Source organism: Pristiophorus japonicus, chromosome 11, assembly GCF_044704955.1.
Source record: "Pristiophorus japonicus isolate sPriJap1 chromosome 11, sPriJap1.hap1, whole genome shotgun sequence".
NCBI classification, from domain to species: domain Eukaryota; kingdom Metazoa; phylum Chordata; class Chondrichthyes; family Pristiophoridae; genus Pristiophorus; species Pristiophorus japonicus.
The window spans coordinates 191,187,165-191,259,253 of record NC_091987.1 but is presented as its reverse complement, the minus strand read 5'-3'; the positions used below and the strand labels follow the sequence as shown (position 1 = coordinate 191,259,253).

Here is a 72,089-nt window from a genome sequence, read left to right as displayed (position 1 = left end):
CAGAATTCCACCATATTATGGTCACTCTTCCCCAAGGGGCCTCGCACAATGAGATTGCTAATTAATCCTCTCTCATTACACAACACCCAGTCTAAGATGGCCTCCCCCCTAGTTGGTTCCTCAACATATTGGTCTAGAAAACCATCCCTTATGCACTCCAGGAAATCCTCCTCCACCGTATTGCTTCCAGTTTGGCTAGCCCAATCTATGTGCATATTAAAGTCACCCATTATAACTGCTACACCTTTATTGCATGCACCCCTAATTTCCTGTTTGATGCCCTCCCCAACATCCCTATTACTGTTTGGAGGTCTGTACACAACTCCTACTAACGTTTTTTGCCCTTTGGTGTTCTGCAGCTCTACCCATATAGATTCCACATCATCCAAGCTAATGTCTTTCCTAACTATTGCATTAATCTCCTCTTTAACCAGCAATGCTACCCCACCTCCTTTTCCTTTTATTCTATCCTTCCTGAATGTTGAATACCCCTGAATGTTGAGTTCCCAGCCCTGATCATCCTGGAGCCACGTCTCCGTAATCCCAATCACATCATATTTGTTAACATCTATTTGCACAATTAATTCATCCACTTTATTGCGGATACTCCTTGCATTAAGACACAAAGCCTTCAGGCTTGTTTTTTTTAACACCCTTTGCCCGCGAATTCCTGGTTTCAGCGTGCAGCAAATAATTTCTGGCCATGAGCAAGACAGTTTGCATGGTCATTGTTTCAGGGATTTGTCAGTGGGGTTCTTGATCACATGTACATAATGGCAAGCTTGGCACTACCTTGGGCAGGTCATATTGTGCCTCCTATGCAAGCAACACCAAACATGAAAGCACGTTCGATCGCAACAGGAAATGCCTGTCGAATTATGCTAAATGTGATTGAATCAAAAAATCAACCCATCGGATCACTAGTTATTCAGAGCGATGTACATCCTTTTACAAATAACACAGTTTACGGGCTTGACCTGATCATTTACACAGAGAATCATAATGGAACTTTTTTTAGCATAGTTTTGTAACCTTTTTGTTTCAAATCAATTAAAAAAATATATTAACACATTTTATATTTATCTATGCCACTGATGATTGCTCCTCGCATCACCCCATACTTCATGGCTTCTAGTCAAATAAATAAATACAATAAACAAATATATAATGCTCCACTCCTCCTAACCTTTAAAGGTGAATGACTTGATCAACATTTGTGGCTAACATTATAATGCAAATAAAAGCTTATTATAGTTGCAAGTGAACCTTTAATTTTCTGTTATGTATTCAGAATAAGATTCTACATGAAGTTCAAGGTTGATAGATGTTTTATACTGTTTATAAAATCATTCATTAATTTCTAGCATTTATGGACTGAAGATTTGACTTACTTGTCAGAGTATGTACCCATTGGGCAGGGCAGGGGAGTACTTGTAGTAGCTGGGCAATAGTGTCCCATTGGACAGGGCCCTCCGACTCCTGTACTCACATTACCATTTGGGTTTCCAACATCCACACCTAATTACAGTGACATTAAAAGGCATCATTACTGTCTGAACACTAACCCTATTAATAGGAATAGGTAGCTACTTGAAACCAACATTAGTCAATCTAGGATTGCTTTGTAAATACTTTGCATATCTTGCCCTCTTTAAGTATATCAAATACATGTTTTTGCAATTTTACGCAAGTCATGGGGAAGGTATACATGAATGACCCAAGTTATATGTATTCACCTTGCACAAGTAGTGTGCTCTGCCTGAACTTAAACTTGGGCAACTAATTTTGCTTCCTATAATAAGAAGCAAAAATAATTCATTCACTGGCTACTTTGAGTATAGAGAAGTAAATGTTCCCCCGAACTGGATTCAGGTCACTAAGAACCAGGCAGTTACATTTGCCTCAGATTAATCTGGCAAAATATCTATTTTGCTCATAAATAGAATATAAAAGCAAAGAGATCATGCTAAAACTTTATCAAATCACTGGTTAAGCCTCAGCTGGAGTATTGTGAATAATTCTGGGCACCATACTCCAGGAAAGATGTAAAGGCCTTAGAAAGGGTACAGAGGAGGTTTACTGGGACGTTACCAGGGATGAGGGAGTTCAGTTATGAGGAGAGGTTGGAAAAGTTAGGATTATTCTCCTTGGAACAGAGGAGGTTATGAGGTGACCTAATAAAGGTTTTCAAGCTGATGAGAGGTTTTGATAGAGTAGATAGAGAAAAATTATTCCCTTTGAATAGAACCAAAGGCAACATGAGGAAAAAACATTTTATGCAGCGAGTGGTTAGGATTTGGAATGCACTGCCTGAAAGGGTGGTGTAGGCAGACTCAAATATGACTTTCCAAAAGGAATTGGATAAGTATCCAAAGGAAAAAAAATTGCAGGGCTACGGGGAAAGGGTGGGGGGAGTGGGACTAGCTGAAGGGCTCTTGCAGAGAGTCGGCACGGGTTCGATGGGCCGAATGGCCTCCTCTGTGCTGTAACCATTCTATGATTCGATGATTCTTTGGTGACTGGGTCAATCACTAGATTCAAAATAATTAGCAAAAGATCTATAGGAGAGATGAGGAGAAATGTTTTCGATCAGAGTTGTCGGGATCTGGGACGCTCTATCTGTATAGGTGGTAGAAGCTAATTCCATAAATAATGTTAAAAGGAAGTTGGACAGGTACTTGAGGATGAGGAACTTCAAGGGTTACGGACAAAAAGCGAGATGTGGAACTAAGCACGACTGCTCCCTTAAAGAGTCCGCACAGGCATGGTGGGCTGAATGGCTTCTTTCTGCGCTATAAGTTTCTATGATTTCTATGATTTGCATGCAGTCCTTCATTTTCCCTCGACTGTAACTGGACAGACTCAATCATCAGATGAAATTCTCTTCAGATTTGCTATCAGCATAACCTGTTACTGGTTAGGTACTCTTTTCCCCAATTTAACTCAAAGCTGCCTGACTTTATAGAATTGTCTCCACTCTGGTTTGTGTTAGTCCATGGACTTCGTTACTGTATGGGTTAGTAACTATGTGCTAACTACCTGCAGATCTGGCTAATGAGACATTATTATTAATATAAAATGTGTACCAATACTCAACCTGTTAAACAGAAGTATCCCTGCTGACAGGATCCAGACGGAGTTGTTAAGCCCCACGTGCCACAAAAAGTGCCTTTAAATTAAAAGACAACAGTTGCGGAACTAATATCATAAATCATGAAATGTTAATATTGAATATTATCCCTCTAGTCAGTTAACTGGAGCAACTACAGAGGAACAATTAGGCTAACTGCTCTGCTTAGCAAAAGTTCTACATTCATGGATCAAGCAACAAGCCACCAGTTCATTGGCCTAACAGGAATTTTATTGTAAGCATGCTTTAAATATAGGGCTTATAATGTGCTTAATTTACTCGAGGAATATGCATATTTCAAATTCTGTCCAATGTGAGATGAATGTGTGGAGCTTCAAACTATATCCATCTGAGGTTTGGCCAACACCACAAAACTGAGCCTTGTTTTGCACAAATTGGAAAGATCATGGAGGTTGGCCATTTAGGACTGAGATGAGGAGAAATTTCCTCACTCAGAGGGTGGCGAACATTTGGAATTCTCAACCCAGAGGGCTGTGAAGGCTCAGTCTTTGAGTATATTCAAGTCAGAGATCGATAGATTTTTGGATATTAAGAGAATCAAGGGATATGGGGATAGTGCTGGAAAATGGAGTTGAGGTAGAAGATCAGCCATGATCTCATTGAATGGAGGAGCAGGCTCGAGGGACCAAATGGCCTACTCCTGCTCCTAATTCTTATGTTCTTATCATTCAGGGATTTCTGGAATTCACAAGATTTCTGGAATAGAAGATGTCACATTGGTATGGACCGCTCTTCAAGGGTTGGCAAATAGCACACTGTTGGGACAACGTGGAAAAAGCTTTACTCTGCACCGAACTATACAAGATTACTAGATGCTGACATGGATTGCAGAATTGGAAAAATGTCCCATTTCCGAACAAGAACATTCCTCATTCCATTCCTTACCCACCAACACCCACCAGGCATTAGATGGTCATTAACTCCCATTGGTTTGACTGACCCGCAGGGCATTGCAGACACTGCTCCTCTCGGCTCAATCCCATAGCTGGATTGTAGGTTCCAGGTGGGCAAGGTAGAAGGCTCCTTCCTGTGCGCTTTATGCAGTAATGGCCTTCTGGGCAGGGTCTTATTGCATGCCCTTCAACACAGTAAAATCCAGCAGAGCAATCAAAGCATTTCCCTTGACCTGCAATCAGAAACAAAAGGAAACCAAATTCTGTTTTTGGATACTTGACAGTGCGAACTGATTACAACATAACATGAAGGATTCGTTGTCAGTCAGGCAACTTAATCATCAGATTGGTCACTCACTCAACATTTTGGTTTTCTAAATCAAACCCAATCTCTTTGATCCTACTCTTTTGTAAAATCCCATTTGGTTATAAACCGGGCAAATTCCATTCAGTTATCTGCTCACCTGTGACATTGTTATAAGATCCATCTCCACATTGTAAGGGCATTGCTGTCCCCTCTGGGCAGTAGTGACCCTCGGGGCACAAATCACCTGTTTCACCATCTAGAGGCCTCGTGGTTTTAGCCCCCTCTTTGCAATAAAAACCTAAGTATAACAGTGAATAATTAACATGAAATCCGTGCAGCTGTAAAGTGCAAGCTGAGGGTTTTGGTAAGGATGGTGGTGGCCTTGATGAGCGGTAATGAGAAGTTCCTACCTGGAGCACACAATCCACTGGGTTGAGTCAGTGCTGTACCATTGCAGGCAAATCCAGGGCTGCATGGAAGACACAATGCTGCATTGTGGGCACCTGTGAAGTTATTCCATGTCCCTGCTGGACATGGCTTTTCAAAAGCATGTTTGGTTCCAACAGGACAATAATAACCAGCTGGGCAAACATTACCAAAGGACATTGCCACCTAGAATAATAAGCATAAATATCTTCAGGTGTTATCTTCAGTTCAGAACATTTTAAACAAAACTGATAACTGGAACCCATCCACTTTTAGATTCCAGTTGTATATATTTGAATACAATGAGGAAGAAGGTGGCAATGCATTGGAAAGAATTTATACAGCATCTTTCATATCCTCAGCTTATCGCAAAGCGCCTCACAGCCAATGAAGTACTTTCGAAATGTAATCACTGGTGTAATGTAGGCAAATGCGGAAGCCAATACGCACACAGCAAGGTCCCACCAAGCAGCAATGAGATAAATAACCAGGTAATCTGTTTTAATGATGCTGGTAGAGGGATAAATATTTACCAGGACACCAGAACAACTCGCCCTGCTTTTCTTTGAATAATGCCACCTGACACAGCAGATGGGGCCTTGGTTTAATGTCTCAATCAGAAGAGAGTACTGTCAACAGTGCAGCACTCCCTCGGTACTGAACTCAAATGTCAATCTAGATTATGCACTCAAGTCTCTAGATTGGGGCTTGAACCCACAACCTTCTGACTCAGAGGTGGGAGTGCAAACAGTTGAGCTGATGTTGGCACCATTAATTATAAATCATGTAATGGTAAAAAAAAATGCAAAAGGAAACACAAGGGAAGTTGTAGCATTTCTCAAGCCATGTCTTAGTGTGGGACTCACTGTGTTACTGTCTCTCTTCTACTAACTTCCCTTCTCTGCTTTACATTCTCACCTTTCTCCCTTGACCCTGAATGTTGATGCTTCTGTTTCTTTCTGCCTCTGTTGCTCGTCCTTCTGAGATGCGTGTACCTGCACACATTTACTGGTCTGAGGTGGAGCCACTAACCAGGAAGTGGCATTTTCACTGCCTCCAAGAAATGTAATCAAAATCTCAATACACTTACAGCAATTCATGCGAATCACGCTCACAGTATGACATGTTGCAACAAATCAACTATACCCTACTCATTGTCCACCATGGCACGTGTTTATACGGACCATATCATTTCCTATTAATCAGTTGCAAATTATTTCTCAAACTTCCAGTGATTATCTCCTAATCATCGGTCCTTCAGTCGGGATGTCATCACTTTTTGACTGTGCTGAATGTCACATGAAACTCTCAATAAGATTAGCCTATGAAACATATAGATGTCATTGAATCATGTCAAGGTTGAAAACACATTTGTGGCTTAAGACGTCCTTTGAGTCCCTTGAACAGATTGACACTCTCAACAATTCATTGTTCCCATTTAATTTACGGTAGCATAGTGGTTATCTTACTGGACCAGTAATCCAGAGGCTTGGACTAATGACCTGGAGTCATAAGTTCAAATCCCACCACAGCAGCTGGGGAATTTAACTTCCATTAATTAAATAATTCTAGTTACCAAAAAAAAGCTCGTATCAGTAATGGTGACCATTAAACTACTGGATTGTCATAAAAACCCATCTGGTTCACTAATGTCGTTTAGGAAAAGAAATCTCTGTCCTTACCCGGTTGGCTCCAGACCCACTGCAATGTGGTTGACTCTTAACTGCCCTCTGAAATGGCCTAGCAAGCCACTCAGTTGTATAAGGCGGCTCACCACCACTTTCTCAAGGGAAATTAGGGATGGGCAATGTCATGTATCTCACATAACTGTATCTTACCATGCTAAACATGACTGTAACTAATTATGACCTGTAACCACTAGCATATCGTACCACCAGGGGTGCACTTGCAGGAGACACTGCATACCTGTTCCACACAGGTATATAAAGATAGGTCTCAGGAAAGTGTGGCATTCGAGAGTTGTGAAATATAGGTGCAGGTCCAGAGTGACCTTGACTTCAGCATGTGCCTCGTGTGAGTCTGCACTGCAGGGACAGGACTTTACAGAGACAATTGGGAGGACTTTATAGAAAGGCTCCAGCAAAGCTTTGTAACCAAAGACTGGTTGGGCGACGATAAGGCAGACAAGAGAAGAGCCCATCTCTTGACCAGCTGTGGCTTGAAAACATACGCCTTAATGAAGGACCTGCTGGCACCCGAGAAACCAGCAAGCAAGTCGTTTGAGGAGTTGAGCACACTGGTGAGAGACCACCTGAAGCCAACGAGCAGCCTACACATGGCCAGACACAGGTTCTACAACTACAGACGTTGTGTGGGCCAGAGCATACCCGACTTTGTGTCGGAACTTCGGAGGCTGGCTAGTTTATGTGAGTTCTCCGATGAACTAAGGAGAGAAGTACTGAGAGACTTTTTTATTGAAGGAATAGGCCACGCAGGCATATTCCGAAAGCTTATAGAGACCAAGAACTTGAACCTAGAGGCAGCAGCACTGGTCGCACAGACATTCTTGGCAGGAGAAGAAGAAACAAGGTTGATCTATACTGCGGGTACGACAACTAATGAAACATCTGAACAAGGGGTTCACAGCGTGAAACAAGCCGCTACTCCCACACACAGACAAAGGCAGGAGAGCAGGCCTTCAACAGCAGGCAGTGATGCCAGAAGTCATCAAGGGCCACATGAACGGCTGTTCACACCTCATCAACCCACAATGCGAGCAATCAACTACAGAATGAGAGAAGCTCAAGAGAGATCAGCCAGACGCAGCTCATCCTTCGGAAACAATAGAAGCGGTCTGTGCTGGAGATGTGAGGGAAGGCACTCAACAAGGGGGTGTCGATTTCAGCATGCTGTTTGCAGAAACTGAAACTATACAGGGCATCTGGCTCGCATATGCAGAAAAACAGCAGCTCGGCTGGTATACGAATCGGAAGGGTCGGAAAGCAGACCAGAAGACGGTGGGGACAGTGCCCGGGACACCGAGGTACAGTGGGTCAACACGATCAATGGACACTGTTCTTGCAACAAGACGCCTCCAATAATGATGAGTGTCCTACTCAACGGGACACCCGTCAACATGGATGATAGAGAATTCAAACAGGCTGCATTCAGGCAGGCTGTGAAAATTCACAGACCCCAAATCATAGCTGCTACATGCAACTCAGCATGTTGCATTAAGTCATCAATCAACTTGACATTTTAGGGCCTTAGGTAGCGAGCCAATTAAAGGTTAGCAGACTATCAATTGAGCCAATAAGGTCAAAGAAGGCGAGTTCTTTTCTGTAAACTGATCAGGTATATGAACAGCCATTTTGGCCATGTGGTCTCAGAAGAACAAAGGCCTGGCTTAAAGCCAAGAGCTTGTTGCTGCTGCCAGAATAAAGTTATGTTAAAACTACAACCGAAGTTCGCATTTCAATGAAAATTAAGAGATCTAACAATTTTGGCATCACGAACACGATCGCTGAGGGAAGAAACTGAATTTTGGACATCGGACCTACATAATAAGGTAAGGACTCCTCTTTATAAAAGTCCTCGGTCAAAAGTCGAAATTCGCCTCTCCTTCTACGCGATTCCGAAAGCCTACGGTTTGCGAACCCTCCGGTTGGTAGTCGGCTCGAGGTCCCATAGACGTCTAAACGTCGGCAGTGTGTTAGTTAATTAATCACCGACCCACTGATCGGCTGGAAAGCCTACGACTCGAGACCCCAGTAAAGAAATCAGTATTATGGCAGCAGGAGAAAAGAGCAAAAAATTGCATGCAACTGTTAAAGGTGGGCGGGCCCCACCTGAGGTTTCGATCGATGAAATCCTTGAACAGTTGAAAGAATACAAAGAGCAACAATTCAACATATCTAAAACCTGTATTAAGATCGAACAAAAATACGGTACCTCCAAAGGACAATGGTCCTGGGGAAAAACGACCCGTATGAAAAATAAAGAGCGAACGAGATGGTCCCTAGCCGTTATGGGACAGACCTGAAAGCGGAATGAAATTATAATGCGTTCCCAACATGATCGAGAACTGACCAGTACAAAGGACCAATTGCAAGCTGTTTGTGCACAGCTGCGATGGAATAGATACGAATTCTGAATCCTCTGACGATACAGTGTCGGAGGATGTAGAATTAGGGGTGCGCTTTGCCCCGTTTAAAAAAAGCCGAGTTGTAGTCAAATCAGAAGAGACTGCAGATGAGGGCGGAACCAAAAAATGAGGAAAAGGGTGTATGCAGAATACTTATTTCATGATCTGGCAGACCCAGAGAAAATTGATAAATGGTCCAAGGAATTGTCCAATCCAAAGAAAGGGGGAGTGAAAACGTGGGACCAATTGGACCGCTTAAGATATATATCAACTTCACCCCTGGGACGGAGTGCAAATTTTGACCATAATGGTACCAAAAACACAGGGAAGAAAATTGCATGATAAGGTAGAAGAAGCTTTGGGGCAGGATGAGCAGGAATTAAACGCAGGATGGGAGGCGATTAAACACTGGCTGCAAGCCTTCAGTCCAGCTAAGACAGACTGGGGAAAAATTGCAGCCTGCCAACAGAAAGGAACAGAGGAGGTCCTGGAGTATGACGAGCGGTTTAGATGCACATGGCTAGAACATTCGGGTATGAATAATACGGATGAGGAAATGGATGAACAAGTGTTTGGACCCCTGAAAGCAGCTTTCGTGTCAGGTCTAAAGCCAGAACTGTCCAAAATGCTTAAGGTAGTGTTACCGGACTGGGAAGGCAGAGGAACTACCTTTGCAGCATTGGTGGATCGATGTAACCAATTAGATCGGGATATGGGAGCTAAAGTCCGAGCTGTACAGGCTATGGGATGGAAATCCCAGGATTCCGATAAACAGTCATTAGGAAAATTACCCGGAAAATGTCATTATTGTGGGAAAGAAGGTCACTGGGCCAAGGTGTGCAGGGCAAAACAGAAAGGTCGACGCAGCCAGGGATACAATTCAGCCAACAAACCAGGCTTGTCACAAGATAACAACCTCATAGAAGCATTTAAGCGACTGACAATACAACAACAGAAGGAGTTACTTGGGATAGCAAAAAATGATTAGAGCCCACCCTGGCCCCCCTCCTCGCACTAATACAACAAAGGGAAGATGGGCTATATATAACTGTGAGGGTGGGCGATAAGGATGTGGACTGTCTTTTAGACACAGGGGCGGAATTAACATGCTTACCCCTACAATATGGAGACTTTTTGCTGTTGGATGGTAGGGCACGTATAGCCTATGGAGTTGGGGGCCATAAAATGGAAATTAAAAGGACAACACCGGTACTTATAGGGCTGGGTCCACATGAACTAACCACGCTGGTCTGGATAGGCCCAGTAGATCAACCCCTTTTGGGAATGAATGTTCTAATTCAAGTAGATTCATCGTTGCATTTTGAGGATGGTCAGGTGACATGGTCAATTAGAACTTTGAAGAAAGAAGAATTGAAGGAACACCCAATATGGGCTAAAGATAAGAATGATTGTGGCCAACTCCAGATGGAGCCTGCATCATTTACCGGGACCAAGCCTCTATGCACGAAACAGTATCCCATCAGTCCAACTGCCATCGCGGGAACTTACCGGTTATTCAGCAATTGGAGAAACAAGGGGTGCTTATTAAAACGCATAGCTCTTCTAATAGCCCCGTGTGGCTGGTACAGTCTAATGAGACTTGGCGTTTGACTGTCGATTATAGGAAAGCTAACCTTTGATCAAAAAGCTCCTTTGGTCGCAGATCCCTCCACCATTTTTAATGCCCTCAAACCGGAACATAAATATTTCTCAGTTATAGATATGGCCAACGGATTTTGGTCAGTGCCTCTGGCACCGGAGGTTCAACAGTGGTTTGCTTTCACGGTCCAAGGACAACAGTATATTTGGACCCGGTTACCGCAGGGTTTCTACAACAGCCCTACGGTATTCCACATGGCTTTACAAAGCCATTTGCAAGAAGTACCTCCCCTGAATTCCACAGTCATCCAATATGTAGACGATATCCTGCTAGCTTCAAACACGGAAGAACAGCATGAACAAGATTTAAGAGCTTTGTTGAACCACCTTTGGCTGAAAGGACATAAAGCCAGCATCGACAAAGCACAAATATCCCAAGAAGAGGTTGTATACCTGGGACAAACGATTTCACAAGGAAAGAGAGAACTTACCCAGGATAGAACTACAGCCATTCGGGCTGCTAAAAAACCCACCATTATTCAGGAACTAAGGTCTTTTTTGGGATTGTGTAACTTTAACAGAAATTGGATTGACTCCTTCACACAGCTTGCTCAACCATTGAATGATATCTTAAAGGGGAAACGTGCCTCTCAAGAAGCCATTACCCTCACTAAGGAACAGCAAGAGGCCTTCCTGAGTTTGAAAAAGGCTTTGTGTTCGGCACCGGCTCTGGGAATCCCCGATAGTGGTAAGCCATTTACCCTGTTTGTCCATGAGCAAGAAGGATATATGACAGCTATACTGACACAAGAACATGGGGATCGGCAAAGACCTATTGGCTATTATTCGGCAAAACTGGATGCGGTAGCCCTCAGATGGGGAAGTTGCCTAAGGGCCATGGAAGCTCCATGTCGAGCGCTAATGACCACTGCGGGTCTAGTCCTCGACCAAAAGCTGATTGTCAAGTGTCCCCACACCGTACACGCTTTGCTGTCTATGAATAGAATGTCTCAGGTGACGGCAGCTAGATGGACCCGCTGGACAGCAGTTTTGAAAGCTCCTAATCTCCATATCGTCCGGGCCAGCCCGGTTAATCCCGCAACTATGCTCCCGATGTCAGAATCGAGGAAGCAAGAGGGGGGAGAATGTGAAGAGCATGACTGCATGGAGATTTTAAAAGAAACAAAAGAAGCAGCCCTTAGCAGCAGAGGAGCCTCTACACAACCCAGACCTCATCCTGTTTACAGATGGTTCCTCCTTTGTTGACAATGGTACCAGAACAGCATGATGGGCAGTTACAACCTTATATTTGGTAGTGGCAAAAGGATGTTTACCCTCATGAACGTCAGCACAATAGGCCGAGTTACGGGTCCTGTCAGAAGCATGTCGAATAGCAGAAGGACAGACAGCTAATGTCTACACAGATTCACGTTATGCTTTTGGAGTCGCTCACGACTTTGGTCTGTTATGGCGGAAAAGGGGATTTCTCACTGCTCCTGGTACACCTATCCGAAATGGAAAAGAAGTCTGAGACTTACTAGAGGCCATACAATTACCTCAGGAAGTGTCCATCCTGAAGTGTAAGGCCCATACCAAGGAAAATACCACGGAAGCACAGGGAAATGCCCTTGCCCACCAGGCAGTTAAAGATGTCACCTCACAGGGCAATTCCCCAGAAGAACCAACACAGATGTGCAGATTGAAAGCACTCAGGACTCTGACACAAGACCTTCAAACAATGCAAGGTAAGTGCTCCCGAGAGGAAAAATGGACATGGATTGAGGCAGGAATTAAGCTATGTGAAGATGGTGTCTGGAGACAAAGAGTTACCGACAAGCCAGTCACGCCACAAGCACTTATGCCTTTTTTAGCCCAACAGATCCACTCGTGGGGACACTTGGCCTCACAACAGATGACGACACGGTTCCAGAAAAGCTGGTGGGGTCGGGGATTTAAAAAACACACCCAGCTGGTAGCAGACCGCTATGTGGTCTGCCAGAAAAATAATTCTGGACCCATCACGGTAATGTCCCAACTGAGGCCCCCTGCCCCTGTCGGACCATTCCAGTATCTGCAGGATGATTATATATCTCTTCCTTCATGCCAAGGATACACTAACATTCTTGTCATGGTCGACAGATTCTCTAGATGGGTAGAAGCTGTCCCAACTAAAACAGCCACAGCCAAACACACTGCAAAGGTCTTGTGTAAGGATTACATTCCTTGATGGGGAGTCCTGAGTAGCATTGACTCAGATCAGGGAACACACTTCACAGGTGCTGTCTGCCAAGAAGTCTGTAGGTTACTGAACATTACGTGGGATTTACACTGTCCTTATCATCCACAATCATCAGGACAAGTAGAGCGAATGAATCGAACTCTGAAACAACAGCTTGCCAAATATCACCAAGAAGGAACACCATGGCCCCAGGCACTACCAATAGTGCTATGTAGCATTACGGCAACCCCAAACAGAACTACAGGTCTAAGCCCATTTGAAATTATAACAGGACGACCCATGTCGCTGCCAGGAACTATTGATTTACGGAAAGCTGATGTTCACTTAATGAGTCTCACTTTGTTATCATACTGTCAGAACTGAACCAATGCTATTAGTTCTGTTTCCCGACAGGAATCGGCAGCTTGGGGTAATCTACCCGAAGGAGGACACAACATCATCCCGGGAGTCTGGATGTATGTGAAAAAGTTGCATAAAGAACCTTTGGGTGCCAAGTGGGAGGGACCTTATCAAGTGTTATTGACCACCCAGGCAGCTGTTAAAGTCCAAGGAAAGAAAGCCTGGATCCACACTTCACACATTAAACGAGTACCCATAACTGAAGCTGAAATCTAATAAGGACAATTACTTTTTGCCAAAATGTATAAATTTACTGTATTACTAATTGTAGGTATTCTAGGCATAGGCCTACTTCTTACAAGCTGACCCTCTGCACCAAAGGGAAATAGTAGTATAGCAAGGGAATTACATGTAAATATCTTTTTATATATGTCATACATTTATGCCAAACAAGGTAACATTTCTAGTTGATGGGTATGTGCGCATATTCCTATTCACTCAAAGGGAGGGATTCCATGAGGCCATTTCCCTTGAATATCTCGGAAATGGCTGAGTGGATAATTAATCAAAACAAAGCAGGCAATGCGTTTCAGGATACGGAAAACTGGGCATGTAAATGGAAGTCAGCAGGTTACAATCTGACTACCTTTGAAGGGGGATACCAACCGTGGTACAATAATTCTAAACGGCCCCCATTTTTTGTTATCATTAATACAACGGGAATAGGAAGACCGGGGGAATTGGTCTGTCTGATTAGAAACATCAAAGGAGGCCAAAATATGGGGTATAGTAACTGCTCCCAGAATTATAATGTAATCAGGCCACGGAACCATCCAAACTGGGCCGATGTGGGAATTCTTAACGTAACAGGGATTCTGAATAAAACAGATGTAAAAGCCTGGACAGGCCCCGGAGTGTTGCTGACAAAGAAACAGCTAACATTCATTGCCTATAATGGCACCTATTGGGTGTGTGGCCACAAGGCCTACCCTTGGCTGCCCCAGAATTGGACGGGATCCTGCTATTTAGCCTACATTGTGCCATATATGTATCATATAGAGTCACTGTCAGAACATTTACACCGGCCTAAAAGAGCTATCACAGAAACAGAGAGATTCTTTGCCATTCTGATCCCCAGGTATGGGACCGCCAGACTGGCAAGGGAATCCATTAACATGGCATCCATTGTGGAACGGGTAGCCAATGATACCTCAGAGGCCCTAGTTAAAATCAATGCAGAAATGGTAGCAATCCGCACAGTAGCCCTACAGAATAGACTGGCCCTTGATTACATCCTGGCTGAAAAGGGAGGTACTTGCGCCCTAGTCGGAACTGAGTGTTGCACAAAAATCCCAGATAGCTCCGAAGAAATTACCCACTTAGCGGAGCATATCCAAAAGGAGGTAGAAAAACTTAAGCAACCCCCATCATTCACTTTGTGGAGTGGAGCCACTGAATGGCTAGGTTCAACAGGAACTTCATTGGTGGAAGGTTTAATTCTATTTGTTGTAATTGTTTTACTTTTATATTGTTTGTTTATGTTGATTAAATGTTGTTGCGACCAGGCGGCTGTAGCTGCTGTCCCGCATGTGAGACACTTTGCAGATCCCAGCAGACCATCTGTATGTGGCACAGGGATATGTAATGCTTAAGGGAAGGTTGTTTACTGGTTGAATTAAGATATTGATTTGGATTAAATTGGAATAAGGTGAATTAACCTACTAAAACCAGACTTCCATTGTGGCCACGATGGAACTCGGGTTGGTGTAAATTTGTGTGGAAGTTACTAGTCCGGACATGTGGCGAAACACATCAACAAATTTTTAGAAGGAAACTCTATTAACATGTATGAAATTATTTTGTAGAATGTTTAACCAGTGATAGCTGATGTTTTATGATTCAGTTTGTGAAAGAATCAAAGGGGGGATTGATTGAAAATTCAAACAGGCTGCATTCAGACAGGCTGTGAAAATTCACAGACCCCAAGTCATAGCTGTTACGTGCAACTCAGCATGTTGCATTAAGTCATCAATTAACTTGACATTTTAGGATCTTGGGAAGTGAGCCAATTAAAGGTTAACAGACTATCAATTGAGCCAATAAGGTCAAAGAAGGCGAGTTCTTTTCTGTAAACTGATCAGGTGTATGAACAGCCATTTTCCAAGAGCTTGTTGCTGTTGCCAGAATAAAGTTATGTTAAAACTACAACCGGAGTTCACATTTCATTAAAAATTAAGAGATCTAACAATGGAACTGGACACGGGAGCTAGTCAATCTCTCATGAGCGTCCAACAATTTGAACAGCTGTGGCCGCACAAAAGCAACAGATCAAAACTCACAAGGATTGACACCAAACTAAAGACCTATACCAAAGAAATTGTCCCAGTCCTTGGCAGCGCCTAGCTCTCAGTCACACACAAAGGGACGGTGAATCGACTTCCCCTGTGGATTGTCCCCGGAGATCTCCCAGCACTGCTGGGGACAAGCTGGCTGGCAAAACTAAATTGTAAATGGTATGATGTTCACGCCATGTTGTCAGAGGAACGGACCTCCTGCTCAACAGTTCTAAGTCGTTTTGAACATCTCTTTCAGCCAGGTGTGGGCACTTTCAAAGGGGCTAAAGTTAAAATGTACATCACACAGGATGCCAGACCAGTCCATCACAAGACTAGAGCTGTGTCTTATGTGATGACGGAAAAGATTGAACACGAACTGGACCGGCTTCTGCGGGAAGGCATTATCTCACCCGTGGAATTTAGCGACTGGGCAAGTCCCATCGTCCCCGTCATGAAGCTTGATGGATCCGTACAAATCTGTGGGGATTACAAGTCTACCATGAACAGAGTCTCCCTACAGGACCAATACCTGCTGCCCAGAGCGGAGGACCTATTTGTCACATTGCCTGAAGGAAAATTTTTTTCGAAACAAGATCTCACATCTGCGTATATGACGCAAGAACTGACCGAAGAGTCTTAGCTACTCACCACCATCATCACACATCGAGGCCTTTTTATGTACAAACCCCTCACGTCCCTGCTATCTGAGTGCAAGGCAATCAACACCAATGCCTCGGCGCGCATTCAGCGGTGGGCACTCATACTGGCATCTTACGACTACACAATAATGCACAGACCAGGCACAGACAACTGTGCCGACGTGCTTAGCAGGCTACCCCTGGCGACCACAGAAGGGTCCGACGAACAGGACTGTGAGATGGTCATGGCAATCAATGCCTTTGAATCCACAGGTTCGCCCATGACGGCTCGCCAAATCAGAGCCTGGACGACCAGCGACTCCATGTTATCCTTAGTCAAAAGATGTGTTTTAATTGGTGACTGGGCAGAGGCTCGCGATGCCTGCCCCGAGGAGATCAAACCTTTCTATAGGCACATGCATGAACTATCACGACAGGCAGATTGCCTGATGTGGGGCAGCCGAGTAGTTCTGCCCTTGTGAGGCAGAGAGGCGTTTGTCCGGGAGCTCCACCACGAGCACCCGGGGATAGTCCTTATGAAGACCATAGCCAGATCTCATGTCTGGTGGCCTGGCATTGATGCGGACTTGGAGCTCTGCATCCATCGGTGCACCATTTGTGCCCAACTCAGCAATGCCCCCAGGGAGGCCCCCCTAAGCCCCTGGCCCTGGCCCACCACACCGTGGTCGCGGGTGCATGTAGACTATGCGGGCCCATTCATGGGCAAAATGTTCCTCGTAGTCGTCGATGCATTTTCAAAGTGGATTAAGTGCACCATTTTAAACTCGAGCACCACCTCCACCACTGTGGAGAGCCTTAGAACCATGTTTGCAACACACGGAATTCCTGACATATTGGTCAGTGATAATGGTCCGTGCTTCACCAGCGCAGAATTTCAAGATTTTATAGTTGACCATGGCATAAATCACATTAAGACGGCACTGTTCAAGCTGGCCTCCAATGGCCAGGTGGAGCGAGTAGTGTAAATCGTTAAACAAGGCATGCTAAAAATCCAAGATCCCACGCTGCAGAGCCGCCTGTCGTGACTGCTGCTGGCATACAGATCTCGTCCGTATTCATTGACTGGGGTTCCCCCCGCGCAACTATTGATGAAACGGACCTTAAAGACTAGGCTCTCGTTAATCCTCCCAGACATGTATGAAATTGTTGAGGCAAAGCGCCGGAAGCTAACTGAGTGCCATGACCGAAATTCGAGGGGGAGGTGGAATGAGATAGGGGACAAAGTGTTTGTGCTAATCTATGGCAGGGGTCCCAAATGGCTTGCAGGGACAGTAACAGACAAGGAAGGAAACAGGCTACTGGTTGTACAAATGGACAATGGCCAAACCTGCCAGAGGCATGTAGACCATGTAACAAGTAGATTCACCAACAACACTACAGAACCAGAGGCAGACTACAATGTGGAACCCACACCACACCTGGTGGACAGACAGAGGGAACAACCTAAGGAAAAGGCAGTCTCAAGAGACAGCCCAGGCGAGATACCAATAATCATACTGAACGAAACAGACAGCCCAGGCAAGATACCAGCAATCACACCGAAATAAAAACAGGCACCAAGGCAAACAACTGAACCACAACTAAGACGCTCCATGCGAGAGCGTAGACCACCTGAGAGACTGAATCTATAAAGACAATAAGACCTTGGGGGAGGGTGATATCATGTATTTCACACTACTGTATATAACTGTATCTTACCATGCTATAAATAACTGTAACTAGATATGACCTGTAACCACAAGCATACTTTACCACTAGGGGAGCACTTGCAGGAGACATTGCATAACTGTTCCACACAGGTATATAAAGGCAGGTCTCAGGCAAGTGTGGCACTTGAGAGCTGTGAAATAAAGGTGTAGGTCCAGATTGACCTTGACTTCAGCATGTGCCTCGTGTAAGTCTGTACTGCAGGGTCAGGACTTTACAGGCAATACATGCTGGCCTTATCCACGACAACCACATTCCGTGAATGAATAAAATGAAAGATGGAAGGTAAAATCTTGTACAAAAAAACATGACAGAGTTCAGGTGTATTCTATATTCAGTTTTGTGTTTTAAAATGCTAGACACATACAATAACGCAAATAGAGTTGGATTTCCTCTGAAAATATAATGTTGCAATGCTTTCTTGTCTTCGGGTAAAGTCTGTGTTGCGAACTCACAGGAATGGAAGTGTTGGAGCCTCGAGTGCAGTAATATCCAGGCTGACAGGATCCCTCGGGCGCAGTCAGACCTGTCACACTGCAGTACATCCCTAAATCACAAAGTTTACATGAACTAACGTCCTCTGCTCCATTTTGATGCAAGTAGCGTCCCTGAAAGGCAAGGAAACAGGAACAAAACCATTCTGTTATCACTTTTGACAAGATGTTAAAACAGATAATTGTACTGAGCCGATTTACATCATCATCCTGTCAAGCCTCACTTAATGCGGTTTAAAAAATGTAACTTTTTGATGTATCTGACAGAGGGGAAAAAAAAGCAAAGTTCTCATAATTTAAATAAATTACTTAGCAATGTCTCAGTTTTATCATAAATCTCACTTCCCCAATGTTGGCATAATAAAACACAACATAAATGTCTGTCTTCAGACTAATGTGATAAAGTAATTTCATTGGCATTTTTGAATCTGAGAAAACATAGCACAAACGAAGTCCAAACGTGCTTGATGTAAAGTTGTAAGATACTGTGTTGTGAGTGTACTATGAAGCTACAACTTGCTCAGTTGTCACATCAACCATGAAAGTGCTGGCCCACGAAGATAGAGACGAGCAGAAATGTTGCCGCTTTCTCTGGAGGTCTCGTTCCCAAAAGTGATTGATTGATTTCAGAATGGCGCCTTTTAAAGTTGAAACCCCCTCTTCCAGTTCCTTAACAATGCTGGTTGCCATGGATACATCCTTGCACTCAGTGTTGCTAAGAAAAACATGGTGGGAAATATCACATATGAGGGAACAACATCAAACATATTTCCCTCGCTTGCCTATCATTACAGTACACCCTATTTGTGGTTTGCTGGCATATTATATGCCCGCCACCAAATCCACAGAAACTACTGATGGGGATGTGGGGACTCCATGATAGCCTCACCCACCCAGAGAAAAATGGTCCTACAAATTTGGCTCTCAGAAATTTATATGATTGTCTGAAACTAGGAGTGTGTTGTCACCTGCGTTTTACTGAAACATGTTCCCTAATTAACATTTTAGATTTTTCTTATGAAGCAGCACTTAAATATTCAAACATTCCTTTAGATTTTGTAGGAGGAAGTATCATTCATAATAAGGCCACAGGGAAATTGGGAAATACTTCCAGCGGAGGTGAGGCCTCCCCATACAGTTAAGATACAGATCAACCATGATGTAAGTGAATGGCGGAACAGGCTCGAGAGGCTGAATGGTCAATGTTCCATCACCCACCCTCTACAAACCTCAGCTCATCCAAAACTCTGCTGCCCGAATCCAATACTGCGCTGTCTCAATCACCCATTACCCCTGTCCCGGCTGACCTACATAGAATTCCGGCGCTCAAACCTCTGAAAATTAAAATTCTCCTCCTCATGTTCTAATCGCCTCATGGTCTTGTCCCTTCCTATCTCTGTATTCTCCTCTAACTCTACAACCCCTCCTCTCAATGCTCTATTCCTCCAAATCTTATGTATTTTCCTCCATTGGTGACCATGGGTTCAGCCACCAGGACCCATGCTTTGGAATTCCATTTTGTTTCTGAGTGCACTCTGCTAACACCTTGGGCTGCTTTTCTATCTTAAAGCTTTAATATAAATGCAAGTCATTGCTGTAAAATGTAGTTTAACATTATGGGAGTCAATGCGTTCATCACTGCAGCTGTAAGAGATACGGTTGGACCTCTCTGGTCCGGCACCCTCGGGACCTGACCGGTGCCGGAACATAGAATTTTCCGAACCACAGGAGGTTATGCTTACCGATACCTGTCGATAGCGCCCAGGCTCCCGAGTGTGTGTGTGCGTGTTGGCAGCCTGTGGGCGGCTCCCTCAGCCAATCGTCGAACACACTCACTGACTGACAACCACTCCAGCCAATCGCCGAACACACTCACTGACTGACAGCCGCTCCAGCCAATCGCCGAACACACTCACTGACTGACAGCTGCTCCAGCCAATCGCCGAACACACTCACTGACTGACAGCTGCTCCAGCCAATCGCTGAACACACTCACTGACTGACAGCTGCTCCAGTGAATCAAAACTTTTAAAAAATAATCTCCCTCAGGCCCAACTAATGCTGAATCACGGACCGCACAGGAGAGGTACAACCTGTACCTCTCCAATATCTTCCAAATTACTGAAGAAGAATTAAGTACCAAAAGCAAATATGACAGGCCTACAGAATATTAATGCAGTTCTCGTGATAACAAAGGGGCGCACCGTGAAGCATGTCTACATTTTGATTTATAAAATAGCTAATCACCAAAAACATTTTCATTTTTGTTGTTGTCAAATGCCTCTCCCAGTGCAACTTTACTTCATTAACAAAGAATTTCAGAATTATTAGTTATGAAACTATTTTTTCTTGCAGCTGCTAAAAACACCCTTGGGCCTAATCATGATCATAAACAACTCACCACAGGGCATGGAATGGGCAGAATGGTCCCAGCCGGGCAGTAGTGTCCTTGGATACAAAGCGGAGGACTGACCAGGCCAGTCTGGTTACAATACCTTCCCTGCAGGCACGTTAGACACGATGACTGGAGAGGTGCCTTTGAGGATCAGACCAAGAGGATATATTAGCATAAAGATCATAAACTCTCCATATTGTAAATACACTATTTCATAATACATATCTACTGTAACAATTATACCATTGGAACCATTTTGTATGTCCTACTGTCTGTATTAATACTGACTAGGAACATCTTGTGGCTCCTGTGGAACTGTACCGCTTCAGTGGTGGCGTTGGGTGGGGGGGTAATTAGAAAAAAAATTCAATAAAAATTGCGGCAAGCACCAAAATAACCTTTCAGTCCATTGTGTTGTTTGTCACAGTTGTCGGTACAATTCTGAATCTAGGACTAAGAGGCATCATCTAAAAATCCAAGCTAGATCTTTCAGGAGTGAAGTTAGGAAACACTTCTACACGCAAAGGGTGTTAGAAATTTGGAACTCTCTCTTCTGCAAAAGGTAATTGATGCTAGATCAATTATTAATTTAAAACCTGAGATTTATAAATTTTTGTCATACAAAACTATTAGGGATATGGGGCAAAGGCGGATATATGGAGTGAGGTCGCAGATCACGTAGGATCTCATTGAATGGCAGAACAGGCTTGAGGGCTGAATGGCCTCCTCGTGTTCCCATATGTTTGGATTTGAATTGTTATGTTAACATGAGTACCCATTGCAATCATCACTAAGCATCAATAAGAACTGCTCATGGTTCATAGCACGGAAACCAACCTCATCTTGACCAGCTCTAATTTCCAAGTGAAACCAGGGTCAACACTGCCAGAGTTCTGTTACTCAAAATCACTTATAATAATTAATTTTAAACAGTGCGTTGAAATGGGAGGGTCTGGTGTCCTACTTTTACTTTCAGTGTCCAATACCTGTATTACCTGCTTTCAGGTTCAGGGCCCTAAGTATTATTTAAAATATATTCATATATAACTGCTGCTGGAAAAAAAGTTGAGATAAGGTCAGCCATCCTTCATGGTCATTGTGATAGATTAAAACATGGTGTTATGGTCGCATTAATTATTATGCAAAATATATTGGCCCAGATTTTACAACCTCCGGGCCTCCCGCTCCTCGCTGACATCCGGGCCTCTCGCTCATTGCCGACCTCTGGGCCTCCCGCTCCTTGCCTACCTTCGGGCCTCCCGCTGCCGAGTGCGTTACTCCCCTGCGCCCTGCTGATTTCTGATTCGGCTCCAAACTGCATTTTCGATCTCTGCCCGTTCACAGCTCTCGCCCGGGCAGGTAAGTGATTGGCTGGTTGATTGATAAGTATCTCTCTTTTTCTTTTATAACAGATAAATCTAATTAGAGTGAAGGCAGGGCAGCACAGACCGGTGGAGTGCATGTCCTGCGGCATGTGGAAAGACCTGGACGCTTCACGCAGCCTAGACAACCATGTGTGCAGGAGGTGTCTGCAGCTTCAACTACCCGAGCACTGCGTTTCGGAGCTTAAGCAGCGACTGGAGTCACTACGGTGCATCCGCGAGGTTGAGAGCTATGTGGATAGCACATTTCAGGAGGTGGCCACCCCACAGCTTAAAAGCATGTAGGCAGAGGGGAAGTGGGTGTACACCAGATGGAGGAAGAACCCTAGGCAGGTAGTGCAGGAGTTCCCCCCGAGTCCATCTCGCTTGTGGGGAGTGTAGCCAGAGCCAAGTCCAAGGCACCACGGGTGGCACAGCTGCACAGGGGGAGGGACAAAGAATAAAAAAGCTTTAGTGGTAGGGGATTCAATAGTTAGGGGAATAGAGAGGCGTTTCTGCAGCCGTAGACATGACTCCAGGATGGTATAGTGCCTCCCAGGATGTCACAGAGCGGACGCAGGGCATTCTGGGGGGAGAGGGTGAACAGCCAGAGTTCGTGGTCCATATCTGGACCAATGACATAGGTAGAAACAGGGATGAGGTCCTGCAGGCAGAATTTCGGGAGCTAGGAGAAAAATTAAAGGGTAGGACCTCAAAAGTAGTAATCTCCGGGTTACTATTGATGCCACGTGCTAATGAGTACAAGAACAGAAGGATAGAGAGGATGAACGCGTGGTTAGAGAGTTGGTGCAGGAGGGAGGGCTTTAAATTGCTGAGGCATTGGGACCGCTTCTGGGGGAGATGGGACATGTACAAACCAGATGGGTTGCACCTCAACAGCGCCGGGACCAATATCCTTGAGGGAAGTTTTGCTAGTGCTGTTGGGGAGAGTTTAAACTAGCCTGGCAGGGGGATGGGAACCTGAGAACAAGTTCAATAGGGAAGGAAGTAAAGCTGAAATTGGAAAGCAAAAATGTAGAAAATGAATCTGTAAGACAGAGGAAACAAGGGTTAGTAAGTAGTAGTCAAGGAGATCTTCCTGTGCTAAATAGTATGTACTTCAATGCAAGGAGTATAGAGAACAAGGGAGATGAGCTGAGAGCACAGGTAGACACTTGGGAATATGATATTATAGCCATTACAGAGACATGGCTGAAAAAGGGGCAGGTTTGGCAGCTCAATATTCCTGGATACAGGATTTTTAGACAGGACAGAGAGGGGGATGAAAAGTGGGGGAGGGGGGTCATGGTATTGATTAAAGAAACTATTACAACTGTGAGGAGGGATGATATGTTAGAGGGATCATCAAATGAGACCAGATGGGTCAAACTGAAAAATAAAAAAGGGGCGATTACACTGCTGGGTGTATACTATAGACCCCCAAACAGTGGGAGGGAGATAGAAGAGCAAATATGTAGGCAAATTTCTGTGCAGTCCAAAAACCATAGGGTAGTAATAGTAGGGGATTTCAACTATCCTAATATAGATTGGGACAAATATATCGTGAAGGATATAGAGGGTGCAGAATTCCTAAAATGCATTCAGGAGAGCTTTTTTAGTCAGTATGTAACAAACCCAAAATGGGAGGGGCGATTGTGGATTTAATTTTGGGGAATGAAGCTGGGCAGGTGGAAAGGGTCGATGAGGGTAGTGCGTACGATATAGTGTATATGAATTTTAGCAAAGCTTTTGATAAGTTTCTCAATAGCAGACTGGTCACGAAGGTAAAAGTCCACGGGATACAGAGCAAAGTGGCAAGTTGGATCCAAAATTGGCTTAGAGGTAGGAAGCAAAGGGTAATGGTTGATGGATGTTTTTGTGACTAGAAGTATATTTCCAGTGAGGTTCCGTTGGGCTCAGTACTGGGTCTCTTGCTTTTTGTGGTATACATCAATGATCTAGATTTGAATATAGGGAGTATGATTAACAAGTTTGCAGATGACACTAAAATTGGCTGTGTGGTTGATAATGAAGAGGAAATTCATGATCTGCAGGAGCATATCAATCTACTGGTCAGGTGGGCAGAACAGTGTCAAATGGAACTTAATTTAGAGAAGTGTGAGGTAATGCACTTGGGGAGGGCTAATAAGGAGAGGGTATACACATTAAATGGAAGGCCACTTAAAAGTATAGATGAACAAGGGGACCTTAGAGTGCTTGTCCACAGATCCCTGCAAATAGTAGGCCAGATGGATAAGGTGGTTAAGAAGGCATACGGAATGCTTGCCTTTATTGGCCGAGGCATAGAATACAGGAGCAGGGACGTTATGCTTAAATTTTATAATACACTGGAATATTGCGTGCAGTTCTGGTCGCGTATTATAGGAAGGACGTGATTGCACTGGAGAGGATGCAGAGGAGATTTACGAGGATGCTGCCTGGAATGGAGAATCATGAGGACAGAGAGGATAGGGTTTGTTCTCCTTGGAACAGAGGAGCCGAAGGGAGACCTCATTGAGGTGTACAAAATTTTGAGGGGCCTGGATATAGTGGATAGCAAGGGCCTATTTCTCTTGGTGGAGGGGTTAATTACGAGGGGGCATAGGTTTAAGTTGGTTGGTTGAAGGTTTAGAGAGGATTTGAGGGGAAGCTTCTTCATGCAGATGGTTGTGGGGGTCTGGAACTCACTGCCTGGAAAGGTGGTAGAGGCAGAAACCATACCACATTTAAAAGGTGCTTGGCTAGGCACCTGTAGGGTTATGGACCTAGAGCTGGTAAGTGGGATTAGACTGGATAACCTCTTGTTGGCTGGTGCAGATACGGTGGTAAGTACTTCAGGGAATCTAATACGGCCAGAGTGGTCTCCTGGATTAGTTCTGATCGCCTGGATGGGTCGGAGAGGAATTTTCCCAGAATTTTTCCCCAATTGTCAAATGGCTTTTTGTCGGCTGGCGTGGACACAATGGGCCGAAATGGCCTCCTTCTGCGCTGTAAATTTCTATGTTTCTAATCAGCGGCAAAGGGACGGCACTTGCCATTGACCTTGAAGAAAGCTGCCCACAAAGATTTAGCAGGCTGCATGGTGTTGATTTCCCCTATTATGTCAATTTCATTCTGGCACCACCTGTAGGAGATCTATGGTGTCCAGGAGCAGTGAAGTCATCAAGCAGGCTGAGTAGCCAATCAGATTGAAGAATTCTTACCGACAGCAAACCAGGAAGTAAAAGGCATTAATTATCATTCACTTTTTAATCATTTTACAGAGCAAAATAGAGATTGGGATGTACACATGACATTAAGATAGAAACTGAAATAACAAACAAACTTTTACAAAATTAAATAAAAGTTAATATTTATTATTTAAAAAATCTATGAAATTTTTATCATGGAATGGAATTTGTTTTTCAGGGCCAAAGAGGTTGTTCAACGGTAATTATGGCTTTGTACGCTGTTAAAACTTAGTTATACTTCATTCAACATTGCTTAACTTTTTCAATGGTTTTTACAGTGAGAATAGTGCGTAAAAAGTTGAAGTTCACGTCAAATCACTGATTCTGAGTTGATTGCATCTGCGAAGACTGTAACAGCACACCCTGTGGAGGAGCAGGGTATCACTGACTGCAACTTCTGGATTTCCGTGTTTAACTGTGCATGTGCAAACGCCAGAAATTGCTGTCAGTTTTATATAGCCATGATGGCGAATGCTGACAGTTTCGCTGACATTACAACCGCAAATTATGGGCCATCACAACTTTGTCCAATATCTCCTTTATTATTTATTACAATGTCTGAACAATCAGTAAACTTCAGCAAAACGAAGAAACACACGTTTTGAGATTCTGCAGGTCATTTATTTGTTGAATAAAGTATGGAGAGACTGAATCCCACATACCGATTGAAAAGTTCCGAGCGGGCAGGGCTCAGGGTTCACCGCTCCAGCCTGTGAGTAGTGCCCTTCCTCCGTGCCGTGCTGGGTTGGAGTGCGGGCACCACCTATGCAGAAGTATCCTGGTCTGCATGGTCCAGATGGAGCTCGGGTATTTAATCCAGAACAGTAGAGGCTGAAAGAGTTAGAGATTAGTTAACAAAAATGGGCGATTTTCCTCTGTCCTGCTCTCAAATAATGCCCTTCCAAAATGGGTGCAGGGCAGAGTAAAAATGGACGCAAATCCTTTGCACGCATTGTGCTCTTGAACAGTGCTGCCCATTAACTTCTGCAATGGCTTTTGTGGTGTCTGTGCCCAAAGGGAGTGCAGTGATGTAAATTTCATACAAAAGGTTTGTATTCCATTGAGTATAGAAGATTAACAACAACAATTTATATTTATAAGATTAAGGGGTGATATAATTGAGGTATTTTAAATGATTAAAGGAATTACTAAGGTAGCCAGAGAGAAACTATTTCCTCTGGTGGGAGAGTCCAAAACAAGGGAGTATAACCTCAATATTGGAGCTAGACCGTTCAGGGGTGATGTCAGGAAACACTTCTTCACACAAAGTGTAGCAGACATCTGGAATTCTCAGCTGCTGAGGCTCAGTCAATTGAAAATTTCAGAACTGAGATTTGTCAAGCAGGGGTATTACGGGTTATGGATCCAAGGTGGGTAGATGGAGTTACGGTACAGATCAGCCAAGATCTATTTCAATGGTGGAACAGGCTCGAGGATGGTGAAAGGCCTACTGCTGTTCCTATGTGAATAAATGTTAGAGACCTCAAAGTTGCTCGAATAGTACCAGGCTGCCCCCAGAAAAACCTGACACTGCTGATTACAAAGTTGCCAATCTGTCTTAAGGGGACAGGCTTGCATTGACTTGAATAAGAAATTTCACAACTACAAAGCCACCTTGATAGATGTTGAAGTCTTTCCCAGCCATCTGCTGAGCCACAAACACCTGGTTTCCTACCACAGAGTAGGAATAACCCCGCCCCTCCCTTCCCCCGATCATGTTGCCGCTCCATGACACTTGGAAGATAAGCTCCACAGACAATTCAGCAGCCTCCTCCTATTCCTGCAACATCATTCTTCATACCCACACTTGATATCCCCACTCCTACACCTACTGCTTGGAGCCACAGTGCCACCCTCTTAGCAACTCTCTCCAAAGCATCCTGTAGGGGCACCCAAACTGTTGCTATAGGGTCCCAGCCATGGCACAACATCATGCACACAGTATGGAACCTTTAAATAAACATGAAGTCTGCCATGCAAATCTCAGCTTCAACAGAAATACATTTATTTAAAAACTTCCCATTCTTCATGAGAAGGTGTCCAGGTAATAATTGTGCACCCTTTCTGCAACAAAAATCAAACCCCTCTAGGTGTCCCATGGGGCGTTAACTGTGCCTGCCCCTTTAACAGTTATGGTGCCTTTAAGACTTCCTCCTAGCTTCAGGGCTGCAGCAAAAAGTGTACCCTCAAGTGTAACCATGTGGAGCCTCCTTTATTTGAATTCGGCCCAAGTGGAAGTTCAGCGTCAGCTCCTGGTCCCGACAGAGCGCACTTCCGGAGTGCGCCACACTAATTGACCTCGGCCAGTGCTGGGAGAGGAAGATCGGCCCTATAGATGCTATAATTGAAGCACACAGCTAAAAATTTGGAGTCATAACATAATAAATTCCTTAATTTCTCATTTATCATAGGCGGTCCCTCGAAACAAGGATGACTTGCTTCCACGCCAAAAAAGGGCAAGTTCACAGGTGTTCCAATGAATGACCTAATATTCCAGGTCCTGAAGGGTGGAAGATGTCTGTGCGTGGATCTTTTTAACGTGGGGTGGCCATTGCACACCAGCTACCACACGGGCTCGACAGAGCTAGGTCTTGGTCCAGTGGCAAGGATTACCTAAGACGACTGGAGAGCTGCTCTGCTGCACTGACCTAGCGCACGCACATATCACAGTGTGGGCTGGCCCATGCTGCCCCGGACCCCTGGCCCCTAACTGACGCCTCCCCTGGGCCCCGTTCACATCCCTCCACAATCTCTCGCTGCTCCTTCGTCCCGACATCGCTGCTCCTGCTGTATCTGCCCACGCTCCAATCACCGACTTGGACCTTGCCCACGTCACTCTTCGCTGCCATCGCAGCTCGTGCTGCTCCCTGAGGTGACATGCCTCCACGCTGCTCCCTAGGCCTCCGCTCGCAGCTCCTTTCATGGCCCAACCTGCCGCTGGTGTTCTCACACAGGTCGGGGCTTTCATGCTTTCTCATTTATAATCTAGGTTGTGGATTATATGGCTGCATAATACCTTTTATATTTTAATCAAATGCTATTAAAAATATTTACCGGGTGTCACATAACCCAAAGCATAGCGCTTTCAGCCCTGAGGCCTGTGTTTGATGAAAGTGTTGAAATGAAGGTGCCTGTACTCTCTGATAGCTGTTATGTGCCCTAAGTAATAAGGGTCTCTGAAATTGCAATACATTCCCCTATGGACTGGAGTCCAAAGCACAAAACTGTCCATAATTAATCAATTCTGACATGCAACATACTTGTACAAAAGGACAATCATGTTGTTAAATGGAAGATCTATGGCTGGCTGCAAATAACATTCATTCATCATTCAGACAGCAATACTGGCAGCAACGCCACACTTGCAACTGTGTCACATCCACCACCATCGCAGTTTGTGCAACTCCGTCATGCTCACTATTACACAACACCTGTAATAATTTCACATACATCACGGAACGCTAGGGTGATAGGAGTCACACTGAACATTGTTTTAGGGTTACTCTATTTTTTTTCTCCTTTGTTTTCATAAAGGAACACAGTTTCTCCAGGATCTGGGGCTGAGGTTAGGGCAGATAATCAGGAGATTCCCAGCAGAAATTTACTCCCAGAATCTCCATATTTATGACAATGTACCATAATAGAAGTGAGACTCCTCTGCACAAAAACAATATCGTAATTATTTTCATTCTGTAACAATATGGCTCTATCGTGTAAATTTGGAAAACATCTTTGTTTTCAAATCCCTCCATGGCCTTGTCCATTCCCTATCTCTGTAATTTCCTCCAATCCTTTAGTGCGCCAAGATCTCTGCGCTCCTCCAATTCTGGCCTCTTGCATATCCCCAGTTTTCATCACTCCACCATTGGCGGCTGTGCCTTCAGCTGCCTAAATCCTAATTTCTGGAATTCCCTCCCTACACCTCACTGTCTCTCTACCGCGCTCTCCTCTGTTAAGACGTTCCTTACAACCTACCTCTTTGACCAAGCCTTTCGTCATCTGTCCTAATATCTCCTTAAGTGGCTCGGTGTCAAATTTTGCTCCTGTGAAACATTTGAGATGTTTTACCACATTAAAGGCGCTATATAAATGCAACTCGCTTTTGTTGAAACCTTGATTGTGACAGGATGCCATGTGGATTTTCTATAATGCAATGCAAAGCATGAAAGACAGGAGTAGGGAGCATCATACCCTGGAGGGCAGGCCAGACACTCCCCGGAGCTGGTCAGCCCAGTGCTGTTACTGAAGGTGCCCACTGGGCAAGCCACAGGGAATGCTGAGCCGACTGGGCAGTATCCTCCTGCTGTGCACACATCACCTGTGGTCCCATCGACCGGGGCCTATGAAGAAAAACAGAACTGCTGCATTTTTGGAATGAAATTGTTTTGTTATCAATGAAGAGAATAGATTTTTGTTTAAAAAGCACGCATTTCAGTATCAATGCCATATATGGTCGGCACCTGAGAGTGTAACTACAGTTTACCTCGCTCATCTTTCGGGAATATATGACCAGCTACCTCAAGGACCACCCAACAACATTTAGAATCCTATTCACAAAAAGCACCAAAACATTACAAATGATAGCGAAGTCCAAGCACACAGATATTAAGAAAACACAAGAAAGAACAGCCCTCTAGCAGAGAATAAACTCACTAGTCTTATGTTAAAATATGGAAAGGGTAATTTTACAAAACTCCTCCGGTGACCAAGTTGGCAAGTGTACATGGAGTGATACAGGGTTCAATCCCTGGTCTATGCTGATCTCAGCCAGTGCAGTACGGAGGATAATACCCTGGGCCAGGAAGGGGAAGGCGAAGTAGATAAAAACCAAGTGCCCCATTATGCCTCTGCTGGCTCTTTGAAAGAGCTCTCCAATTATAAAAAAAACAAAGCATGGTCTGGCAAAATGTCTTCTCAGGATACCTCGCAATTTGAGAAACATCAGACATGGCAACAGATAAATCAAGTCCATTGTATTTTTATTTTCAACAAAGATTCAAAGAACATGGCCATTTGGTGAAAGTTTGTAATTAAACGAGTAACTGGCCCCCAGGCCTGCTCAATATTAAATGTAAATATGAGGGTGCACGTGACCTGTTCGATGTTACCTTGTAACGGCCTCTTTATTATCATCCAAAAACTCTAAAATTCGTCGGAGGTTTCTTAGGACTCCAGCTGCAACTCTGGTGGAGTCCAGGGGACTCTATCGGTAAACACCATGCATCCGGTTTCGCCAGGACGCATTTCCATGATTTTCTGCACAGCTTTTTAAGGGACAGAACCCGTGCCAGGCGTTCAAATCATGTCAGAGGCATCCCTGAGGGTGGAGCCAGGGGCAGAGACGATCTACACCACCAGGAGTAGTGGGGATCTAGCATGGGATCAGATGGTGTTACAGCATGAGATGAGGGCCATTGGCCTCCAGTTGGACGGAAGAGTGGCCTTCTGTGGGTTGCAGGCCAAAGAAGTGACCTAGGCCCTCAAAGACTGCACAATATTTTGTTATAAAAACACAAAATAAATTGAACCTATTACAGAGATAGACGAGGGGGGTAACACTCTCCCCTTCCAAAAGCCAACCAGGATGCCAGGATTGAAATCAGCAGATGTTTCGGGCCACAATCTCAGAAGAGGAATTTCTGGTTTGGAAATGAGAAAACCTCAATGATGAAGGCCTTTTCACTGCGCTCAATACTCACTGCAGTCGCTGCTCTTTCTCTGCAGTAGAATCCAGCCTTGCAGTAACCAGTGGGTTGATCCAGACCCACGTCAGCACAGTATTGCCCTCCTCCACATGGTGTGCAACCAAACGATGCTCCAAGGCCCGTCCTGTTACTGTACGTCCCACGTTCACATGGCTGTGGCTTCTCGTTGCCATGGATACAGTAAAAACCCTACAGAGAGTACACACACAGGTAGATATTGCAGGTCCTGAACCTGAAATCTATGGTTGACTTGGTACAGTTCATGTGCTTATCAAGCTTCTCCTTAGAAGGGGAGTTATCCATGGTGTCCTGGACAATATTTATCCCTCAATCAACGTAAAAAAAACAGATTATCTGGTCATTATCACATTGCTGTTTGTGGGAGCTTGCTGTGCGCAAATTGGCTGCCGGGTTTCCTACATTACAACAGTGACTCCACTCCAAAAGTACTTCTGTAAAGCGTTTTGAGACGTCCAGTGGTTATGAAAGATGCTATCTAAATACAAGTCTTTCTTTCTTTCATTCCAGAATTTAGTGCATTAGGCAAGGTGACTGTACTAGCAGGGCCCTGCACTATCAAGCCTGAGGTCCAGTTTGAATCTCTGCCTTCACTCTTAGTTGATCTTGAATTTAAACTCAAACACAAAATGCACCATTGTGGAGATGTAAGTAGTGCAATACATCTCAGGTCCAGCAAAATTTGCAGGATCAGTCGCAAATGACTGGACAATCCATTTGGCTCACAACACAGTAGGACTGACAGCAGAAGATGTCCCTTGTCCAGACCATCATTCTCTCACAGTCAACATAATAAAGATACCAAGGCCAGATAGTTCGAAGAATCAACCTCACTTTTGTATAACGGATTCTAATTGTCATTGCCAAAAGAGGCTAAGAATGAGGTCACTGTAGCATGAGTTCAAAGCTTGATGTTTGGAGATCGTGAAGGTTCATAAAATACAGTAGGATAGATTTATCGAATTTGCTCTCCGAGTGTAGAGCTTCCCATAGGGGCCCGAAATTGCCCCTCTCCTTAAGACCTGTTACCACCGCAAATCAGCGATCATGCTGCGGAGTGGAGTGGCCGCCGACTTTTAATGGAATGGCCGCTGTTAGCCCAATTGCTCTCCCGAGTTTTCCCGCCGGTTCCCCGATTCCCCCCTCACTGCTTCGCTGCTGCTGATCCGTGGTAAGCGTGTTATCACTGTGCGCACTGCCGATCTACCCCCGGCCCCCCACCCCACCCCCCACCCTCCAATGGTGACATTCCCCTCTGAAAATCTTCGGCCCGCCAGCGGAGCCGAAACCTGTTTTGTCCCGGTGGTCCGGTGAGGCTCTAGCCTTCTGCAACGGCGGTGGGGCTGCCGCCATGTTTTTTTTTGTTGGCCAACTGCCGACAATTATGCGCCCTGGTTCGGTCGGGCTGCCAACAGGAAGCCTGGCACCCCCTCTTCGGTGCCAGGCTGTTGGCCCGGCTGAAAGCTCCCTGGTGGCCCAGTGGGCTGAAGTTTTAAAATCGTGCAGGCTCTCACCATTAAGTGAAGGGGAGAGCTGTGATGACGTCATCGCGGCGGTCAATCCACACTGCTCCCCAACTTCCGCCCCTCAAAGGTTGTCACCGCCCCCATTAAGAGCGACTTCCAGATAAAAGGAAAAAAAATCAACACAGACCCGAATGTCGCTCAAGAGGCGACCTGAACCTGGCGAGCTGTGGTAAAAACCATCGAAACGGGGCGAGAGCACCCCTTTTCGGGCGGGGGGCAATTTCTACCCCCAGGTGTTTGGATCTGGAGGTCAGCAGTACCTATAGGGTTATTGGCGCCATTAATTGTAGAGGATGGGAAATCTCACTGGGCACTCTGACCTCTGAGGCCAAAGTCCTGATGTGAATATTTGTAAAATCCACCCTACTAGTTTTCATTTTGCCCTGTTCTGATCAAACATAAAACCACCCACCCACTAAATGAAGCAGATAAATTGAAAGAGTTACTTGGCATTCCAAATACATTAGGAAGCTGATGTTGCATTGGGGCTGGTGGGGGCATATTTGTGGGCATAAAGTACTCAATGTGTATATATGTTGATTGTTTTGTTCCCTGGGTGGCCCTGACCTTGAACGAAGGCTGCCTGTCTTACCTGCCCTGCATTGGTCAGTAACAGACCAATGTTGCTCAGGCACCCACCTCCATCCCCTCTCCCTCTGCCAAAAAGGTACATTCAAAATGGAGGAGCCAGCAGACATTCACATGCAAAGTCCCGTCTCTATGAGCACAGTGTACACAGTGTAGTGCTGAGAGCACCGAGAGGTCCTGGTGGTATTATCCCCAAGCCACATTATCAACCACTAGAAAGAACGACTTGCATTTATATATCGCCTTTCACGACCTCAGTATGTCTCAAATTGATTTATAGCCAATAGAGTACATTTGAAGTGTAGTCACTGTTGTATCGTGGGAAAGGCAGCAGCCAATTTGCGCACAGCAAGCTCCCACAAACAACAATGAGATAATGACCAGATAATCTGTTTTAGTGATGATGGTTGAGGGATAAATATTGGCCAGGATACCCATGTTCTTCTTTGAAATAGTGTCATGGGATCTTTTACATCCATGGGGGTCTCAGTTTAAGACGGCATTTCCAACAGTGCAGCACTCCCTCAGTACTGCACTAGAGTGTCAGCCTAGATTTAGTGCTCAATGCTCTGGAGTGGGGCTGGAACCGATGACCATCTGACTCAGAGGCGAGAGTGCTACCCACTAAGCCACAGCTGATACCTCAGGACAAAGGGACAGAGACAAATGGCAGCAAAATCTAGTTGAATGCTGGACTGGGTAATTTGGAACATTAGAAGGGTGAGCTTCAATGGACCAAATGAGCTTTCCTCATCCATATAATTTTCACAACATGAAGAAACTCGCCTTAGGACAAATCTTTGGCTTCTCCGAACCAAAGATATCGCAGTAGTGCCCAGATGGACACTGTGAACAGCTGTCTTCTCCCTCTGCTGCTGAATTACTTTGGAAGAAACCAGGTTTACAGGGGAAGGTGTATGGGTGCCCTGTTCCCAATGGGCAGAAGTGTCCTCCGGGGCAATGGCCAGTCTGTAATAAAAGAGCATTAGCTTTAACTTTTGGATAAATAAATTCAAGTTATTAAATATCATCATAATCTTCAGTCATCTTAGTTTCCAAGTCAATAATTCAGATTCCGTAATCACAAATAAAGTACAGAATCAAAATTACTGCTTTAAGAGAGTAACTGACATTTCTCTTAATGTTTGCACTTTGTTATATTGCTTTCTCTCTTTTTTTCTCTTTTCCTTTTCTTTAATTATTATCACTTCTATTTTTTCTTCCATTTCTATTGGTGGTTGGTCTTGGCTACAAATCATAGGGCAAAAAGTTCATTGGACCAGCGCCATGCATTAGCACCTAAAAGGAGCGCTATCGGGGTGCCACAGCTCTGCGCTATCGGGGTGCCACAGCTCCGCGCTATCGGGGTGCCACAGCTCCGCGCTATCGGGGTGTCACAGCTCCGTGCTATCGGGGTGTCACAGCTCCGCGCTATCGGGGTGTCACAGCTCTGCGCTATCGGGGTGCCACAGCTCCGCGCTATCGGGGTGTCACAGCTCCGTGCTATCGGGGTGTCACAGCTCCGCGCTATCGGGGTGTCACAGCTCCGCGCTATCGGGGTGTCACAGCTCCGTGCTATTGGGGTGCCACAGCTCCGCGCTATCGGGGTGTCACAGCTCCGCGCTATCGGGGTGTCACAGCTCCGTGCTATTGGGGTGCCACAGCTCCGTGCTATTGGGGTGCCACAGCTCCGCGCTATCGGGGTGTCACAGCTCCGCGCTATCGGGGTGTCACAGCTCCGTGCTATCGGGGTGTCACAGCTCCGTGCTATTGGGGTGCCACAGCTCCGCGCTATCGGGGTGTCACAGCTCCGCGCTATCGGGGTGTCACAGCTCCGCGCTATCGGGGTGTCACAGCTCCGTGCTATTGGGGTGCCACAGCTCCGCGCTATCGGGGTGCCACAGCTCCGCGCTATCGGGGTGTCACAGCTCCGCGCTATCGGGGTGTCACAGCTCCGTGCTATCGGGGTGCCACAGCTCCGCGCTATCGGGGTGTCACAGCTCCGCACTATCGGGGTGTCACAGCTCCGCGCTATCGGGGTGTCACAGCTCCGCGCTATCGGGGTGCCACAGCTCCGCGCTATTGGGGTGCCACAGCTCCGTGCTATCGGGGTGCCACAGCTCCGCGCTATTGGGGTGCCACAGCTCCGTGCTATCGGGGTGCCACAGCTCTGCGCTATCAGGTCGCCACAGCGCCGCGCAGTCAGTGTCTCCCGGGAACTTCAGTGAGGGTTCACCGGCGGCGCTGACAGTTAGCGCTGTGCACTCTAATGCCACCCACTTGGTGACGTAAATGGGTGTGTAATGCCCCGTTAGTGCTGCGGTCGTGAACTTTAATGGTTCACTTGCCTTAGCGCTAATTGCGCCAGAGGAAGCAGGCGTTCCCCAACCTCCCGGGCGATACTGAAACGGATCAGTATGTACATGGTTATTAGGTGAGATTTCTTTCATTTACATTCACTTTATTTACATTTGTTTAAGTTTATCCGATGTTTAACAGTGTTCAAATGTCTTTGCTTGCATTTACTTGTGCTCCTCAAATGGTCCAGCTGACCTCCCCTTTAGATGCTAGGATGCTGTTTCCTAGTGCCATAACTTCATTAGCGCGCTGCACCAGCACCCTGCGATTGAGCTTTCGCGACTGAAGAGAAGTGTGGAACGCTTCCTTTAGTGCTCCACTCCGCTCTTAGGGCGCTAAAAATCAATATCCCCGTTGGAGGTGGTAAATATCGCCTGCCGCTAACGTTAGCAACCAGGCGGTGTTTGCGCCTCAAACTGGGCTATAATCAATTATTCCCCCATAGAATCACAGAATAGTTACAGCACGGAAGGCGGCCATTCAGCCCATCGAGCCCGTGCCGGCTCTCTGCAAAAGCACTTCAGCTAGTTCCACTCCACCCGTCCTTTCCCCGTAGTCCTGCAAATTTTTTTCCTTCAGGTAATTATCTAACTCCTTTTTGAAAGCCACAATTGAATCTGCCTCCACCACCCTTTCAGGCAGTGAATTCCAGATCCTAACCACTTGCTGCGTTAAAAAGTTTTTCCTCATGTCCCCTTTGGGTCTTCTGCTTAAATCTGGGTCCTCTGGTTCTCGACTGTTCTGCCAATGGGAACAGTTTCTCTCTATTTTCACTGTCATCATTTTGCTCTAAGGAGATGGTTGAACTATTTTTGTTTTAAATGGTTTTTAACAATTTCTGAGGGTCCTATTCTCAGCTGGCATCTCAATCTGTGCCAAAGATTTGTTAGTCTTAACCTGAAGGAACAGATCTTGAATGTGGTGACCGAGGGGTGGACCAAGTGATACACAAGGTCGAGACCGCAGGCCTGGGGAGAGAGGGATCGCGACCCGCTCTCGGACCCTCAACTCCACAGTTAAATCTAAGTAACAGCATTATATATCTTTTAGTACAAGCTTATCTCGCAGGCAAAGCCTGCATCTCATCATTTTTCTTAATTAAAGCATTGTGTATCTTGAACATTCTTTTCGAGTTATATTTCATCATATCTTATCTTGTACAGATAGTAATCGTGTCTTATAGTATCCTTCTCAAGGCCTCATCTGCTCGGATGTTTTGTGATTATTATATCACTGATTGTCTTGCTGCTTCGGTTTCAGTTTTTGCAAGTTAGCATAATTATATAATACAGTGCTTTTAGATTTTGCAAGTTAGCATAATTATATGATAGTGTTTTCTTTACCCTAGCTTTCAGATTTTGCAAGTTAGCATAATTATATGAAGATTGATAGTGTTTTCTCTAGCCTAGCTTTTATACATAGGTTTAAATTATCTCAGGCTATGCATCTTTTTTGGGAGCTTTTTAGGGGTACTTCATTGAACATGAGGCTAATGGAATTTAAAACATATTTGGTCCAAAGTTACCTGGCCGTGGGGGTTGGGCGATTTTAACCCTATCCACCCGGCAGAATCCAGGAAGGCGGGCAGTGAAAATGTCTCTGCTGGGAAGGAGACTGGATTTAACTGACCCCTTTTTTTTACTCAGGCTTCTGGATGGCCCACTAAGCTGCCTGTGCAAAGTCGATGGGGTCCTTCTTTAAATATGCAGATGGAGGTCTGATGATGTCATCGGACCCCCATGTGCCATTTTAACGCAGGCCTGAGTGCTGAGCTTGCACGGCTCTCCTGCCAGACTGAAGAGAGTTGTGACGTGTTGGGAAGTTAAAGAGTCCCAAACAGGTAAATGATCCTGCGGGCCCAAGGAACTTCATGGTCTCCCCTGCCCCGGAATCACACCCGCTTCCCTCCCACAAGACCCTCCTGGAACTCCCTTGCACACACATACCTTTATACCAGCAGGTGGCCAAAGGCAGCCCAATTTTCCAGAGGCTGGTGGCCGCTCCCTGCCCACTTCCCACCTGGAATGTGTGGGAAGTCGAGCAGAGGCTTTGAGGGTAAAAAAGCCTGGGTCACAATTTTCTCCAGAGCATAGAGTTCGCACCCATCTCAGCCCGCCTTGAATTAAAATCAACGCCCTGGTGTTAAGGCTGTTCGCAACGCATGATATTAACATATGACCTCATCACACATCAAGTATTAGATTGAAAACAAACTGAACCACATAGTAAATTAACTTGGAATTCTGGGAATGAAACGGTTTGGAAAGTTCGAACCTTCCACACTACTACAATCATCTGATTTCATCTGAAAACTATTTTATTTGCTCCATAGCTAAGGAATTGGAGATAAAACAGAAATATTAATGTAGATATTATTGAAAATAGACTTTCAAATTGGACATAACAGACTGACACACATTTACCACCGTTGTAGAACACGGCCGATATTCAGTGCTATTGAAGTCAATGTAACTGACTATGGGGCGGAGTAAATAACAGGCGATCGATGTAATACTGCCTGTTTTACATCCCTGCCCACGTTCAATTTCATCCCCCATAATGGTTTATATTTAAGGCGTTTAACATTTATATTCTTACATGAAGACTGGGCTGAAATCATTTTACCCCCCCCCGCCCATGCCCCCCGATCCACATCCAAACCCAGACGCTCCTGCAGATTAAAATTCAGCCCTGTGTGTGGAAGTACTGAACCTGACTATGTTCAGTTCTCGAGTCTGACGAACAGTCTGGTGTTGTAGTGCTAATCTTCAATCAAGAGGGGCCGTTACTAATCCATGAAAACAAGGAAACGCTGGATCTCAATTTACTCCAGCGGGCCAACATTTATTTTATTATTTATTGCAGGTTCTGATCCAGAAAATCAATCAATCGCTGCACCTCAACTCTATGAAATTTCTACTCCTGCGTGAAAAAAAATGCTATTCATCTGTCCCAATAATGTTTAATTGTTAAAAATAAAAGCTAAATCAAAAACTGTATTAACATTCTGAAAGTGGGAACGGTTCACATTTTGATACAATTGATATTCGTCGCATCCAAATGTCGATATATATATTCTGATTAATAAATCAATTATAATTGGTTCACAATGATTTCTCTTTTTAATTGACATAACAAAGCACTCGGGTACAATAGGGCAGAATTATATGGCAGGTGATGTAACACTGAAGTACTTAGTTCAGGTTGTACAATCTGAAGGATCGAATCTTCCTCGCAAACAGTGGATAACCATCAACCACCTCAGAACCGGTCATGGTAGATGCTGTCACCTTCTCCATAGATGGAAGATTAAAGCATCCCCATCATGTGACTGTGGAGCTCCTAATCAAACCCTGGAGCACATCATCGAGCACTGCCCTCAGAGGGAATTCGCAGGCAGCCTACAAGGTATCCACGTTGTTACACCGGAAGCTTAGGCCTGGATATCCAACTTGGATACTGTCATTTGATTTGCTTTGCTATTACCATAGGAAAGAAGAAGGGCTGGATTTTCAGCTTTGATGATTTCAGGGCGTTAATCGTGGCAGGGCTGTAAAGTTTGCGCCCGGGAACTGTTTGCGCGTCAGCCATAAAAATTGGGCGGCTGGACCCTGAGTGTGGGGCGCAGCGCTGTACACCTATCTTAGAGCACTAGGCCAGCTGAGCACGGGAAAATCCCAAGCTAAAGAGCTGGCCCGGGAGCGCTCCGAGAGAGTCCTGGAGAGAAAAACCTGAAAAACATTCCCAAAACATTGCCCACGCCACCACAACATAAATCGCAAAAACAATTAAAAGAAAAAACAATCACACTTATGTTAGGATGGCATTACTTACCTCTCTACAGTCGGTATCGGTTGGTCCGCCCGTATTTACAGGCCGTCACTGCAGGGCGCGCTGCGGGACGCACGGGTCGGGCGCGACTCAAAAAGCAGGGACTGTCATGTATTCAACTATCATTGTAACCCATGTATAAGCTGACCTAAGTTGTACACCTTGAGAACATTGACCACAAGGGGTGAACTTGTGGGATACACTCCTAACCTGGACTTTCTGGTATAAAAGGGGAAGCTCCACCCACCTTCATCACTTGAGGTCTTGGTAATAAAGGTAACTGGTCACAGAGTGACCTTCTCTCAAGTGTGGGCCTCGTGTGCATTTATACTGTATAGTAAGGACATATCAGGGACGTTGTTCACCGGCGCAGTTCTTCTGGGCGGTGCTGCTCCGTGTCGCTGCAAAACCGGGCCTGAAAATCTCCGCAGAGCGCTGGAGGGTGACCGCCCTCCCAGAGACCTCATCGCCGCCATTGCCGCCCCTCCGGGGCGACAAAACGGAGCATATAAGACCGGAAAACCCACTCCGAAGTACTTAGTGATGTTATAAAGGGTTTAAAACCTTCCAACAATTAAATCCTCAGGAAGACAACGGTTGGGTTACACCGATGGAACGTTACTCACAGGCTGAGAGATTGCTTTGGGCTTTATGCCTTCACTGTAACAGTACTTTCCAGCAGGGCAGGGAACACATTGAGACACATCTACCAGTCCTTCCTGGTCACTGTAAGTACCATTTGGACAAGCTCTGGGATTGGGATCCTGAGATGAAACAAATGGAGAAATGTCAGCATTAATTACAAGTCTTAAAGTGACTTAATCTCTTGCTCAATATCCAAGTTCTAAACAATTGGATCAACACACATTTAGATAGCCTAGAAATTCATTGGTGCCACTTCCGTTTTACAGGCATAAAATGGGCACTTAAGCATCAATATGGCAGGCGGGGTGCATGCGCACAATCTGTGCCGGATGTGTGTCAGCCACCATATTGGTAAAGGCATCCAAGGCCTTGGTAAGGGTGAGGGCATGGGCCATTGACATTCTTGATGACATCATTTACAAATGGTAGATGCAGGAAACTTGGCAAGAAGAGAATTCAAGAGGTCGAGCCACAAAGTAATAATAGCATGGATTTGGAGAGATAGGGACAGAGGCGAGCGATGCTGCAGAGGTGAAAGAAAGCCAACTTGCTGACAGATTGAATGTAGGGGCAGAAAGCTGAGCTGGGAATTAAGCAATATGTCAAGGTTCTGCACCTCTGCACTAAGCTCGAGTGAAGTCAGTAAAGTAAAAGGAAGCACGACTTACATAGATGACAGAATCACTATGGTAACAATTTCTAGTGCTACTCTCTAATGCTCCTGGAAGGTCATCTATAGTAAAGACCAGTCCAGTAAGAATTTCAACCTTTAAATGTTGATTTTTTTTGGTAACAGGCAAGTTCTTGCTTATTTAACAGAAGATCCTGCTCCAGTCCGTCTCTAAAAGACCACATTTTTGATTTTCTCAAATGCGAATTAAAACAAGGTAGGAAATGCTAGAAACACACATCACGTTTGTGTGTTCTGATAAAACATGAACCTATCTTTATTCTTTACAAATGCTGACAGACCCGGATTTCTGCCTTTGAAAAAAAGTCAGATTTCCAACATTTGCTATTTCCTTTGCGTTTTATTGAACCTAAAGCTGTCTTCAGATGAAGGCAAATAAGACAAACATAGTGTTTGATCTTGAATATCTGCTTTCTTCAATCGTCCCTGTATTTTTAGTTCTTTTCGGTGCTAGAATCCTGACCCTGTCGACAAAATACAGATTCATGTTTCATCTCGAGTTATTTGTAAAAATGATTTTCTACAGGCCCAACAATTCATTCTAAAAACGAGTCGATAATTATACCCTCCGACGTCCCATCTCTTTCATCTATCCACACATTATTAAAATCTGAGGGGGTGAATGTTATACGAACGGGAGAACCTCCGTAGAACGATTATCCCGGAATTTCCGCGGCTCTTCCGCCAAAGTTCTGGCAGATGGGCGGGAGAACTTTGGCCCCAGTGTGTCTGGTCACATCTCCGTTCAAAAGTCATATGTCAATGGCCTCAATAGGATTGCTAATATTAATTGTTTCCACGTGTATGATGCCAGCCTTGTCACATTTATAAGAGAGAAAGAATCTTGGCTCAGAAGATCAGGAAATAGAAACTGTATGGGTGGAGATAAGGAATAACGAGGGGCAGAAAACATTGGTGCGAGTAGTATATAGGCCCCCTAACAGTGGCTACACCGTTGGACAGAATATTAATCAAGAAATAGTAGGAGCTTGTAACAACGGTAATGCAATAATTGTGGGGGCTTTAATCTTCATATAGACTGGACAAATCAAATTGGTAAAGGTCGTCTGGAGGATGAATTCATGGAATGCATTCAGGACAATTTCCTAGAACAATATGTCATGGAAGCAATCAGCGAACAGGCTATTTTAGATCTTGTATTGTGTAATGAGACAGGGTTAATTAGCAATCTCATAGTAAAAAATCCTCTGGGGCAGAGTGATCATAATATGTAGAATTTCACATTACGTTTGAGAGTGACTTGCCTAAATCCGAAACTAGAGTCTTAAACTTAAATAAAGCCTACTGATATGAAGGGCGAATTGGCTAAGGTAGATTGGAAAAATAGATGAAAAAATATGGCAGTAGATAAGCAGTGGTTAGCATTTAAAGAAATATTTCATAATTCTCAACAGAAATATATTCCATTGAGAAACAAAAACTCCACAGGAAAAGTGATTCATCGGTGGCTAACTGAAGAAGTAAAGAACAGCATTAGATTGAAAGAAGAAGCTTATAATATTCAAGGAAGGAGGGAGAAAGAAAACAGGAAACTACAAGCCAGTTAGCCTGACATTTGTCATCGGAAAAATGCTGGAATGCATTGTTAAGGAAATGGTATCATGGCACTTGGAAAATCATAACATGATTAGGCAGAGTCAACATGGTTGTATGAAAAGGAAATTGTATTTGACAAATTTATTAGAGTTTTTCTAGGATATAACTAGCAGGGTAGATAAAGGGGAACCAGTGGATGTAGTATACTTGGATTTCCAAAAGGCATTCGATAAGGTGCCACCAAAAAGGTTATTACACAAGTTACGGATTTGTGGGATTGGAAGTAATGTATTAGAATGGATAGAGGATTGGTTAATGGACAGAAAACAGAGAGTAGTGTTAAACGAGTCTTTTTCAGGTTGACAGGCTGTAACTAATGGGGTGCCACAAGGATCAGTGCTGGGGCCTCAGCTATTCACAATTTATATTAATGACCTAGATGAAGGATCCGACTGTAATGTATCCAAGTTTGCTGATGATACAAAGCTAGGTGGGACAGTAAGCTGTAAGGAGAACACAAAGCGCCTGCAAAGGGATATCGATAGACTAAGTGAGTGGGCAGTAAGGTGGTAGATGGAGTACAATGTATAGAAATGTAAGGTTATTCACTTTGGTAGGAAGATTAGGAAAAACAGATTTTTTAAAAAATGGTGAGAAACTTTTAAATGTTGGTGTTCAGAGAGATTTGGGTGTCCTTGTGCAAGAAACACAGAAAGCGAGCATGCAGGTACAGCAAGCAATAAGGGAGGCAAATGGCATGTTGTTTTTTATTGCAAGGGGGTTGGAGTATAAGAGTAAGGAAGTCTTGCTACAATTGTACAGGGCTTTGGTGAGACCACACCTGGAGTGCTGTGCACAGTTTTGGTCTCCTTATCTAAGGAAGGATATACTTGTCTTGGAGGCAGTGCAACGGTGGTTCACTTGATTGATTCCTGGGATCCTGGGATGAGAGGGCGGTCTTATGATGAGAGATTGTGTAGAATGGAACTATACTTTCTGGAGTTTAGAAGAATGAGAGGTGATCTCATTGGAACATACAAGATTCTGAAGAGGATTGACAGGGTAGATGCTGAGAGGTTGTTTCCCCTGGCTGGAGTGTCTTGAACTCGGGGGCACAGTCTCAGGATAAGAGGTCAGCCATTTAAGACAGAGATGAGAAGGAATTTCTTCACTCAGAGGGTTGTGAATCTTTGGAATTCTCTGCACCAGAGGGCTGTGGATGCTGAGTCCCTGAATATATTCAAGGCTGAGATAGATAGATTTTTGGAGTCTAGGGTAATCAAGGGATATGGAGATCGGGTGGGAAAGTGGAGTCGAGCTCGATGATCACCCATGATCTTTTTGAATGGCGGAGCAGGCCCGAGGGGCCGTAGGACCTACTCCTGCTCCTATTTCTTATGTTCTTATGTAGGACTTTCCCATTGATGTCACATTCTGTGATACTGCTGTTCCGGGCTCTCACCACCAGATGGCAACGTGCAGCCTCGGATGCCACATTGTATATATTTAAAACAATCCTTTTTAGCCCCCTATAAGTGCATTTTAAAGTGAGTTTTAAAGTTTAAAATTTGCTTTTTGATTTTATTAACATTAAAATACAATATTAAATTATGTAATATTGCTGTTTTTTGCTGTTTTCCTCTCCCCGCTGCTGTTTTAATCATAAATAACAAGGTTCTCCATCAGAGCACCTCTTTGCTTCAGCCCTACTAGATGTTTGAAGATGAACACCTCGAGTCTCGTCACTGAGAGCATGCAGAAACCAAATGCAGACAGCGGAAGGAGTGTGCGGAAAAGCAGACTATCCACCCACCCTTTTCTTTAACCACTGCCTGCCCCACCTGTGACAGAGACTGTAATTCCCGTATTGGACTGTACCGTCACCTGAGAACTCACTTTTAGAGTGGGAACAAGTTCTTCCTCGATTTCGAGGGACTGCCTATGATGATGATGATGTTTGACTACTGCAGCTGCTAGCTGGATCTCTGCCTCTCTCCTCCCTCCTTGACTTCATTATAAGAACATAAGAACATAAGAAATAGGAGCAGGAGTAGGCCATTTGGCCCTTCGAGCCTGCTCCGCCATTTAATAAGATCATGGGTGATCTGATCATGGATTCAGCTCCACTTCCCTGCCCGCTCCTAATAACCCTTTACTCCCTTATTGCTCAAAAATTTGTCTACCTCCGCCTTAAATATATTCAATGACCCAGCCTCCACAGCTCTCTGGGGCAGAGAATTCCATAGATTTACTCAGAGAAGGAATTCTTCATCTTAGTTGTAAATGGATGGCCCCTTATTCTGCGGCTATGTCCCCTAGTTTTAGTTTCCCCTATGAGTGGAAATATCCTCCCTGCATTCACCTTGTTGAGCCCCCTCATTATCTTATATATCATGGCTGATCATTGACCTCAACTCCACTTTCCCGGCTGATCTCCATATCCCTTGCTTCCTCTAGACTCCAAAAATCTGTCTATCTCAATCTTGAATATATTCAGAGACTCAGCATCCACAGGCCTCTGGGACAGAGAATTCCAAAGATTCACAACCTTCTGAGTGAAGAAATTCCTCCTCATCTCTGTCTTAAATGGCTGACCCCTTATCCTGAGACTGTGACCTCTAGTTCTAGACTCTCCAGCCAGGAGAAACAACCTCTCAGCACCGACCCTATCAATCCCCTTCAGAATCTTCTCGAATGCCTCCCATGCCCTCTGGTTCGTTATGTGCCTGCCCCATTTGAATCGATGGCCTGCACTCAGCTGGCTCCACAACCCACTTACTTTCTCTCTCTTCCTCCCCACTGGCTCTTGATCCACTGGTAGCACTGCTCCCCTTCTGCTTCCTCCCTCTGCCCCCACCCTCAAACCCTGTCTACCTCCCCCCTCCCACTCTGCTCTGTCTTCCTTCTCCTGCCCCTTCCCCAGCCCACTCTGCCCCATTCCTGCCCCTACTGACCTCAGCTCTGGCCCACTTATCCTCCAACCACTAACACTCATTGTCTTGAAGACTGCCCTTCATGTCGACTCCGCATATGCAACACTGTGGGATATTGGTTAGTGTATTATTAAAATTGGTATGTCCGATCACCTGCCAACATTCCTTATAGAAATTTCTAATGAAGGTTGTGTCCATGTACCATTGTATTTGTAATAATCGGTGGCACCTGCAGGTGGTGCTGTAATAGAGTTATCCTATTCAGAGCATTCAGGTCTTTATCATGATTTTTAGTGATGCTGCTCAATTCTGTATTAAAAAAGCTTGGTTTGAGTCTGCCTGCAGTTCCACACTCTGGCCACTGGGTGACTCTGTATATGGGTTCTCTAACTGATCTCAGTATCAGATATCGCTCCAAAGGCGAGTGGGATGTGAGACTGCAGCATTTACAAAATATTAACAGTTTAAATGTCCATACTATTATTAAATTTAACTCCTAACTTACATCCCCTGACCAGACACTCAATCTCAGCCTCCTATAATCTGTTAGAACATAAGAACATCAGAATTAGCAGGAGTAGGCCATTTGGCCCCTCAAGCCTGCTCCGCCATTCAATAAGATCATGGTTGATCTTTGACCTCAACTCCACTTTCTCACCCGATCTCTATATCCCTTGATTCCCCCAGAGTCCAAAAATCTATCGATCTCAGTCTTGAATATACTTGACGATTCAGCATCCACAGCACTTTAGGGTACAGAATTCCAAAGATTCACAACTCTCTGAGTGAAGATATTCCTCCTCATCTCAGTCTTAAATGGCCCACCCCCTATGCTGAGACTATGACCCCTAGTTCTAGACTTTCCAGCCAGGGGAAACAACCTCAGCATCTACCCTGTTCCCCCTCCATCACTCACCACATGGCACCTCTCCCGAATGACAAATATCCTACAATCTGGCAGCGAGCACCCCTTTCTAACTGTAAATTGAACTATATTCTACTTTAAAGGGGTAGACCCAAAGTGTACCCCCACCGAGATACAACCCTGGACTCAGCATCATCCTGAGCTAAATTCCCAGTCCAATAATGCAGCCTCCTGCACTGAAGTGGTTCCTCCCTCTCACTGACATAGATTTTTCCCCATTTGCCCCTTCCTACCCCCTCCTCCATTTTCATCTCCACTCATTCCCTCCTCTCCCCTCATGTCCTCCTACCTACTCCTCTGCCCTCCTTTGCCTCATCTACTTCTCTCTCGCAGGCCCCTTTCCCCTTGTTTCTATTTCTGTTCTGCCTTCTCCTTACACCTCCCCACCTCTCCCTTCCTTCCCCCTCTTCTGCCTTCCATCCTCTCATCTGCTCTTCTACCATCCCTCCACCTACTCTCCCCCATCCCTTCTTCCTCCTCCACTCCTTCTCCAGGGCATCCTCCCTCCCATCCATCCCCGCTTTCCACTTTCCTCTCCTCTCCTCACTGGTCCAATTATCACCCTCCCTTTAACCTTCCTTGACCTGAAGTTCGGGCTAAGGTTTTGACTTCCCATGTGCAAAAGATCGACTTGTTTAATACTAATTAAGTTCTTTTTCCCCCCCAATTTTTTCATTTTCAATTTCTCAGTTCTAATCCACTGAAGATTCAAATTTAAAGTCAAGGGTTTTGATGAGTTATATCTTGATGTCCTTTTCCAGTAAACATTTTAATGGCAAATAAATTAACAAAGGCTGTTTTCCTGGTACTAGACCAGGTGCCTGTTACTACTTGATGTAATGCTCCAAAACTGATAGCTTCGTGCTCAAATAGGGTCGCCAACTCTGATTGGACGTATTCCTGGAGGTGCCATCACATGACCTCCTGCCTCCAACTGCCCCACCCCACACTCCTGTCATTGGTCGTCCGACATGTCCATAATCGTGGTGCCCCGCCTTCCCACGCCAACTCTTCATCATCCGATTGGATGATTCTTGATGGTCAGTAAACAGCTATTTTGCCCATGTCCAATATTGTTATAACTAGTAAACAAAAGTATTCAAATAAAAATTTAAAAAAATCAAATTATTTTCTTTAATGCCCTTATGATTTTTCTCTCCAGTTGTCTCACAGCATTGTCCTTCATTAGTTAGTCTTTCATTCCTGGAGGCTCCAGGTCAATTCTGGAGGGTTGGGGTTTTGGAATCAAAATGGAGACCAGCTTGAGAAATAGGAACATTCTAAAAAAAGCAGTAGCAGTGTATTTTAAATAAAACATCACTGGTAGAGGTGTTTCCAATTCAGTGAGCTGACCTGCAAGTTGGTGCTCCCTAACATTCGGCTCACTCATGCGAGGTTAAGATGACACCAGTTTGATGGATATTTAGCTGAATTACTTTAGTTGTTCCGTGCCTGTCCTTGCCAAGTACAGTCATTACCTATTGACTTGTTATATCTAGTCTGCTTGCCTGGGTAAGTGTGTGTTCGAAGAGGGTCATTTACTTGAAGGAGGGTTGAAATTTCTTTGACTTGGCTATTGATGGCTAATTTCTAGACTATCTCCACTTATTAAACTCACATTTCTTTTTAACACTGCTGCTGTGTGTTTCAGGTTGATGCAAGGTACATTTTGTCAGATCAATTTGTTTTCAACAAAGGTACGCGTGAACGCACTAAGCGTCAATGTGCTTCCCTGAAGGTTAATGCTTAACAAATATATTTTAAAGACTATATGAAAAAAAGAAATAGTTGGAGAACAGAAATTGCTGGCTTACGATGTTTCCTTGGAGGCAGTAATAGCCCTTGGGACAGGCATCTCTGCTGAGATCAGGAACTCTGTCCAGGCCAGTCGGACACACCATCCCCGCCGGACAAACCAGCTGGGTCAACATCACCTCCCAGCTCGTCTGCTCGCTATTGCAGTAACGACCCAGCAGGCAGAGTTCACAGGAACCAGACCCAAAGTCCTGGAATGTTATCAGTGACAGGAGTGTTAGAGAAGCATTTCGGATATTACATTCTGCAACAGGATAGAAAACTGATTAGAGGGCAGTAACAGAACCGATGGGGCTCAGATGACAACACAAGCTATGACATTGTGTGCTCTCCCTATCTCTGCAGATGACTCTCTGGTATCAGTTGTGATTTATAGTAGAACTGTTTTAACCTCACAAAGGCTTTGTTCTGCTCTCAGTCAGTCTTTGAACTGGCAACCCGGCTTTCAACTATGAGCCTCTCCTCTTGTCCAGCTGAGGACTGCCCTCGCTTTGCTTCCGTTCTTATCTCGCCAGTTGTAGTCAGAGAATCTCCTGCAATGGCTTCTCTTCCTGCTGACACAAGCCTGGATATTAACAGGAGCGGGGTACGTCGACTTGGGGGGAGGAATTTCGGACGTGAATCCCTGAAAAATGTTTAAAATCTGAAACTCGACCCCAGGCCGCCTCCAACCCGCCCAATTCCGAGTTTAACGGAGGCGGGATGGCAACTTACATATTTTAATGAGGCTGGCAGCCTCCAATTTAACCTGCTTTGAAGGTTTTACTGTGGTCGGTCTGGCTTTCCGGCCCTCACAAAACCCGGTAGCTCAAGGGAGGTGCGGACAGCTTCGGCCTCCTATCTTCCACCCTCCATAAACGTCAGCTTATCCAACACTTTGCTGGCCAGATCCTAACTCTCACCAAGTCCCGATCACCCATCACCCCTATGCTCGCTGATCTATATTGGCTCCCAGTCCAGCAACGTCTCAAATTTAAAATTCTCATCCTTGTGGTTAAATCTTTCCATGGCCTCGCACCTCCTTATCTCGGTCACCTCCTCCAACTCCACAAACCTCCGAGATTTCTGCTCTCCTCCAATTCTGGCCTCTTGCCCGATTTTCATCGCTACACCATTGGCGAATGTGAACTCAGCTGCCTGGGCCCTAAGCTCTGCAATTCCTTGCTAAATCTTTCTGCCACGCTCTCCTCCTTTAAGACACTCCTTAAAACCTATCTCTTTGACCAAGCTTTTGGTCACTTGTCCTAATATCTTTACCTGGCGTCAAAGTTTGTCTGATAACACTCCTGTGAAACATTTCGGGATGTTTTGCTATGTAAAGGTGCTATACCAATGTAAGTTGTTGCTGTAGTAGTGTTTTTAATAGCTTTGATGTGCGATCATGTATGAAGGAAAGGATTAATTGGTGTGATTCATTTGTGCAGGTGAGTACCATTAAATGAGCCAATATTTTATGTCTATTCATCGTGAATGGGCGGATAACCTAGCCTTCTCCCAGCATGTATTAAGGAGTTGGAATTTATCTGTTACATTGGACTAACCTGCTTCCGTGACTGATATACTTTGAGGAGCAGCTGCTGAAGAATTCACTCCCTGCCCCAGACTCCGTCAAACAAACACACTAGGGGTTGAGAGCAGAGATCCGTGACGCTCGGTCATACAGGGTCATAATGCACGCTGCAAAAGGTTGTATTGGCACAGATATAATAAACCTTTTGAGTGTGAAAATCTGAAATGTATTATGTTATTTGGCAGAGAAGGTACAGTCGGTTCACATACTGTCCTTTCACCTCTGGGATCCTGTGTCCGGATAGTAATAGCGACACGATTCCGGGCTTCACAATCCAAATGGACTCAGTCGCGAGAAACTGTCTTATGCAATGTGAATTCTGAAAGATGTGGCAATAATCGGGCTGTTGCACTGATCGGACGGAAGTATTTTCTCCCGTCAGCTGTGCGGATCCGATGGGTGGTTTCAGCAGAACTGCTAATGGGCACAAGTCCTCAGAACAAAGCTACCCGCAATTCTAAATTAATTGCCACTAAATTGTCAGTCTCACTCGAAGAGGCCACAGGAATGGTTGGCGTGGGGAAGGAAAGATGCCATTGGTGCAGAAGGGTGTGTTATTAATGAGATTAGGGGTGTTAATCTATGCTGTTACAAAAGCAAAATACTGCGGATGCTGGAACCCGAAATAAAAACATAAACTGCTGGAAATACTCAGCAGGTCAGGCAGCGTCTGTGGGGAGAGAAACAGAGTTAATGTTTCAGGTCGATGATCTTTCGTCAGAGCTGGGCAGAACCCTCCAGTTCTGATGAAGGGTCATCAACCTGAAATGTTATCTCCGTTTCTCTCCCCACAGACGCTGCCTGACCTGCTGAGTATTTCCAGCAGTTTATGTTTTTAATCTATATTGTGGCAGTGTCAGCTGTGGCTCAGTGGGTAGCACCCTCACCTCTGATTCAGAAGGTTCTGGGTTCAAATCCTGCTCCAGAGACTTGAGCACAAAATCCAGGTTAATGTTCCAGTGCAGTGCTGTGGGAGTGCTGCACTATTGGAGGTGCCGTCTTTCGAATGAGACGTTAAACCGAGGCCCCGTTTGTGATGGATGTAAAAGATCTCATGTCACTATTTTGAAGAAGAGCAGGGGAGTTGCCTCAGGTGTCCTGGCCAATATTTAATCCCTCAATCAACATAACAAAAACAGATTATCTGGTCTTTATCACATTGTTATTTTTTGGAGCTTGCTGTGCGTAAGTTGGCTCCTGCGGTTCCTACATTACAAAAGTTCACTTCAAAAAGTACTTCATTGGCGATAAATACTTCTGTCCTATCAGTGCAACAGCTCAATTATTACCACATCTTTCAGAATTCACATTGCATAAGACAGTTTCTCGCAACTGAGTCCATTTGGATTGTGAAGCCCGGAATCGTGTCGCTATTAATATCCAGACACAGGATCCCAGAGGTGAAAGGACAGTATGTGAACCGACTGTACCTTCTCGGCCAAACAACATAATCCGGTAATCGTGAAAGGTGCTATACAAATGCAAGTCTTTCTTTCTTATGCTGTGCCTCATCTGCAGAGTATTTGATGCTGATAATGGTGTGCAGAACATGAAAAGCACCACACTCCCCAGCCCTGAGAGCCTCAACTTTGACCGCAATTTACTGTCCTTCAATCTCCCATCCAGCTCCAAATCTTCAAGTGCTTGTGATTTTTTAAAATGAAATTGGTTAAACAGACTAACCGAGTAGCTGCCAATACCACAGCTCCTTGGGGTTACAGTTCCAAGCCTTGAACAGTAATATCCAGCAGGGCAGAGAACGCAGTCCAGAACCGATGCCCCACCTTTTTCATTGCGATAAGTACCTCTGCAAAGAGAGTTTAAAATTAATTTTTCCACCAATAATTGTTAAATTATATACGGGCCAAGAAATGTCACCGTTGAGGGTCTAACCTTGGGTCTTTATGTGAGAGCATCAGATCAGAAGTATACCACTCAGCCTCCTTGTGCCTGCTCTGCCATACAGTTAGATCCTGATTTATCTGTACCTCAACTCCATTTACCCACCTTAGCTCCATATCCCTCAGTACCATCATCATCATCATCATAGGCGGTCCCTCGAAATAAGGATGACTTGCTTCCACGCCAAAAAAGGTTAAGTTCACAGGTGTTCCAATGAAGGACCTAAAATTCCAGGTCTTGAACTACATCCTGAATGGTGGAAGATGCCTGTGCGTGGATTTTTTTAACATGGGGTGGCCATTGCACAACAGCCACCACACGGGCTTGACAGAGCTAGGTCTTGGACCTGTGCCAAGGATTACCCAAGACGGCTGGAGACCAGCTCTGCTGCACGGACCTAGCGCGCGCACATATCGCAGTGTGGGCTGAACTGTGCTGCCCCTGGGCCCCTGGCCCTGAACTCATGCCTCCCCTGGGCTCTGATCGCATCCCTCTACAGTCTCTCGCCGCTCCTTCTTCCCCGACATCGCTGCTCCTGCTGTATCTGCCCACGCCCCAATCACCGACCTGGACCTGGCCCACGTCACTCTTTGCTGCCGTTGCAGCTCGTGCTGCTCCCTGAGGTGGCATGCCTCCACGCTGCTCCCGGGCCTCCGCACACCGCTCCTTTTATGGCCCCGACCTGCCGCTGATGTTCCCTGGCATGGTGCTGTAATTACAGCATGACATGTTTACCTGCGAAGGAATACCAGCGGCAGGTCGGGGCCATAAAGGGAGCAGCGTGGAAGCCCCAACCTGCGAGCAGCATCACTGAACACAAATCTATCGATCCCACTCTTGGAAATTTCAATTGGCCCACCAACCGCAGCCTTTTGGGGGGGCGATAATTTATATCAATGGATCTACAAATAAGCTGACCCAGAAAATTCTGGTGTAGATACCTCTCCAGACCATCGGGTTCAACTCAACAACCATCAGTGTAAAAGTTGCACAGTGCCCAACAAGTTCCTAGATCAGGAAGTTTTATCATAAAGGGTTACCTGCAAAGGGACATTTTCCACTTTTCTTAAGAGTGGCTCCTTATTAATCGTCATTGTTTTATTAAACTGTTTAATGTTTTCTCCCTCACTCTATTAGTCTCTAGGTACACAGCTGCCCTCCACCCCGACACAGACACCCCCCAGACACAGCCTCCCCTCCAGACAAAGCCCCCCAGACACAGCATACCCCCCCAGACACAGCACCCCCCAGACAAAGCCCCCCCAGACACAGCCTTCCCCCCCCCAGACAAAGCCCCCCCAGATACAGCTCCCCCCCAGACAAAGCCCCCCCCAGACACAGCCTTCCCCCCCCCCCAGACAAAACCCCCCCAGATACAGCTCCCCCCCCCGACGCAGATACCCCCCTCCAGACACAGCCCCCCCCTTCAGACACAGCACCACCCCCCCCCAGACACAGACACCTCTCCAGACACAGACACCTCTCCAGACACAGACACCTCTCTAGACACAGACACCTCTCTAGACACAGCCTCTCCCCCAGACACAGCCTCTCCCCCAGACACAGCCTCTCCCCCCGACACAGCCTCTCCCACCCAGACACAGCCTCTCCCCCCCAGACACAGCCTCTCCCCCAGACACAGCCTCTCCCCCAGACACAGCCTCTCCCCCCGACACAGCCTCTCCCACCCAGACACAGCCTCTCCCCCACAGACACAGCCTCCCCCCTAGGCACAGCCTCCCCCCTAGGCACAGCCTCCCCCACAGACACAGCCTCCCCCCTAGGCACAGCCTCCCCCACAGGCACAGCCTCCCCCACAGACACAGCCTCCCCCACAGACACAGCCTCTTCCCTAGACACAGCCTCCCCTCGAGGCACAGCCTCCCCCACAGACACAGCCCCCTCCCCAGACACAGCCTCCCCCACAGACACAGCTTCCCCCACAGACACAGCCTCCCCCACAGACACAGCCTCCCCCCTAGGCACAGCCTCCCCCACAGACACAGCCTCCCCCCTAGACACAGCCTCCCCCCTAGGCACAGCCTCCCCCCTAGGCACAGCCTCCCCCCTAGACACAGCCTCCCCCCTAGACACAGCCTCCCCCACAGACACAGCCTCCCCCACAGACACAGCCTCCCCCCTAGACACAGCCTCCCCCCTAGACACAGCCTCCCCCCTAGGCACAGCCTCCCCCACAGACACAGCCTCCCCCCTAGACACAGCCTCCCCCCTAGGCACAGCCTCCCCCCTAGACACAGCCTCCCCCACAGACACAGCCTCCCCCACAGACACAGCCTCCCCCCTAGGCACAGCCTCCCCCACAGACACAGCCTCCCCCCTAGGCACAGCCTCCCCCCTAGACACAGCCTCCCCCCTAGGCACAGCCTCCCCCCTAGACACAGCCTCCCCCACAGACACAGCCTCCCCCACAGACACAGCCTCCCCCACAGACACAGCCTCCCCCACAGACACAGCCTCCCCCACAGACACAGCCTCCCCCCTAGGCACAGCCTCCCCCCTAGACACAGCCTCCCCCACAGACACAGCCTCTTCCCTAGACACAGCCTCCCCCCTAGGCACAGCCTCCCCCCTAGGCACAGCCTCCCCCCTAGACACAGCCTCCCCCACAGACACAGCCTCCCCCCTAGGCACAGCCTCCCCCACAGACACAGCCTCCGCCACAGACACAGCCCCCTCCCCAGACACAGTCTCCCCCACAGACACAGCCCCCTCCCCAGACACAGCCTATCTGCCCCCCCAGACACAGCAACCCCCGAAGACACAGCCCCCCATCTCCAGCACAGATACAGCCGCTTCTCCCCGCCATCTCCTTTAGACACTGGTACCACGCCTCTCCAAGTTAATGATTACAAAAAACAGCTAGCAGGCCTCTGCCAATGAAAATGTCGAATCAACTGCCTGATCATGGCCCTCCAATTGTCCCTTCCAACTTGTGGGAAATTGCATAAAATTGATTTAGAAATTACAACATGAAAACAGGTCATTCAGCCTAAACAGTCTATGTTGTAGTTCTAATCCCATGTGCTTACTATGTTCCCATATCTTTTTATTCTCCTTTCCTTCAAACATCTACTTAGCCTATTTTTAAATGTTGATATTGTCTATGGTTCAATCACTAACTCTGGTAGTGATCGAGGGGGAGGGGCGGTGGCGGGCACGGGCGCGTCCAATCGCACAGGGTGGGGTTATCCACGGGGTCCGGGGGAGGCACTTCCTGACCCACAAGCAGCGTTGGAAAGGCACCTTTTCCATGCAGTAGTCCTTGCCCTCCCTTTAGCTGCCGGGTTTCCCGAGGCCCAAGAAACCCAGCCGGCCAGAACATAACATAATAAGAACATAAGAATTAGGAACAGGAGTGGCCATCTAGCCCCTCGAGCCTGCTCCGCCATTCAACAAGATCATGGCTGACCTGGCCGTGGACTCAGCTCCACTTACCCACCCAATCCCCGTAACCCTTAATTCCCTTATTGGTTAAAAATCGATCTATCTGTGACTTGAATACATTCAATGAGCTAGCCTCAACTGCTTCCTTGGGCAGAGAATTCCACAGATTCACAATCCTCTGGGAGAAGAAATTCCTTCGTAACTCGGCTTTAAATTGGCTCCCCCGTATTTTGAGGCTGTGCCCCCTAGTTCTAGTCTCCCCGACCAGTGGAAACAACCTCTCTGCCTCTATCTTGTCTATCCCTTTCATTATTTTATATGTTTCTATAAGATCACCCCTCATCCTTCTGAACTCCAACGAGTAAAGACCCAGTCTACTCAATCTATCATCATAAGGTAACCCCCTCATCTCCGGAATCTGCCTAGTGAATCGTCTCTGTACCCCCTCCAAAGCCAGTATATCCTTCCTTAAGTAAGGTGACCAAAACTGCACGCAGTACTCCAGATGCGGCCTCACCAATACCCTATACAGTTGCAGCAGGACCTCCCTGCTTTTGTGCTCCATCCCTCTCGCAATGAAGGCCAACATTCCATTCGCCTTCCTGATTACCTGCCGCACCTGCAAACTAACTTTTTGGGATTCATGCACAAGGACCCCCAGGTCCCTCTGCACCGCAGCATGTTGTAATTTCTCCCCATTCAAATAATATTCCCTTTTACTGTTTTTTTTCCCAAGGTGGATGACCTCACACTTTCCGACATTGTATTCCATCTGCCAAACCTTAGCCCATTCGCTTAACCTATCTAAATCTCTTTGCAGCCTTTCTGTGTCCTCCACACAACCCGCTTTCCCACTAATCTTTGTGTCATCTGCAAATTTTATTACACTACACTCTGTTCCCTCTTCCAGGTCATCTATGTATATTGTAAACAGTTGTGGTCCCAGCACCGATCCCTGTGGCACACCACTAACCGATTTCCAACCCGAAAAGGACCCATTTATCCCAACTCTCTGCTTTCTGTTAGCCAGCCAATTCTCTATCCATTTCCTCTGACTCCGCGTACCTTTATCTTCTGCAGTAACCTTTTGTGTGGCACCTTATCGAATGCCTTTTGGAAATCTAAATACACCACATCCATCGGTACACCTCTATCCACCATTCTCGTTATATCCTCAAAGAATTCCAGTAATTTAGTTAAACATGATTTCCCCTTCATGAATCCATGTTGCGTCTGCTTGATTGCACTATTCCTATCTAGATGTCCCGCTATTTCTTCCTTAATGATAGTTTCAAGCATTTTCCCCACTACAGATGTTAAACTAACTGGCCTATAGTTACCTGCCTTTTGTCTGCCCCCTTTTTTAAACAGAGGCGTTTTATTAGCTGCTTTCCAATCCACTGGTACCTCCCCATAGTCCAGAGAATTTTGGTAGATTATAACGAATGCATCTGCTATAACTTCCGCCATCTCTTTTAATACCCTGGGATGCATTTCATCAGGACCAGGGGACTTGTATACCTTGAGTCCCATTAGCCTGTCCCCCCTAGTGATAGTGATTGTCTCCCTTCCCACATTCCTGTGACCAGCAATTTTTGTCATGGTTTTTGTGTCTTCCACTGTGAAGACCGAAGCAAAATAATTGTTTAAGGTCTCAGCCATTTCCACATTTCCCATTATTAAATCCCCCTTCTCATCTTCTAAGGGACCAACATTTACTTTAGTCACTCTTTTCCGTTTTATATATCTGTAAAAGCTTTTACTATCTGTTTTTATGTTTTGCGCAAGTTTACTTTCGTAATCTATCTTTCCTTTCTTTATTGCTTTCTGAGTCATTCTTTGCTGTCGTTTAAAATGTTCCCAATCCTCTAGTTTCCCACTAACCTTGGCCACCTTATACGCATTGGTTTTTAATTTGATACTCTCCTTTATTTCCTTGGTTATCCACGGCTGGTTATCTCTTCTCTTGCCGCCCTTCTTTTTCACTGGAATATATTTTTGTTGAGCACTATGAAAGAGCTCCTTAAAAGTCCTCCACTGTTCCTCAATTGTGCCACCGTTTAGTCTGTGTTTCTAGTCTACTTTAGCCAACTCTGCCCTCATCCCACTGTAGTCCCCTTTGTTAAAGCATAGTATGCTCGTTTGAGACACTACTTCCTCACCCTCAATCTGTATTACAAATTCAACCATACTGTGATCACTCATTCCGAGAGGATCTTTTGCTCGGAGATCGTTTATTATTCCTGTCTCATTACACAGGACCAGATCTAAGATAGCTTGCTCCCTTGTAGGTTCTGTAACATACTGTTCTAAGAAACAATCCCGTATGCATCTGCCGTTCCTTTTTCACATGCCTCCATTATTCCCTTGATTATTGCTCGCCCCACCGTGAAGTTATTATTTGGGGGCCTATAAATTACGCCCACCAGTGACTTTTTCCGCTTACTATCTCTAATCTCCACCCACATGATTCAACATTTTGTTCATTAGAGCCAATATCATCTCTCACAACTGCCCTGATATCATCCTTTATTAACAGAGCTACCCCACCTCCTTTCCCTTCTTGTCTGTCTTTCCGAATTGTCAGATACCCCTGTATGTTTAATTCCCAGTCTTGGCCACCCTGCAACCACGTTTCTGTAATGGCCACCAAATCATACCCATTTGTTATGATTTCTGCCGTCAACTCATTTACTTTACTTCGAATGCTGCGTGCGTTTAGGTAGAGTGTTTTAATACTAGTTTTTAAACCATGATTTTTAGTTTTGACCCCTCCTGCAGCCCGTTTATATTCAGTAGCCCTTTTTGTTTTCTGCCTTGGGTTTCTCTGCCCTCCACTTTTACTCATCTCCTTTCTGTCTTTTGCTTTTGTCTCCTTTTTGTTTCCCTCTGACTCCCTGCATTGGTTCCCATCCCCCTACCATATTAGTTTACCTCCTCCCCAACAGCACTAACAAATACTCCCCCTAGTACATTGGTTCCGGTCCTGCCTAGGTGCAGACCGTCCGGTTTGTACTGGTCCCACCTCCCCCAGAACCGGTTCCAGTGTTAAAGCTGGAACACAGGTAAAATCTGAGACACACAGCTGTATTCAAATATTTAAATGAGCAACACACCTCCTGGGAGGTGATTGGTTGCACACCCTTATTAACACCGGAAGTGGGCGGGTTCGACATGGCTTGGGGTTGGGTTTGAGATTTTTTTTAATATCCCTCCTGGCCCAAACCCACCTGTTTTGGGGGGGGGTTAAAATGACCCTTATTGTGTCAGAATCAACTTTGCTGAAGTGAAACTGTTTTAAAGGAATATATGCAAGGGTAATATTAATGCTGCAACTGCCAATTCTCTGACTCACACACACCTCAAGCACAGCTCCCTGCTGGGACCGGAACTCGGAGCTCTGTAAAATATTACTGTGGTTCTATTTCTCAGTATTCATAGAAAAATATACTTTAAATTAAATATTTTCATTCAATATTTTAAAAAAAACTTATTCTGCACTGCCCATTTTTCTTCACTCATATATACTTATTAATAAATACATTTAAGGGTATTGATCCTAAGAACCCTAATGGTTAAAGCCATTGAAGCATTTCTCTGGGAGAACTCCCTTTATCAAATGTAACAAATGACTGACGACAAATTCACTTTGACATTCTGAGTGACATTTTGAGTAACCCACCATGATAGGCCTGTGGTAACTTCTTCGAAAAATACAATGTTTTTCAATAGTTAATGAGAAGATTTTTACTATAAATAATTTCTCACGATTCCTTTTAGATACTGCAGCACGGTGCCTTTTCGAATTGTGCTGCAACGTGATGTTACTCACTTGGGACACCCTTTCGGTTTTGGGGTAGCTTTTGGACAGTGCGAGCCCTCAGGACACTGGAGGCAATCTTCAATCCTGCTGTTTCCTAGTCTTGTGCTGTATGAACCAGGAGGGCATGGGAACTGGAAGCTGAACTGTGTGCCTGCCACATGGATAGAAGTACAGTGTTAATTCCGTCAGAAATATCCCCCATCCTTTTTTATAATCCCTCTCCTGAAGGGCAGACTTATGCCACGGATACAGTTCCATGGTCGCTGACCGCTTGATGATAACTTGCCCAACTGGGAATGCTCTACGCATGATCTTGGGCTCTTCAGCTGTGCGGGGCATCACAATCAAGCTGAATCACGATAGCCACACATGCACCTTCCAGCACGAGATCGAGGTAGCATTTAGCAATGGAAAGCCTGATTGTTTTTTCCCTCCTCGCTGTATCAGGGGCCCTAAGATCAACTCGAGTGACCCTACGGCCACCCCAGGTAAGATCAGGTAACGAAGCACAGGTCAGAGGTCATACCTGGGGCCTTCCTACTCTGTATGGCTCAGCTCCATACTGGGCAGATCAGCTGAGCAATTCCAGGAACAACCATTTTTATCAGCCGATTTTCTTGATTGGTTGACATAAATGTCTGCCTTTCGAAAAGTTGAATGCAAATTGGCGTGACTATACAGACAAGTCATCCATCTTAGGCGGTCCCTCGAATGAGGATGACTTGCTTCCACATGAGTTCACAAATGTTTCAATGAAGGACCGGATGTTCCAGTCCTGAACTCCAGGAGTGGAAGATGTCTGTGCGTGGATCTTTTTAACGTGTAGTGACCGTTGCACATCAGCCATCACACTGGCTTGACAGAGCAGGCCTTTATTCATTACCATCATTATAGGCAATCCCTCAGAATAGATGAAGACTTGCTTCCACTCTTAAAATGAGTTCTTGGGTGGCTTAACAGTCCAATATGAGAACCACAGTCCCGGTCACAGGTCGGACAGATAGTCGTTGGGGGAAGGGATGGATGGGACAGGTTTGCCGCACGCTCTTTCCGCAGCCTGCGCTTGTTTTCTGCATGCTCTCGGCGATGAGACTCGAGATGCTCAGCACCCTCCCGGATGCACTTCCTCCACTTAGGGCGGTCTTTGGCCAGGTACTCCCAGGTGTCAGTGGGGACGTTGCACTTTATCAGGGAGCCTTTGAGGGTGTACTTGTAACGCTTCCTCTGCCCACCTTTGGCTCGTTTGCCGTGAAGGAGTTCCGAGTAGAGCATCCAGTGGCAAGGGTTAACCAGGACGACTGGAGACCTGCTTTGCTGCACGGACCTAGCGCGCACACATATCGCAGTGTGGACAGGTCCGTGCTGCCCCTGGGCCCTTGGCTATTCTGGGCCCCGAACCCTCATTCGCCGCACCTCCGCCACGATCTCTCGCCGCTCCTCCGCCTCAAACATTCGCCGCACCTCCGCCACGATCCCTCACCACTGTGCAGTTTGTTAAGAACAGCAGTCAGAAGACATCAAAAGTGGAAGTATATAGGACAATAATGAACATTCTGTTAAAAGGATTCCGTGTAGAAGGTACAGTGACAGTCTTTGTGATTTACTGGTCCGGAACCGAACAGAGTCCAAATATTCCAGTTAAATTTATTTTACAGATGCTGCAGTACGAGGGTTTAGCCACCAGACAGCTCTGTGAGCTGGGTAAATATTGCAGCTGTTCCTAACCACTGCAGCATTGTAAATGAGTCCATAGGTCTGTGGTTATGGCGATACTATCTGTAGGTCCTGATCCAAACCCCTCGTAATACCAGCCCTGTGGAAGCTTGAACTTCTTGAATATTCAAGGAATCACAGTGGGACGATAACATTTCATAGTGAGATAGTTTGCGATCTGTGAGTACCACTGTCCAACTTGTGATTTTTGAAAAGTGTTATGTTCAGTGTTTCAAGGCCTCGCTAATGTTCACGGTAATTTGGAAGAACTTCAATACCACCAACTGACTCTTGTATCAACTTTGTCAGGTCGGGCCAAGTTAAACACAGTTGGGGCAAATTTAAGTATCAGCAAAGGCCACAGAAGAATGTAAATCAACAGGATGACAGATTATTTTAAATATGCTTTGTAATTAATTCTGTACCTGTGCTTAATTAATCTTTAACCTTCCATTTAGATTTTGGTGTCATTTTAGTCTCAGAGGCAGGAGTAGCATTACTGAAGAGTTAAACGTTGCTCGATGCAGAATAAAACTATTCTGCCCCAACAATGTGCGTTAATTACAAGCTCAAGTTGGCATCCATGACGGCATCAGTCTTTATTATTGTTTTACTATTTTAGATAGTAGCTCGGCCATTGAGCAACATCGTCAGTTTGTGTGTGTGGATTTTTTGCTTCGATACTGCTCGGAGTTGGACTGGGACGGCACAAACTGATTTTATATCGGACTCTTCTACCCAGCACAGAGAGGAAAGATTTTAAAGCAATCAGGCTGGATTGCAACCTAAATCACAGAGGTGACAGGACACGGAACTCATCCACTGCATTTCCACATTCCCATACGTTTTATGTAAAATGACACCAAAATCATAGGCAGTCCCTCAAAATCGAGGAAGACTTGCTTCCACTCTAAAAGTGAGTTCTTAGGTGACTGACCAGTCCAACACGGGAATTACAGTCTCTGTCACAGGTGGGGCAGACAGTGGTTGAAGGAAAGGGTGGGTGGGGAGTCTGGTTTGCCGCACGCTCTTTCCGCTGCCTGCGCTTGGTTTCTGCATGCTCTCAGCGACGAGACTCGAGGTGCTCAGCGCCCTCCCGGATGCTCTTCCTCCACTTAGGGTGGTCTTTGGCCAGGGACTCCCAGGTGTCGGTGGGGATGTTGCACTTTATCAAGGCGAGCTAAGTAAGTCTGCTATGCGGGCCATGGGTCCGACCAATGACCCGACTCAAAAATGCATCTGGTCTGCCGAGCAGCTCCTCCTTCAAAACGCTAGCCCCACCCTTGATTCAATCTGATCTGATCGCTCCCACGTCCAGTGTACAGCCAGATGACTGAGGGAAACACTCACCACCCAACAAGGTGCCAGGAGAAACAGTTGTTCCGTTGTTATGGAGTAAAACATATATGGCCCAGAAGTTTGACGGCGCGCGCCCGATTTATAGGCACTGGATCAGCGCCTAAGCTTCCAATATGGTGGGCAGGAAGCACGCGCCCATTGTGAGCCAGAAGTGCGCTTCCCGCCATATTGGTGTAAGCAAAAAATAGGTGTCCAGGCCCTGTGTCTAAAACAGACATTAGGCCCTTTGCATATGCAAATAAGTGTCAGCTGCATGCAGATAAACCAGCAGAGGATTGCCCGTTCCATCGGGCGGGGTGTGTAATGTGCAGCCGATCTATTCCCGCCTGTTCTGCGCCCTCGCTGAAGTTGAATTTTACCCTCATTGTATTTACCGTTTCCTCACCACCTGGGAACGATTTAACCAATTTATCCTTTAATGGACCAAACTTTCCTTCGACTTTCCAGAAACTGTTGGGGTCCCTCTGCAATTTGTCGCTGTACTTATTTTACTTAAGAGTTAGACATTGAGTCCTGATTCATCCTGACTCGAGTGATTTGATCATTTTGTGCCTCATTCACTAATTGTGTCAAATGGTCCCCCTCCATCAGTTAGACTGTGGCCATAGCTATACCTTCTCTCATAGAAGTGAATCTAAGAGAAAGTAGGGAAAGAGAAAGGGAAGGACTTTTCCAATGGTCCATTTATAATTTATACGATGACGGGCTCTACCTAATTGATTCAATTTCCCCGATTGTTGCAAGTAGCCACAGTTAGCTCTTCAAGGAATAAACCCGTGGAGACTAAAGACTAAAAATTCCCCAGAACATGGACTCAACTGCCACCAGTTACACTCCATGGATAGATGTCCCATGACCTCAGCTTGTGTGGAGTGGTAAGAGTCCCATGGCATGTTTATTTATCGAGGTCAATACTACTTCCCAGAACTATCAACACCATGTGAAACCATTGGTTTCTAATTTGCAAAGGGCCCCCCAGGTGAAATCATTCCATGCCAGTTGGACAGTTATTGCAGTGCTTAACCTACTACTACATGGGCTTTACATTTACCGAGTGGACAGTAATATCCGGACTTGCACATTCCTGTTGGAATACTAGCTCCAGCCAAACAGAACCATCCTCTGGGGCAGGCGAAGCACTCATGTGTAGACGCAAGATTAGTCCGATTACTCCAGGAACCTGCTGGGCACTTGTGCTGGGTGGGATACTTCGTTCCGGCAGGACAATAATGACCAGGCGAGCATGACAGCGGAGGTCTGTACCTTCCACCAGTGCCTGAGGAGGAGATACATTCAATTATATAAAAACATGAGAGATGGAAGGTCAGAGAGCAGCCTGGCAGCAATATTTTCCAATACATCATTACAAATGAATATCACCATTTGTACTATTTGGTGTCAGCCGTGGCTCAGTGGGTAACACTCTCGCCGCTAAGTCAGAAGTTTGTGGATTCAAGTCCCACTCCAGACACTTGATCAAGCAATCTAGGCTGACATTCTAGTGCAGTACTGAGGGAGCACTGCACTGTCAGCACTGGTGCCTTTCAGAGTGGATGTTAAACCGAGGCCCCGTCTGCTCTCAGGTAGACGGAAATGATCCCATTGCAGGGGAGTTCTCCCAGTGCCCTGCCCAATATTTATCCCGGAACCAAACACCGTTTAAACAGATGATCTGATCATCATCACATTGCTGATTGTGGGAACTTGTTGTGCACAAATTGGCTGCCATGGTTCCTACATTATGACAGTGACTACACTCCAAAAGTAGCTCATTGACTGTAAAACACTTTGGAATGTCCAGAGGTCATAAAACCACAATATAAATGGAAGATATTTTTTTCTTCAAGCTGTTTATTTTTCTCTAGCTGCTTTCTCTCCATCACTCCCAGCCAAAGGTGTGTGCAAGAGACCTTTTTCTCATTCAGTGTCTTCCAGAAAATGTGAAGAAAGCTTCAGTTTTACCCCTCTCTCCCCTCGGCAGTCCCCTGGCAGTTCTGTGGAGTGAGGAACTTACAATGCACAGGACTGCAGCACACTGTCACCTACTCCCTGATCCCCAACACATGGCAACTCCAACACTCCTCCCACCCAGTCAGTAGTTCCACCAGGCCGCTCAACCCAGTAGCGGCATCAACACTGCAGTCTTGGCAATAGATCACTAAAAGCCCAAGCGGCTGGATCTTCGGTGTCATGTATGTACATTCTGTTTGTAGCCACCTGATGGCATCATTGTTGGAGGCCACTGAGCAGCACGCACATGGTGCTGCTCAGGTATAAAAGGCCAGCCATTTTGAGAGTCAGGCACTTTGGGCCGAAATAAAGCAGAGCCAAGGTTGTACCTTGCTTAGTTAAACAGCACTCAGTTTGAACCTTTAATACATACATAACATTCGGTTTTCTGCTGCCCCTGTTAGCACCCCAGAGGGACGGCAATGGTGGTGGTAAGCACTTCCGGGTGAATGGCCAGCTTCCAGTACCCCGCTGGTAGATTCGATGCCGGTTTTGAGGGAGAGCAGAGCATTACCGCCCGGAAGAGGCGAGCCAGTGTACAATGCCCCTGGTTGCGACACCGGCTCAATATTTGCTTCGTGCACGATTCGTAGCGCCCCGTTGCGCCCCCTTAGTGGGAACGCCTGTGGAAGCTGCCGTTCCAAGTTGTACCGGCCACAGTGAGTGAAGTAATGTCAACCTGAGGTAAGTGTGATTTATGTTGTGGTGGCATGAGTTATTTATTGGGAATGTTTTTGGCATATTTTTTCATATTTAAATTTTTTCTCCCGAGGCGTCTCTTAGGGCGCTCCGAGGCCGACTCTTTAGTGATGGATTTTCAGTTGCTCAGCCAGCCTAGTGTCGCAAGAGAGGTGTGGAACGCCTCCCTTAGCGCTCCGCCTCACACTCAGGCCCAGCTGGTGAATTTTGCGGCTGGAGGCGCAAACCATTTCCCGGCGCAAAATTTACTGCCCGGCCGCAACAGAGGCGCGACCGAATTTCCGCCCCCTTAGTCCTACTGCTCAGAATATGTTCCCCAATCATGTGATACCATCTCACCTTCGAGGCAGACCCGTCTGGGCGGGCAGATTTCACACTGAGATTGGTCGGTGAGGTTCCGGAAGTTACTGAAGGTTCCCGGCGGACAAGCATTCTCAGGATCCTGGGGGTTCGAGGAACCAACTGGGCACACAAACCTGTCATTTGTTCATTTAAAAGCATTGAGTCAAAGAGAAAGTAACATTTAAAAAATAATATGGTAACAAATTGAGCTGATATTCTGTGTATTAAATTAATACATTTTGGTAGATTTAACTCTATTGCACTTTTCCCCCTCTTTCTCTTCCATGTGTTTCTTTATTTTATCACTTTAATGAGCTTTATAGAGTCAGCTAGAGAAGCAGAGCCTGTGACTCAGCAGATCTGTTAATGTTGACGTCACTGGCTAATAACGTGCCTGACTCTACTGGCCTTAGAAAAGGAGCTGGTTCTAACGGTGTTCAGCTACAGTTCTGAGGAGGCTGTGATTGATGTCAAGAGGGTTATATAGTTTGAGTTTTAGACGGTAATTTTGCTTTGAAGAAATATGGAAGGCTGAAAAAAATCCAGCGCCCTTTTTACAGAGATACAGTGGAGTTTGTGTACAGGAGCCAAGAGGCAGGAACAGCGTCCAGTCAGTTAAGCTTTGTTGCTTGTTTCTGAAGAACTCTACATAGTAAATCTAGTTAATACATACCTTGTATGAAGAACTGTGGGAAAAGGATTCCAAGGACTTGCAAACCCCATGAAACACAATGTAAAGTTTTTATAACACAAACAGCAAATATTGATTTCCTGCCTGGTTTAATGATATCGTCCACAAGTGTAGGGACAGAGGCAGGCTATTGGATGTGTTGGCAAATTCAAAGGTGATTCTGCAATCAGTTATTTCATGCAGATGACTTCCTCACAACCCCTGGACCAAAGCTAATAATGAACTGAGGTATTCTTAAAATCTCTGCAAGTCACTCATGAATGGTTTCCATCAAATTCACTTTCAGTTGTAAAAAGCACACAACCTTGTGATACTGCTACATTGGGGAGGAAGGATTTCCTGTCATGCTAAACCAAGTTATGAATTCTAAACGTAACCTCGCTTCCCCCATTACTGGTGTGTAGAAACTTAGCAGTCAGGGCATTGCCTCTGTCGAGGACGTTGGATTTTCGGCTTTTAAAATTTTGAGGCGGTGTAGCAACCAGGACGTTGCACACTGGCTCCCCTCTTCCGGATGGTAATGTTCCGCTCCCTGCCGAAACTGGCCCCGAAAACCCCGGGGGCGCTGGAAGCTGGCTGTCTGCCCAGAAGAGCTCACCGCCGCCATTGCCGCCCCTCTGGGGCAAAAATAGAGGCCGCAACGAGCCAAAGATCCAGCCTTATGAATGTGGCATGTGAAACATCAGCAAGAGTATTCCAGAGATACTGTTTGTCGAGCATGGGTTTCAGCTCACTAAAATACCTGGCTTGTGGTATTGTAACAGAGCCACTATACTGCTGTATTTACTTCCTTTTACTCTCTTCTAATTGGTCAGCTTGGCTCAGTGATCTGACTTGGGTGGGAGTGCGAAGGTTGGAGGTTCAAGCCCCAGTCCAGGACTTGAACACACAATCCAGGCTGACACTTCAGTGTAGTGCTGAGGGAGTACTGTATTGTCAGAAGTGCCGTCTTTTGGCTGAGATGTTAAACCAAGGTGGATGTAAAAGATTCTATGACACTATTTGAAAACGAGCAGGAGAGTTCTCCTGGTGTCCAGGCCAATTTTTATCCCCCAATATAGATTAGCCATTCATCTCATGTTGTTTTTGTGGGACCTCGCGGTGTGCAAATTGACTGCCACATTTCACCCATATAACAACAGTGACAGCATTTCAAAAATACCTCATGCTTCCAAAGCATTTTGGGACATCCAACAATTCATACCTTGACAGTGGAACAGTTAATTATCCAAGTAACCATTCTTCACAAGTCTAGGCAGGGAGGACTTGTGCACTAGTTGATATACACGCACAATTCCAGCAGTGTGCACGGCCAAGGCATAATGCATTAAACAATGGGTTGTGTGCACCAGTGGCAGACTGAGTACATCTGTATAAATTAGGGGGTGTACTTGGCTTGTACTGGTCAGTTACATTCACCCAATGAGCCATCGTGGGGGTTATGCCACCATTGTTAATTCATTTTAACCAAAGAAATGGAAAACAGAATTTTAGGGTTCAATTTTAACAGCAGGCGGGCATCGGGCGGGTGGTGCGATGGCGCAGTCGTCCGCCGCCCTCCGTGTGAGGCCCGAGTTATTGCGATCTGATGGGCGAGCTGCCTGTGATATGCAGAGCTCCACTGCGCACTAAATAAGCTGGCTGAAAATCAGCGGCTTCATTACAGTCGGAAGTTTTATTCGGTGGGGGAGGGTGGTTGAGGGCGAAGGGAGGGAGGCAAATGATGGGGTGGGGGCGGGGGTGGATGGGCTAGCAGCAGATATCACTGTTTTAGTGGTGCCAGGAGAAACATTCATGTACCTTCCGGTGCTACAAATATCTTTTAAATAAACAGGAACTTACCTGGTTTTGGTGTGGCCTGCAGCGGCCCTTTAAGGACTGCTGGTTAGTGCGTTCAACACCTGCTACCAATGGATGGATTGTGCATGATGCACGTTGCACCCCTTGGTATCTAAAACTTGTGTTTAAAATCACCCCCCTCCAAGCTTCAGTTGACGAAACTCTAAAGATTCTTGCGATTGCAATGGTTCCGATAACTACCAGTATCTTCCTTTCATGTTTTCTCTTTTCCTCTCTACAAACATTTAATAATCAAGCTGGTGGCACCACAGTCGAACTGTGGAAGATGTGAATTGTGAGTTGGGTATTCAGATGGTCACATTATGCAGCACTGAGAGGTACTGAGCCTTAAACAGATGCTGAGGGTGAAACAGCCTAAGATCCATTTTACACGAATCACTGAATCATAGAATTTTTTGCACACGTTCCTGGGTGTGGGCGTCACTGGCAAGACCAGCATTTATTGCCCATTCCTAATTGCCCTTAAGAAGATGGTGGTGAGCCGCCTTCTTGAACCGCTGCAGTCCGTGTGGTGAAGGTGCTCCCACAGCACTGTTAGGGACGGAGTTTCAGGATTTTGAACCACCGACGATGAGGAACAACAATATATTTCCAACTCAGAATGGTGTGTGTCTTGGAGGTGGTGGTGTTCCCATGTGCCTGCTGCCCTTGTCTGGTTAGGTAGTAGAGGTCGCAGATTTGGAAGGTGATACGGCACAGAAGGAGGCCGCTCGGCTCATCGCTTCTTTGAAAGAGCTATCCAATTCCATTCCCTGCCCTTTCCCAAGATTTATAGAATGACTCAGAGTAATGTTTAACGCTGTTTGTAAGTTTGAGTTTCTTTTCACCAAATCCTCCTTTTAAATTTAACACTGATTTATAAAATGTATTCCTGAACTGCTACATTTGTCACTGAGACTTGATGAGGAGGTAAGATAATTAGACCTTATTAACAACGATGTACACCAAAAATAAATATTAAACTAATCGCCCCATTTTTAAAATCTTAATTTCAACTCAAATGTTTCCTTACAGATTTCTTCAGATATAGTATTCATACTGTGGTGATTATATTTGCATCTGAGATTAAAATAGCTCGAAGATCCTACTGACCCATCCATACATTCGACATCGGGTCTTGTCAGGCCGACTTGAGTACAGGCATATCCAGCGACACATGGCACACAGTCGGTGACATCAGCCTGACCAGGACTTGGGTTGTACCTCCCTCTTTGGCAGGGAGTTGGATCAGAGCCTCCTGAAGGGCAGTAGTAGCCAGCTGGACACTTGATGCACATATGAATTCCTAGGAAAGGCAGGAGTTGCACATTTCTGTTATAGTTTAGATAAATAAATGTGGTCAATAATGAATAAAATCCTTGCACAAAAACTCCTTTATATTAAATAGCTCCTATTTGTATGTGTGACTATTGCCATAGAGTAGCTATTGCTATACATAGGACCTTGTTTGTCATTTTAGGACAGTATGGCTACAGCAGCAATGGGAACAGGGCAGAAAGTCATTTGCCACTGTGTCCTGGGCACTACATCCCGTATTCTGAGCAGTAGCTCTTAGTTATTCTCCCATTTTACTGTGAAACCATATCCATATAATATATTACCATATAATATTAAATCAAATAGCTTTTTGATGAGACACCTTCTCTAGACAGGGCTGAAGATTGGCTCCAGACATCTGTGAATGTTGCCCCATATCAGAGTCTGTTTGAAGTGAGAATGCTAGTTCAGATGCTCCGCCATCGAGTATTCTTTCTCACTGTGGGAGATATTGAGGCCTCCCACCTGGCAGAAACAACTCCATCGTGCCCAGAACATGGTAGCGAATGACTTGCCACCCTGTTCCCGTTGCTGCTGCAACCTTCCTCCGGGCCGACCAATAGGTGGCCAGAACACCTGCCGAAGTCAGCTGATCGGCCCGCTCATCATTCAACTGTACTTAGGACCTTGTTTGCCATTTTAAGACAGCACGCGGTAGTGCGTGGACCATGCTTCAGCTGGAGGTGGAGCTGGAAGAGCCCATGGGTAAGGTTACAGTGTTTTTCTGGGGCTGGGAGAAGTAGATGTGCTACTCTGTGCTCCACAAAACCAGTCTGAACCCCCGCCCTCCGCCCCCTCCCAAGATTGGACCTTCTCATCCTATCATGGAACCACTTTCTTCCGAATATTGTCACAGCCTGGAGCTGGCGTTCTGCCCTGGAATGCTTTGAATTTCTGCCCACTAAAGGCTCATGAGGTTTGGCCAAAGTATGGATCAGGGGTGGGGAAATTTACCCCACTTTGTGGGGAAATATCTGACAACTCACATTGGATATTAGAAACTCAGTGGGTTGGTTTACAGGCACATATTGGTTTCCTGTTCCTCAGTGGTGGGTCACACTGGCTCTGTAACATACTTAGTCACCCAGTTTTGCATTTGATGTGAAAAACTTGTAGATTTGGCAACTCTGGATCAACATTTCTGATTTAGTTTCAATTTTTGCGGGGATGTAGAACTGACATCAGTTCAGCTTCTGTTAAACAACACGCCCAATTCTCATTTCCATTGAAGCCAATGCTTTAAATCCATGCTGAAATTGAAATCTCCGCCCGATGTTTCAACATGGCAATTGAACCCTCCTCTATATTATGGGCCTTCTTAAATATGCCCCCCTACATCTTCATCCAATTCCCAATCAGCTAGTGCGCTGCCAGGTTCCTATAACCTCCTGCGTCTGTTTGCTAGGAAGAGTACTAGAGGCACAAATTGGTCTAGCGTCTAATTTATATTCTGGCATTTGGGAAGTGCATTCTTTCACTCTGAAGCCTGGTTGAGATCCATGTGAGACGTGGTTAGATAAACTGACCTTGACATTCGCAGGAGTTCTCCTGGTCTCCTGCTGAGGATTGGTGAAACCCCAAAAGAAATAGTCACATGTTGCTTTCCTGGGGTTCCACCAAGTTATTTTGGGACACTGGGAGAACCATCATTTCAGGACCACTATATACAGCTCTTTAGTACCACCTACATGTCAAGTCATTGGACAATGCCCTGCAGTCTGTTTTGTACATCACCTCTTTTGCTAATCTGTCACAACACCCAACATTGGTTTACCTCGGAGGGAAAATGATGAGTCCCTGAGCCCCAGTAACTTGATAATGTTCCTTGTCCTTACCTTCAAATTCCTCCCTGGCCGAGCCCCGACAATATCTAATCATTCTCCTCCAACCACGTGTCACTGTTTGTACCCTTCACTCCCCCAACACTTGATAACTCTTCGTTACCGACTCACTTTGCATCACCACTGATGGCTGATCCTTCAATCACTGTGCCCTTGCCTTTCTAAACACTCTCCTTTAGTACCTCCACCATGTCACCTCCATTCTTGTCTTCAGGAATCTGTTCAAGACTCTTCAAATATGTTTTTGCACCCTCAACTCTTCAATATCCCTTCCCCTGACTGCTTTGTATTTACTCTTAGTATGGCATCCTGTAAAGTGCTTTGAGATTTTTTGCTTTTCCAAATATAGTGAGATGAACTAATTTCCTTGTATGTATGAATCATCATGTTTTTACTATAAAGGCATCTGTGAAATAGAATGACATACACTGGTGCAAATTACAGACCAGAATTTATGCTAGACCCCTTCATCCATTTACAGATGAGTACTAATACTCTCTATTTTAGCTGCAAAATATAATTTGATTTGAAATGTTGTTTTCTCTTGAGAATGTACAAATTCATAATATGCTAGGATAATGCTTAATCATCATCATATGACTTGCTTCCATGCCAAAAAGAGGATGAGTTCACAAGTGTTTCAATGAAGAACCCGAACTACATCCTGGAAGATGCCTGTGCGGGAATTTTTTAACGTGTGGTGACCGATGCACATCAGCCACCACACGGGCTTGACCGAGCTAGGTCTTGGTCCAGTGGCAAGGATTACCCAAGATGACTGGAGAGCAGCTCTGTTGCACAGACCTAGTGCGCACACATATCGCAGATGATAAAGGAGAATCTTACCTGAAGCTCCTTGAACTTGGGTAAACATGCCCTGTGGACAGTCCAGTTCAACTGTTGTTCCTGCAGGACAGTACTTTCCTCTACCACACAGCCTTCCGCCATCCACAGTACCTGTAGAATGGAACATTGTGGCATGGAGTTTCTCCATATATAATTTCATCAAAATCTACATTACACAGCACAAGTTAACCTCGTGCCCTTAACCCTGGGAATAATTTTCACTGAAATAAACCCTTCCTGGGTGAGGTTAAACCAACTTTGTTTGAAAGAATTAGAGCTACAATTAGCAGCTGAAAATGGCAGTGTCAGAATAATTACCAAAACATCGGGAGATATATAAATGGGTCTGGATGAAATAATTCATTTCAATACTTGTCTTTATAAGTTAGTAACTTGGCTGTAAACTCAGCCCAAACTTATGGAATAAAATTACTATCTCTCCCCGAATGCCGATAGGATGGTTGATGTGGGGAAAATGACCAATAGGAGTTAAAACACTTCGGGGGAGAAATTTGGTTGGTTAGCGCCTCCCGCCCGAGCACCACGCTGTCAGTGCCTGCCCCGAACTTCAGTGAAGGTTTAACAGCGGCACTGACAGTTTGTGCTGCGCCCGCTAGTGCCGCCCATTCGGTGACATCACCGAGTGGGCCACGCCCCCGCCGCGTCGCGGCCGCAAACTTGACTGCTTTCGCCCGCTGTAGCGCATGGCACTATGTCCGACAGGAAAAGCAGGCGTCTCGGAGAATCTGCCGGGGCGATGTGCCCAAGGGAGAGCAAGTGGGCAGTTGAAATGAAATGTTTTTCCCACTAATGCATCTCTCTGAGATGCTGGACACAGTGGTTTAGCGGCCTTGGCTTTTCCTTAACTGTTTGGGTGG

At 45.7% G+C, this 72,089-nt stretch overlaps 1 long non-coding RNA gene across 1 annotated transcript; it reads right to left on the bottom strand.

Annotated features, from left to right (window-relative positions):
- Positions 1–31,030: 31,030 nt before the first annotated feature.
- Positions 31,031–37,046, bottom strand: LOC139275895 (uncharacterized). The gene is made up of 3 exons (XR_011595782.1): positions 36,962–37,046; positions 33,865–34,047; positions 31,031–31,135 (listed from the first exon to the last, which is right to left on the bottom strand). It is a non-coding gene; the product is annotated as an uncharacterized lncRNA (long non-coding RNA).
- Positions 37,047–72,089: the final 35,043 nt, after the last annotated feature.